Raw genomic sequence first — 72089 nt, 5'->3', positions numbered from 1 at the left:
AGTCAAAGGCTTGTATCATTCTAAAGCCAATTTTTTTCGTAAGCATCTCGTGAAGGTGGATGGGCTGTAGCTCAAATTAAATCAAACTTCTCTTTTAAATTTAAAATAAAATGATAATTAAAAATATTGAAGGTATTCTACTTTGTAGGCTCTTCTCCTAATAAAAATAAAAAATAAAAAATAAAAACAAAAAGTCAAAGCCTTGTATTATTCCAAAGCCAGATTTTTTCATAAGCATCTCACAAAGGTGGATGGGCAGTAGCTCGATTCAAACTTCTTTCTTACATTTAAAATAAAATGATAATTAAAAATATTGAAGGATACTCTACTTTGTAGGCTCTTCTCCTAATAAAATAAAAAGAGTCAAAGCCTTGTATTATTATAAAGCTAGTTTTTTTTGTAAGCATATCATGAAGGTAGATGGGCGGCAGCTCAAATTAAATCAAACTTCTTTTTTACATTTAAAATAAAATGATAATTAAAAATATTGAAAGGTATTTTACTTTGTAAGCTCTTCTCCTAATTATAAATAAATGAATAAAAAGTCAAAGATCCTTGTATTATGCTAAAGCCAATTTTTTCGTAGGCATCTCGTGAAGGTGTATGGGCGGTAGCTGGAATCAAACTTCTTTCTTACATTTAAAATAAGATAATAATTAAAAATATTGAAATCCATTTTTATATTTGATACATGATACATCCACCGGAGACCTTCACAAGAATTTTAGCACACAGCATCCCCACCTTCCAAGGCAGACTTCATCCCTGTCTTTTCTACCCACCAGCGTTTTCCTACAATTTCTTGCCGCTTTTATGAAGAAATTGCCTGCAATTTAAGCTAAGTTGAGTGACGTCTCATAGTAAAGAGTGGATGGCTTTTGCAAACCCTCAAAGTCAAAGAGCGTCTTTTTCTTCTATTTCTACTCCTGATTGGAATTACGATGTTTTCTTGAGCTTTATGGGTGAAGATGATTGCCCTTCCTGTGCGGGATGGAGGTCAGAAAAGATGAATAAGAGGACGGTTTCCATAGAAGACCTCTTTATTTATGGTATTCTAATGGAGCTTGAACAAATGACAAAGGATTGCCCAAGTATAATATCCCTTGTTGTTTGAAAAACATGTAGCTCATGCCAGCTAAAAAGATTACATGTTTTCATACTATTGATCCTCTATGAAAACACCTGAATATGTGATCCAAGTATTCCAACCTTATTCCTTCACTGCATTCTATTTCCCAATAATTCTGGTTTTCTAAATAAAGCTGAAAGCATATATAATCCAGTGTACTTCATGTTTGCTGGTGTTTGTAACTGTTGACTCACCACTTGTGTCATGCTTTACCACTTACAGGCCTGAGGCTCATGTTATTGAGGAGATTACTTCCACTGTTTGGAAGAGTTTAAATCGGGATTCTTACATGTTGAGAAGAACCTTGTTGGGATGGATCGACGAAGGGCATCATCTACTTGTACTTCTATTGGTTCATGGGATTATGAAGCTTTCTTGAGCTTTAAGGGTGAAGATACCAGATACAATTTCACAGATCATCTCTATGCAGCTTTGTATCAGAAAGGGATTTGTACCTTTAAAATGTATAATTTGCTAATTATATCAGAGATCATTAAAGGACTATATTTAGAAGCCCTTTTTCTATGATGCTCTAATGGGGTGCTTGAAAAAATGGTTAAAGATCATCTAAGAATAATATCTCTGATTGTCTAAGGATTGTCGATCATGTAGTTCATGCTAGCTAAATAGATTTCATGCTTTCAACTTATTGATCTTTGTTGTAATGTATACTCAACATAATGAAAACACTTAAGTATGCGATATAATGTATTCATTCTTTTACCCCTAATGCATTCTATTTTCCCATAAGTCGAGGTTTATAAATGAAACTAAGCATAATCAATTTTAGTTCATGTTTTCTAATATTTGTTACTCTGTTGGCTCATCCATGTATATGCCTTGCTGGTGGCAGGTCTGAAGTGGATTATATTAAGGATATTACTCATGTTATTTGGATGAGATTTAGTCATAAACTCTTACATGTTGACAAGAACCTCATTGGGATGGATTATCATTTGGAAGAAATGGAAGAAATTTTTCCACAGATGATGGACTCAATATCAAATGATGTTTGCATGGTTGGGATCTATGGACTTGGAGGAATTGGTAAGACAACCATTGCCAAAGTTTTATATAATCGAATTGCTGCTCAATTCATGATTACTACCTTTATTGCAAATGTTAGAGAGGATTCCAAAAGTCAAGGTCTACTTCATTTACAAAAGCAACTTCTTCATTATATCTTGCCAAGAGGGAAGAACTTTATAAGCACTGTTGATGAAAGGATCCATATGATAAAAGATAGGCTCTGCTTTAAAAAGGTTCTTCTTGTGCTTGATGATGTTGATGATTTGAACCAATTGGAAGCCTTAGCTGGTGATCATAATTGGTTTGGTTTAGGAAGTAGAATTATTGTAACAACTAGAGATAAGCATTTGTTGGAGGTGCATGAAGTGGATACATTATATGAGGCTAAGAAATTAGATCACAAGGAAGTTGTTGAACTCTTTTGTTGGAATGTGTTTAAATAGAACCACCCCAAGGAAGATTATGAAACACTTTCAAATTCTGTGGCACATTATGTTAATGCTTTGCCATTAGGTCTTAAAGTTTTGGGTTGTTTCCTATATGGCAAGACAGTACGTCAATCGGAAAGTGAATTGCATAAACTAGAATGGGAACCTAACCAAGAAATTCAATGCGTGCTTAAGAGAAGTTATGATGAATTAGATTGCACACAACAACAGATATTCCTAGATGTTGCTTGCTTCTTTAATGGAGAGGACAAAGATTCTGTTACTAGAATCCTAGAGGCTTGTGACTTCTATGCAGAGAGTGGAATACGAGTCCTTGGTGATAAGTGTCTCATAAGTATTGTAGACAACAAGATATGGATGCATGATTTGTTACAACAAATGGGGCAAGACATTGTTGGACAAGAATTTCCTAAAGAACCTGGAAAATGGAGCAGATTGTGCTATCCTGAGGTTGTAAGTCGTGTATTAACAAGAAAAATGGTAAGAGCAAACTGCAAATGATCCTACTTTTAAACTTGAATGATATTTAGAATATATAAGCTTCAATAATATCATTTTTGTTTAGGTTACAAATATTACTTGTATGTATTTTGCTCTTCACTTGTCCTCTACTCTTGTTTGTCAGGGAACAGAGGCAGTTAAAGGCATACTCTTGAACTTGTCTATACCAAAGCTGATACACATTACTACTGAATCCTTTGTAATGATGAAGAATCTTAGGTTGCTCAAAATCTATTCAGATCATGAATTTGCTTCGATGGGAGAGCACAGTAAAGTAAAGTTGTCTAAAGACTTTGAATTTCCTTCTTATGAGCTAAGATATCTCTGTTGGCAAGGATATCCTTTGGAATCTTTGCCATCAAGTTTTTATGCAGAGGACCTTGTAGAACTTGACATGTGTTATAGCAGCTTAAAACAACTTTGGGAAAGTGACATGGTATGATTATTGATTATTTATTCGTGTCTCTTCTTTAGTTAATCTCTAAAGTCCATGAAAGCTTATATATTGAAGCCATTATTATTATTTTCTGTTACAGCTTCTTGAAAAGTTAAATACCATCCGATTGAGTTGCTGTCAACGCCTCATTGAAATTCCAGACATCTCAGTGCACCCAATCTGGAGAAACTAACTCTTGATGGTTGTTAAAGTTTGGTTAAGGTTCACCCATCTATTGGAAAGCTGAGCAAGCTTATTTTGTTGAATTTGAAAAACTGCAAAAAGCTTAGCAGTTTTCCGAGCCATCGACATGGAAGCACTTGAAATTCTTAATTTGTCTGGCTGCTCAGAGCTCAAGAAGTTTCCAGATATTCAAGGTAACATGGAACATTTATTGGAGCTTTATTTGGCTTCAACAGCTATCGAGGAACTTCCCTCCTCAATTGAGCATCTCACTGGACTTGTTTTATTGGATCTGAAAAGGTGCAAAAATCTTAAGAGTCTTCCCACAAGTCTGTAAATTGGAATCCCTTGAATATCTCTTTCTCTCTGGTTGTTCAAAACTAGAGAATTTTCCAGAAATGATGGAGGAAATGGAAAATTTGAAAGAGCTTCTTTTAGATGGAACATCAATAGAAGGGCTACCCTCTTCTATTGACCGTCTAAAAGGCCTTGTTTTATTGAATCTGAGGAATTGCAAAAATCTTGTGAGTCTTCCAAAAGGCATGTGTACATTGACATCTCTTGAAACACTCATTGTCTCTGGTTGTTCACAATTAAACAATTTGCCAAAGAACCTTGGGAGCCTGCAACATCTAGCGCAGCCCCATGCAGATGGAACTGCTATAACACAACCACCTGATTCAATTGTTCTTTTGAGAAACCTCAAAGTATTAATCTATCCTGGATGTAAAAGATTAGCACCTACATCATTGGGTTCGCTCTTTTCATTATGGTTGTTACATAGAAACGGTTCAAATGGGATTGGTTTGCGTTTGCCTTCTGGCTTTTCTTGTTTTATGTCCTTCACAAATTTAGACCTAAGTGACTGCAAACTAATAGAAGGAGCAATCCTTCTATTAGTTTTGATTTCCATTGGAAAGGCAACCATGTTGGGTCAGAACACGTCTGGCTGGGTTATCAACCATGTTCCCAGTTGAGGTTATTTCAATTCAATTACCCCAATGACTGGAATCACATTGAGATTTCTTTTGAAGCAGCCCACAGATTCAACTCAAGTGCATCCAATGTGGTGAAAAAGTGTGGGGTATGTCTTATTTATACAGAAGTTCTTGAAGGAATCCATCCAGGAAATAGAAAACAACTTAAAAGTAGGGGTTGTAATGTAGTCGAGAGAAGCAGTGACAGAGCAGGATTCAATCGAAGTGGAATGGACTCTAGTTATAGTGGCAGCCATGACAGACCCACCAACCATCCCACGCTCAAGCTCAAGCGTCCTCAAGAATGACTACCATCGTCCATACTCTTTATTCCAATAAAATTCTCTTTTTTGTTGATTTGGTCATGCATGCTCAAAATTAGTGAGAGTATTTTTTGTCGATGATTCTTGGGAACTCCTCCAATTATGCCTGTATATTATATTTCTGTCGACTTTTAGGTGAGTCTTCATCTTTTCTCTTATTTAGTTATATTGATTAAAGCAACTGAACTTCTTTAGGAGTCATTCTTTCTTGTTTCTTCAATATTTTAGGTAGACATTTTTGTTTGAATATGACCTTTGATTTTGCTGAAATTTGTTACTAAGCCTTCCTGATTAGGTGTCTTTTTTAGCACTTGGTGGTGAATATAGGAAGTTTGATTATGAAAATCAAGCAAAGTTGGTGTTGGGTGATGAATGCAAGTTGCCTGATGAAACACCCAGTATACTTCTTTTCTGAGTATGAATGATTCTATGCATTATAACCTTCAAGTTTTATTAGTAATAGTTTTTATGTTGAATAGGAAAGAATAGCTTGAATTTCAAAGTTACTTGATAATTCCTTGATTACTGTTTTAGGTTTGCATGGATTTGATGTCAGGGAGAATTTTGCCTTTTGCTTTTGGTTTCAATGAATTTGACGGTGTTTTGGTTGTTATAAGCTTAATTTAGAAACTTACGATGTTTTGTACTAGGATAAAAACTGCATTTATGCTAACATTTTTGATGTTTTGAGTCATAAAATCTGGTTCTTCTATATTTTGTTTGACATGAGTTTGATAATCATTGCAAATTGTAACTTTCAAAACTTTCTTTGGGTGGAAATGATAAGAATCTTGAATTACACTATGTGACAAGCTGTTCTCTCCATTGCAGAGGCCAGAATCAGAATTCCCATGAAGGGATACAACCTTGCTTTCTGCAGAGCAAATCCTTTGAACTGAAACTTCTTACTTGGATGTTGCTGTCACATGTTAGGACCTCAAGACTGAAAATTAGGAGAAGAAAGACTTGATCACGTTGAAGGGAAAAAAATACCAATTCATATATATCAATGTTGCATTGATTTCCCTAGTTGAATTTCGCCTTCTAGAGAATTTCATAAGCAATCTACTTGCTGATGGTTTCCTTTAGTGAAAGCCAATGCTGCCAATTTCTAGCTAATCAAATCATATTTTCTCAAATATGTTCTAGCATTCCCACTTACTCAAGTTCAATCTTGTCTTGAAGGTTGAGTGTAAATGAATTCAGCATACTTTTCTTTCAAAGTTGATGAAGTTCCTAGCTTGACTTCCCACTATCAGCAATGTCAGGAAGATGGTTTTGAGGAATGGAATACTCACCAAGTTTCATTTTTATGAAAGAAACATGGAAGATCAAGTGTATTTAGGAGACATTTGAGAGGTTGAATTGATATATGTCATAGGACTAATGTGTTCAACAGCTTCTTAAGGGTCATAAAACCAAGGTGAGTTTTTTGAAAGGCACTCACTAATGGTCATGAACAAGGATTAAAATATTGAAAATTATAAAAATATCAGCAGTTGAATTTTATGAAATTTGAACAAAACCTATCAGTGGAATAAAATTTTTTTATCAAAACTTCTAGAAATATTGAGTATTTATCAAAACTTATAGAAATATTGAGAAACATTACAAGAAATGATAAAATAAGCAATTATGCACTTATTGAAGTTATTTGTTTGAAGGAAACAATTTATGTTTGATAACATTTGTGATATTTGATAATATTTACAAAACTTGAAAACATATTTATTATTAAAATGATAATTTATCTAGTTTGGATGTATTCACATATATAAAAACATTAATATATGGATAATTGTTTTGTATTTATAAATTTCTTTATATTTAAGTACTATACAATATATATATATATATATAAACTTATTAAAAAATTATCATGACTGTTTTATATTTTTGAGAATTAGTTAAATCAAATTTGAAATCAAAATTTAAAATCTTATACCATGAAATTACCAAGGAGATTGACTAGGTAATCCTTGGACATTAGCCTAAAAATTATAAATTTTTTGTTTTTTTTTTTATATGAATTTTTTAATTAGATTGATAATTATTAATTAACTTCAAGAATTCTAATCATGCATTGGAAACACAAGATATTCGTAAAAAAAACTACCCACAAGGTCTCTCAGAGACTTTTTCCAATGTCAAAAACCTCAAGTCTAGAGACTATAGAACTATAATCCACTTGATATTAAGAATTATATATACAGATTTATCTAATAGTGACTATGTTCTCCTTGAGATTTACACTATAGTACGCCTTAACTTCACATCCATGACAAAACTTTTGTGCTCCTTAATGGATTCCTCAATACTTTGACGGGATATGATAATCTACCACAAACCCATGAATAATGGTGTGTTAGTTATAATTTTTTTTAAAATACAATTTGCAAAATGATGAAAATAGGAATAAAACACAAGGTAATATAGATTGATTATCGAAACAATAAAACACAAGAAACAAAACAAAAACGAGTTGTTTTGTGTTTAAAGATTTTGATATTTTAACCATTTATTAAGGAATATTGAAGGCTATTGATAATAGCTACGGGCATAATATCAAAAGACAGAATAATCAAAGCATAATTAATTATTACTACCATAAGGGTATTCTTATAATTTAACTTAATAGTTATTTTAATAAGTATTTATATAATTTGTGGCAATCGAATTAAAAAGAAAAAAAAAAGCATTAGTTGTTAAATAAAAATGTTTGGTTTAATTGAAATGAAGTAATTAAAATGATTAAATTGCTAAATAATTAAAAAAAAAAACATTACTAAATAATTCTAATATACTAAATAAATAAGAGATATTGTAACTAAATAAATAGATATATAGTAACTAAATATATAATTTAAATATAGTAACCAAATATGTTAATAACTTCCAATGATACCGACCTATAGTCCAAATCCCAAAAGTGACATAACCTTCTAAGCATATGAATTTAGGTTGGCAATTTTATCATCAACCTAGAATATGATTGACATCAATTGAAACTCACTAGTTTCATCTCATTTTGGAATCCTATTTATTGGTTGATTTTATGAAGAATTACCATCCTTACATCATCTTTTACATGACAATAATACTTAGTGTGGAGCTTGGAAGCCCTCACTAAGATATTGCTTTATTTACATGGATACCTAAGTAAATAGTGATAATGTGCTTCGAGTATAAAATTTACTACCATTTTTGCCTACAAAAAGCATTATAAAACTTTCCTCATGCTGCTCTTGTCATTAATATGTAGCTCATTTGACTCACCCTATGTTTTATTATGATTTATAGTTGGCAGGAATGAGCCCAAATACATCAATGAAAATGTGGAAAACACTTTCAAGTCGTGGTGTCAAATGATATTGGAATGGTTAGAATCTATAAGAGAGAAAGTTACTAGCAGAAGAGCCTAATGAAATTAATGTTAGGGCTAATTATTCTGGCCCCAAATTTAAAATAAAATTCTAGTTTAATTTCAATTGTTTATTCTCAATTTCATTGCATTTTCTCATTCTCTGAACTAAATTTTATATTCCAAAAATAAGATTAAACTCTAAGTTATCCAAGAAAAATGAAAAAAAATAAAATAAAATTGCATCAACAAATAATATAATATAAAAAGCATAACCTTTATTACATGGAGAGGAATAACTAGGTCCCTCAATGGCATCGGTCCTTTCTTTCCTCCACAAAATTTAAAAATCATACTTGTTAGTATTATTAGCTCCACCATTTACTCTTGACGCCACCATTTGCTCCTTAATTGTATCCACCATTAGCTCCTTAATTGTAGACTAATTCCTTGATTTTCTTCCATTTGATGTGACCTTCTTTCTTTAGTTCTACTATAAATAGCCTAAGATGTAAACTTGTTATATTATGAAATATAGAAAGATCATTCTTTCAAAGTTTTTTCTCAATATTTTTGTATCAATACTCATTGATAAATATTAATTCTTGATGGAAACATCTTGAAAATGCAATAAATTCATATAAAATCATCCATAATCTCAAATTAGTATAATTAACTCTAGTCAAAATATTTCTTCTTCTTTTTCTTTTTTTTTTTTTCTATGTTGGGATGAATTTAGAATTTTATTGGAATTGTTTCATAAACCAAAGCAATTTAATTGTAATTTAATAAACCAAAATAAAATATGAAAGTGTGAAGGGAAAAAAAAGTCAGTCCAATATTTCAAAATTTTGTGATTTTTAGGTTTTGAGGAAAAAAAATATGTTAGTAAAAATATTTCAACAATTTTGTTATTTATATGCTTTGGAAGTGAATTGAAAATTCTAAAGAATAAACTAAAAAACTGCCCTACTCATGAGAGCTTGTGATGTTAAATACTTATATTAGTTTTTCATGTGTAATTCACCAGATGAACAAAACAAAGGTACCTAATATGCATCCATAACAAATAGTTGCTACAACTAATAGATTATTCTAGAAGTTGAGTTGAGGTGGCAATCTACTATTTATCATCCCCTCGCAAGCTAATCAATTTGGGAACAACATAATGCTTACTACAAAAGGTCAACAACAATGTGCTTGGAAAATGCTTTGTAAGCACATCAGCAAGTTGATCAATAAAGGGCAATAACAAGATCATTATATAACATTTTGCCACAAATGAAATGGAGATTAAGTTCAATATGTTTAGAGCAAGCATGAGAGAAAGGATTTGTAGTAAGATGAGTAGTACTTTGATTATCACACCACAAAAATGGAGGGGTAACCTATGCTATAAATAATTCCTAAAGCATAGATTATATTCAAGTGAGCTCAGTAATTACAGTAACTATGCCACAATATTCTAATTTAGCACTACTCCTTGAAATAACCCATTACCTAGTAGAGAACTAAAAACCAAATTCGGCCTAAGGAAGACACAATATCCATAGGGGCTTTTCTTGTCATTTGGACAAGAGGCACTGCATCCGAATAAGCTTGAAGATGAAGAGAATCAACCATTTGTAAAAGCATACTGGTAAAAAAAAATCCTATTAAATAACACAAAATGTGTTTCACAACTAACCAAAGGGCAAAAGTAGGCTAAGACATGAACTGGCAAACTTATTAACAACAAAAGATAGGTTTGGTTGAGTAATGGTGACATATTGCAGAGCAACGACAATGTTGTGAATGGGCATTAGGAAATGGCTCTCCATTAAATTGAGGCAAGGTTGAACCAACATGAGTAGGAGTAGCAGCTAGTTTACAAGTAAGAATCTTTGTGCAAGTAAGAAAGTTCGTAATGTACTTGTGTTGACTAAGAAGAAGGGCTTCAAATGTATGAGTGACCTCAACACCAAAAAAATAATTTATAACACCAAGATCATATAGGAAATGAAGCATTAAGGAAAGCGATCAATTGAGAGACTTGAGTAGAGCTACTACCAACAACTAATACGTCGTTAACATAGACCAGGATAATGATAAGATAAGAGGTTAAATAATAAATAAACATTAAATTATCATCCCTTAAGCATCTAAAACCCCACTTGCCTAATGCCAATCTTAATTTAGAGAACCAGGCATGGGGAGCCTACGTGAGGTGGTCATAGAGACAATTAGAGTCTTGTTAAGCTTGCAAACAAAGTCAGAATATTAGGATGAAAAAATCCTTGTGGTTGGAATACAAATACTTGCTCATTCAAATCACCATTTTAAAAAGTATTATGCATATCCAACTAAGCAAACCATGCATCCAACCAAATGAGAGAGTAATCATGAGAACAATTTAAATAGTAGCCACTTTGACTACCATTAGACTAAAAGTAGTCAATGCCATGTGTTTGATGAAATCCCTTGGCAATCAAGCATGACTTAAAACATTCAACATTGCCATCAAGATTATACTTGAACTTATAAACCCATTTTCAACCAAGAATATTAGTTTTCAAAGGTAAAGGAACTAGTGTCTAGGCATCATTCTTCATCAAGCCATCATAATCAGTTTCCATAGCTTTTTGCAAATGAAGATCCTTGATAAATTGCTGAAAAGTAGACAACTCAATGGAAGCATTAGCTTGATAAGTCTTACGTTTAAAAACACTAGCTTTGGCACGAGTAAGCATAGGATGAGTATTAATAGTTGGAGCTAATAGATGCATCTTAGAGTCCAAAACCACAGGTTGAATGGGGGATGGGAATAGGGAAAGTGAAGAAGAATGATGAGTAAAATGTAAAGTATTAGAGGAAGAATGAGAAGGAGAAGAAAAGGGCATAGGAATAAAAGTAAGTGGAAAAGTAAGGGGAGAAGATGAGGCGAAACATTAGGGAGAGTGCCTACAACCATAGGAAAACAAGATTCATCAAAGACAACATGATAAGTTATGTAAACTCTATCAAAGGTCCAATCAAGACAAAGATACAATTTGTGACGAGTGTGATACAACAAAGAGACATTTAGTAAACTAATATTGTAGTTTCTATTTATTGAAAGGAGGAATAAAAGGATAACAAAGACACCCAAAGGATTTAAAGGAAGAGTCATCAAGAATTGACCTAAAAAGAACTTGATAAGGAAATTAAAAGTTTAACATATAAGAAGCCATTCTGCTTATAAGAAAAATAGCTGCACAAAATGCATACACCCAAAATTTGAAAGGCATAGATGCTTGAGTGAATAAGGATGACCTACAACATAATGATTTGCAGAGATGCTTGAGTGAACAAGGCTAACCTACAACATAATGATACTACCCGACCCTTCTATTGTGGAGTTTTAGGACAAGACAATCAATGTTTAATGCAATGATTAGCTAAGAATGAGAGAAGGCTTGAACTCACCCCTACCACCAAATGGATTGTGTTTTATCTTATTGTTAAATTGGTTTTCTACAAGAATTTTGAAGTGAACAAATGTAGACAAAGCTTAACCCTTTGTATGCAAAGGATACTACCAAGAAAACAGAGAGTGAGATTACCTTCTTTACAATCTCAACATAAAGCTGACCTAAACAAGGATATAAAATGTCAAAAGTCTTAGAGGTAGCATTATTAACTGCTATAGCAGGATGATTAAAAGGCTCATGAGAATGACAATCTGAATGAGAATTGGTTGATTCAAAGACTTGAAATTTGTACATGCCATTTTCAAGCTTGCCTTGAATAATTCCTTATTTGTATTAAAATAGTTTTTAAAAGATAAGATCAAATATGAGACTTTTTTTAAAAAAATTAATTAAATAAAAATATAACTCCATCATATTATTTAAGAAAAAACATAGATCTCTTTGCTTTTCCAAGATGCTAATAAATTAAGTTGGGAGGTGTAGGGCTCATGATTGTGAATTTGAACCAAAATTACATTTAAACGTCAAATGTTGATTTTAAAAATTATAATTAACCTTCAAATGTTGACTTTAACTTTTAAAAATGTCTTTCAAACAACATCTAAATCCTCAAAATCAATTTTATTAATAAGTCAGCTCACATGTATTGCTTCACATATTCAACCTTTATCAGGACAAGTACAAAGGTTAACTTACGTTCCAAGTGATTTCCTTCCAAGCTTAAGCTTATTTTCATTAATAAATTGGAATATATCCTATATGTTTGTTTTAAAGTGAAATTCATCCATAGAATTATTTTTTATCCTTATATTGTACAACTCTATTAAGAGTGCATTTGATAGTGATTTTAAAATTTCTACATTTTCTAACACTTAAAATTTTTATTAGAAAGGCAGAAAGACTAGAAATACTTGCTAAAATTACTAACAAATACACTCTGAGTCATCATATACCTACTACATTCTAGTACATGTGCCTAATAAAATAATTTTAGACCTAATAATTATTTAATTTATGTACATAGTAACACTTTAAGAGCTTATTTGAATGTGATTGATTCTACTAAGGATAAAAACGTTCATTAATGCTTGAAAATATTTTTAAAAAAATTACCTATTTAGAGTACTATGATTGGAAATGTTTTTATTCTAAGTGTTTTTAGTAGAAGTTTTTTTTTTTTTTCTAGAAGTATTTTTAGGCTGAAAAACACTACAAGTGATTTTTCTGACTTTTAAAAGTATTTCCTAAATTTTTCCAAATACCTAATTTACAAAAAAAAATTAAGCTAAAAGTATTTCCTAAAGTCATTACCAAATTGACTCTTAAAGTGCATTTGACAGTAATTCTAAGAAATATTCATAACATTTCTAATACTTGAAAAATAAAAATTTCAAGTATTAAAAAAAAGACTAAAAACACTTTTTAGAATCATTGTCAAATACACTCTTAGAGTCTGTTTGACAGTTATTTTAGAAAATGCTTTTAATTTTTCTAATACTTGAATTTTTTTATGATTTAAGTGTTAGAAATATTATAAATATTTTTTAAAACCATTTCCAAACGCACTCTTAATATACTTTAAAAAATCACTTTTAAATAATTAAATATTCATTTGAAACTATTCATGAACATAGAAGTTTTTTCAAAAATAATTTTTTTGTTATGCATTACTACTAAAATATCTTCATAAAAATAAATTATTATTAACAAAGCGGCTACGGATTAAAAAAGTTTTACTATCATCATTCCAAAAGGATTCTATAACATGCACCAATCAAATGTTGCATATGTTATCAAATAGCCAATGCAATCAGTTGATCTTGACACTCCACGTCGCATTTTTTTTAATATTATAAATATAATTACTTAAACCACAAATCAGAGATATTTGCTCTTACAAATCAGTAATGCTTATCATAACTTATCCGGTCACAATATTTTTTTCTTATTCCACATAACCATTTCTTTAATAACCCACAAGAAATTATGATTCACAATTATATATATAACATTTCATATGTTAACTCTTACTAAAATGTATTGCAAAAGTACTTGTGGAATTTAGCGTTATAATAAGATAAGTATATATTTTCCAAAAAGAAAATATTTCAAAAATTTATAACCCAAAAATCTATGCCCTATTCGGTTTTTTTTTAAATAGTTTTGAAAAATAATTTTTTAAAATTGTTTTTTAAAACTATTTTCTAATATTTGGTAGAATAAAAATTTATTTAAAAACCTAAAATATTTTTAATATATTTTTTGTTAGTCCAAGGGTTCTCCTAATCGGGTTTTGATGATAACAAATCATGGTTAAGTGACTAATTGAGTTGAATGGTAAAGAATCTCAGGTATAAATTCGGAAATTCATCAAAGGACCAAATGGATACAAGATCGAGACTTTTGAAAGACTTTTGATCATAGGAAACGAAGGTATGATGAATGCATGGGTGCACTTAGGATTTTCATACCGTTTCATAGATCTTAGAAAACTCGGTTTATCCTTTAAAACTTCGATTTCATTAAAACCCGAGTTGTATCAAATGTACCTTAGGCAAAATGTTTTAAAATTGGCATATTAATTCACTTAAAGACCTCGCCTAAGTGTTATAAAAGAAATGAATTGAAAAAGATAGGTTTTCATGGCCAAAAGGCTAAACCGATTGAGGCTTTGGCCAATCAGCTCAATTGGTTGGGAAACCAGTAGATCGGTTGGGAAACCAATAGACCGGTTGCCCTTATCCGGTCGAGGAGTGCCAAAAACACTCTCTCTCATCCATTAGCTTCCTCTTCCCGGTTGAGGTTCTCCTCTTCCTGGTCGAGGTTCACCTCTTCCTGGTCGAGGTCCAGTCGAGACAACGGGAACCTGCCAAAGCATTAAATGCCCCAACGACTAGTGAACTGGTCGAGGCTACCTTTTGTTATTTTTGGCTCCCGAGCTTAGAAACCTATAAATTGAGAGCTCCATTTCATTTATGAGATAGAGACCACTTGCAATCAATTTTCTACCTACCTGTTCTTGGCCTAAAAGCTCTCATTTCTTTCTTAGTGCATTAAATCTTTACTTGCATATCCTTTAGCGCACCCTTATGAGTCATCCTAGCTTTGTTTTGTATTTGAGCTATCTTTGAGCTAGGATGAGGATTCATTCTTGTAAAAACTAAGTGTTAAATCCTTTAAGAGGTTTGAATCTTGAAGAGATTGTGTAAGAGCCCATTGGAACCGGAATCCAAGTGTAAGAAGATTGGAAGCTTGGTTGAAGTTTCAAGTTAGTGGAACTCTCACTCGGTTAAGAGATTGGGAAGAGTGGACATAGGCAAGGAAGTGTCGAATCACTATAAAACTCGAGTTTGAATTCTCTAACTCTATCTCATTATTTTTGTTTATATTGTGTTTGAAATTGTTGTGTTGGAAAAGTTTTTTAAAAAACCCAATTCACCCCCCCCCCCCCCCCTTTGGGTGTTTTTCTTAATTAAGCATAGCCTTTATTTTCTCAATTGATATTAGAGCTAGACCTCTTACTTAAGACTTAATCGTCTAAGAGGAAATGGTTATTCCATCAAGCTCATCTCAAACTGAAAATTTTGCAAAACATAGAGCTCCATTTTTTTTTTTTACAAGAACCAACTATCCCTATTGGAAAACTAGAATGACTTGGTATTTACAATCAGCGATTTAGACGTATGGGACGTCATTGAAGATGGCCCAACTTTTCCTACTAAACTAGTTGATGGAGTCTTGGTTCCAAAACCCAAGCAAGAATGGAATGAGCTTGATAGAAGAAATTTTCAATTAAATGCTAAGGCTGTTTTTACTTTGCAATGTGCTATGGATAGAAATGAATATAATAGAATATGTTAATGCAAATCAGCTAAAGAAATTTGGAGATTACTTGAGATAACTCATGAAGGAACAAATCAAGTGAAAGAGTCAAAAATGAATTTACTTGTTCATAACTATGAATTATTTTCAATGAAATAAAATAAGACTATTGTTGAGATGATTACTAGGTTCACTGACATTGTCAATGGTCTTGAAGCTTTGGGAAAAACCTACAAGGAATCCGAGAATGTGATGAAGATATTGAGGTCACTCCCATCAAAGTGGCATATTTAGGTCACAGCAATTCAAGAAGCAAAAGACTTGACTAAGCTACCTATGGAAGAGCTCATAGGGTCATTGATGACATATGAGATTAACTTGGCAAAGAAGCTACAAGAGAGTGAAGACAAAAAGAAGAAGAACATAGCTCTCAAAGCTACAACCAAGGAAGAAGAAGATGTTGAAGAAGAAAAACCAAGTGAGGAAGATGATGATTTAGCCTTCATCACAAGAAAGCTTAACAAATACATGAGGAGTGAAAGGTTTAGAGTAAGAAAGTTCATCTCTAGAAGAGACCTTTCTAAAAAGGAATCCTCATCTCATGGTGACAAGGAGAAATGGGAATAGAAAAGATATTTGGTGTGTTTCAAATGCAAAAAACTAGGACACATCAAATATGATTGTCCTCTCTACAAAAGTGAAGCCAAGAGAAGACTGAAAAAGACAATGATGACCACTTGGAGTGAAAGTAAAGAATCCTCCAAAGAAGAAAATGAGAAAGAAGTGGCAAACATGTGCTTCATGGCAATAGATGATCTTGATGAGGTAAACTCTAACTTTAGTGATGAAGATATGCATGATGTTTTTGAAGAATTATATGAGGATTTTGAAAAACTTAGTTTGAAAAATAATTCTCTTAAAAATAAAATTCAAGAACTTGAAAAAGAGCTTGAAGAAGTGAAAGAAAAATTTTCAATTGTTGAAATATCTAAAACTCATCTTGAAAAAGAAAATAAGATTTTGAGAAGTGAAAATGAGATTTTAAAAAAGAAAAATGAATGGTTGACCTCCTCTCTTTCAATTTTTTCTTGTGGACAAAAATCTTTTGAAATGATCTTAGCTAGCCAAAAATGTGTTTTTGACAAACAATGGCTAGGATTCAAATCCTCAAAGAATCAAAAGTATTTTAAAAACTATTTTGTAAAAGAATCCTCAAGTGCAAGTCCTTCTACTACTTGCAACTTTTGTGGAAGAGGAGGGCACATTAGTAGCACATGTCCCTTAAGAAATGGATCTCAAAATAATTCAAATGCTAAGGTTAAAAAATTTTGGATTGAGAAATCCCAAGTCACTAACCCTCAAGGACCCAAAAAGATATGGGTACCTAAATCTACTTGAATTTTATTTTGTAGGGTTCAAAAAAGGATAAGTGGTTCTTTGATAGTGGATGCTCAAGACACATGATTGGGGATGAATCCAAGTTTGCTTTCCTTACAAAGAGAAAGGGAGGATACGTTACCTTTGAAGACAATGCAAAAGGAAGGATCATTGGTCAAGGCAACATTGGTAATGGCACATCATCTCTTATTGAAAGTGTTTTATTAGCGGATGGTTTAAAACATAATCTTTTAAGCATTAGTCAACTTTGTGAAAAAGGTTTTAAAGTAATTTTTGAAGTATCTCATTGCATCATCAAAGATATTCAAAATGATAAAACCATCTTCATGGGTCATAGATGTGATAATGTTTATGCTATAAATATTTCAAAATATGATGGCCATCATAGATGCTTTTCAAGCATGCATGATCAAAGTTGGTTGTGGCATAGGAGGTTGGGACATGCTAACATTGACCTCATTTCCCAACTCAGCAAATATGAACTTGTTAAAGGTCTTCCCAAAATAAATTTTCAAAAATACAAAGTTTGTGAAGCTTGTCAAATGGGAAAGCAAATCAAAAATTCTTTAAAAAAAAAAAAATCATTTCAACAACTAGGCCTCTTGAGTTGTTGCATATGGATTTATTTGGTCCCTCTAGGACACTAAGCCTTGGAGGAAAATCTTATGCATATGTTATTGTGGATGACTTCTCTAGATACACTTGGGTCTTGTTTTTAAGTCAAAAGAATGAAACCTTTTATGAGTTTTCAAAGTTTTGCAACAAGGTTCAAAATGAAAAAGGTTTTACAATTACTTGTATAAAAAGTGGTCATGGGAGAAAATTTGAAAATATTGATTTTGAAAATTTTTGCAATGAGCATGGTATTAACCACAATTTTTCGGCTCCTAGAACTCCTAACAAAATGGGGTAGTTGAAAAGAAAATTAGAACTTTTCAAGAAATGGCTAGAACCATGCTAAATGAAAACAATTTACCAAAATATTTTTGGGCTGAAATGGTTAACACTTCTTGTTATGTTTTAAATAGAATATTATTGAGGTCCATTCTTAAGAAAACTCCCTATGAGCTTTGGAAAAACAAGAAACCCAATATTAGCTATTTCAAAGTCTTCGGGTGCAAATGCTTTATATTAAACACCAAAGACAATCTTGGAAATTTTGATGCAAAATTGGATGTTGGAATTTTTCTTGGTTACCAACTTCAAGTAAAGCCTTTAGAGTTTTTAACAAAAGAACCATGGTTGTAGAGGAGTCCATCCATGTTATTTTTTATGAATCTAACAATTTTCTCCAAGAAAGAGAGAGTTTTGATGATGATTTAGGCTTGGAAACCTCCATGGGAAAATTACAAATTGTATATAGAAGGCAACAAGAAGAAATTGGAGAGGATCCCAAGAAAGAAGAATCACCATTGGCACTACCCCCTCCTCAACAAGTGCAAGGTGAATCAAGTCAAGACCTTCTTAAAGATTGGAAGTTTGTCATCAACCACCCACAAGATCAAATTATAGGTAATCCATCTAGTGGGGTAAGAACTAGATCATCTCTTAGAAATATTTGCAATAATCTTGCTTTTATCTCTCAAATTGAACTTAAAAATATAAATGATGTTCTAGTTAATGAAAATTGGATGATTGCTATGCAAGAAGAGTTAAATTAATTTGAAAGAAGTGAAGTATGGGAATTAGTGCCAAGACCTTCAAATCAAAGTGCTATTGGGACTAGATGGGTCTTTAGAAATAAAATGGATGAAAATGGCATAATTGTTAGAAATAAAGCAAGATTGGTAGCCCAAGGTTTTAATCAAGAAGAAGGGATAGATTATGAAGAAACCTTTGCTCCCGTAGCTATATTGGAAGCCATTAGGATGCCACTTGCCTTTGCATGTTTTAAAGACTTGTGGACCCCGCATTTTGGCTCATGCATTTCCCACTCGATGGTGAGCTCGATTTTTATTTTGAAAAATGATTTTAATTATTTGGTTGAAAAAAAATTGACTTGGAGTCGCCACCTATTTTTGTTTTATTTTTAAAGGGTAAACAAAATAAGAAAGAAAACCCTAAGTGTGACTCCTTATTTTGGAAAAGGTGGTCTGCGAAAAACCGGATCGGGTTCGGGGGTCAGGTTACTTATCAGGAAGGTACGGTAAAGACCGTAGCACCCCTCTAAGTCCCTAAAGTCGGGTCTCTACTAATAAAATGAAGCAATCATGGCAATGGACGAGTAAAACAATGAGTACCCAGAACTATCATGCACATATGAGAATCAAAACATGCATATAGAAATACCAGAATGGGAATGGATACGTACCTGGGTGACGAGCCACAATGTGCTATCAAGAAGTGAGGTTAGTGCACAATTAAAGAATAATTTCGAGCATGTCATAGGGCAGAATAGAAACAATCATGCATGGCAACTAAATCAATCAATCAATCAATCAATTATAAAATCACGCGTGTGGGGCCCCCACCAAAGCCCAATCTATCTTGCATTAAAGATGAGTGATAGTTCAGGAGACTTGGTCGTCAGTATTATCGGAGTTTGCTTTTTTATTGCTGGCGGAAATGGATCAGGCGAATCGCGAGTGTCTGACGAGCCAAGCTGTCCGGGGAATCTGAATTGTGGGCTACGGATGCTCTTCGGGTAAGCGCTATCAGAGGATCCGGACATGTCTGACCGGGGAAGTTGAATCGCCCTCCTCTCCCATCCGGCGTCAGGCGCCGGATGTGAAATATCCGGAGAAGGTGGAACGTCGGCCGGACAGAATTCCGGATGTGAGATATCCGGAGAAGGTTGAACGTCGTTCGGACAGAATTCCGAATGTGAAATATCCGAAGAAGGTTGAACGTCGGCCAGACAGAATTCCAGATGTGAGATATCTGGAGAAGGTTGAACGTCGGCCGGACAGAATTCCGGATGTAAGAAATCCGAAGAAGGTGGAACGTCGGCCGGACAGAATTCTTCCTCGGGTGGAATGAGCTATGTCGTGCGTCGCAAGGGGGACCGTCTGCGTGTGCAAGGGAGAGAGAGCCACGTGGCATTTTTTAGGGAGGATCTCACAGGTAGGTGAAGGTTTAGAGAGAGAAACGGGTTTGGTGGTATGGTTAAATGGGTGTACACATGGGTATGGTATAACATGGTTATGAGTAGCATGAAGGATGGGTATGGGTTGTATGGATATGGAGGCTTGGGTGAGTGGTTTTAATGGGTATGTGAAGGAGTGAAAAATAGCATGCACCCGTGGGACTCCATGTAAGTGAGGGGGTGGGATGGAGCATGAATGAGAGGAAAATGGGTGTGGTGGAGGATGCTTGATTCCTACAAGCTTGAGTGAGGAAATGGGTATGGCTGACGCGAACAGTGAAGAAGGCGTAGGCATGTGATAACCGTGTTATTCATCATGAGAACATGAAGTCTTTGCTTGGACAAGTTAAACTTTTCTCCATGCACATGGGCCATTTACAAGAGAAGAGAAAAAAAAAACGAAAGCCTCAAAGAGAACCAGAACAGAGCATATATGAGCAGATAATCACATTTAACCAAAACCATCTTGTGGCTCTTGATGTCCACAGCAAACCAACAAATAAAACCCAAAAACTATCAAGAAACAGGATAGATCTCTTGAGAATGTGCAAAATAGTGCGGAAATCATACCTGGATCGAACTAACAAGCTCTTTTCCTACTCTCCACGACTCCGCCTAGGCCTCCCCTCTACCATCCAGCTTCCCCCCCCCCCCCCCCCTTCCCTTTTTCTTCTCTTTTCTTTTTCATTCCCAATTGCTCTCCTATTCCAGCCATCAGCCCCGTCTCCATTCTCAACCACCACCATGGCGAGGTGGTGGTGTCTTTCACCACGCGTCCCATGCATGTGCCGTTGGTAGCCGTCCCTCACCCCTCACCTGTAGCTGGCCTGCTACAGGTAACAAAATACGCTTCTCTCTTATTCTCTTTGACAGGTGTCCAACTCCCATTCGTTCTTCAATTCCACTACTCTAATTCCCAGTAGCCATCCATGAGTCGACAAGTGGCTCATTGCGAGGCCTCCATATGGTAAGAATGAGTTGTTGGAATATGACAAAAATCGAGCCCCATATGGGGGTCTACACTTTGTTTTATATCAAATGGATGTGAAAAGTGCTTTCTTATATGGCTTTATAAATGAAGAAGTATATGTTGAACAACCACCCGGTTTTCAAAGTTTTAACTTTCCTAATCATGTTTTTAAACTTAAAAAGGCACTTTATGGTTTGAAACAAGCACCTAGAGCATGGTATGAAAGATTGCGTAAATTTCTTTTGAAAAGGGGTTTTAAAATGGGAAAAATTGATACAACTCTTTTCATAAAGACCAAAGAAAATGACATGCTCTTAATGCAAATATATGTTGATGATATCATTTTTGGAGCTACTAATGTCTCTCTTTGTGAAGAATTTTCTAAATGCATGCATAGTGAGTTCGAAATGAGCATGATGGGAGAAATCAACTTCTTCCTTGGACTTCAAATCAAGCAACTAAAGGAAGGAACCTTCATCAATCAAGCAAAGTATATAAGAGATCTTCTCAAAAGATTCAACATGGAAGAAGCCAAAACAATGAAGACTCCAATGAGCTCATCCATCAAGCTTAATAAGGATGAGAAAGGTAAATCCATTGACTCAACTATGTATAAAGGCATGATAGGTTCTTTGCTATATTTGACCGCTAGTAGACCCGACATCATGTATAGTGTATGTTTATGTCCTATATTTCAATCTTGTCCTAAAGAATCTCACTTAAGTGTCGTAAAACGAATTCTTAAATATTTGAAAGGGACAATGGACATATGCCTATGGTATCCTAAGGGTGATAACTTTGAATTAATTGGATTCTTGGATGCCGACTTTGCCGATTGTAAAGTTGAAAGGAAAAACACTAATGGCACTTGTCATTTCCTGGGATACTCACTTGTTCATGGCAAAGTAAGAAGCAAAATTTGGTAGCTTTGTCAACGGCGGAAGCCGAATACATAGCAGTCGGTTTGTGTTGTGCACAAATTCTTTGGATGAAACAAACACTTAGGTGGTGTTTGTTTTTTGGCTGAATAGAAAAGGCTAAAATATTTGACTTTTTCTATTCAGCTAAAAGTAACCTGTTGACATCATCTAACATAACTAAAGTGAATTTATCATCAATAGATTCAGTTTAGTTATGTTGAATGATGTTAACAAATTACTTTTAGTTGAATAGAAAAAACTAAATATTTTGGCGTTTTCTATTCAGCCAAAAAACAAACACCACCTTAGTGATTTTAATTTGTCTTTTGATCATGTTCCTATTAAATGTGATAACACTAGTGCCATAAACATTTCAAAAAATCCCATGCAATACTCTAGGACTAAGCATATAGAGATTAGACACCATTTTCTTAGAAACCATGCACAAAAGAGTGATATTACACTTGAATTTGTAAGCACAAAATACCAACTTGCCGATATATTTACAAAACCTCTAAGTGAAGAACAATTTGTTGATATTCAAAGACAACTAGGGGTGATTTCCTTATGATCTAATGTTTGCTAAATGAATTCTTGATGAATTTACCTTATAATTGCATGATTTTCATGTCATATGCATCATATAGACATATATTTAGGGAAATGGTCAATTTTTGACCAAAAATCAAAATTCCCTTAGCATTGGACATCAAAAATTGGCTATTTCAACTAAAAATGGAAAGGGGGGGATCACAAGACAAGAAAAAGCACAAAAAAATTGGAACGTTGACCGTTGACCAAGCGGTCGACCGAATCATGGACCGGTCGATCGGTTCGTCAGGACTGGGAATTTAAAGAGCCTCCTGTGCTTCATTTTCTCCACTATTCTCCTCCATTTATTCAAGGTTTTTCACATTTCCACTTCCAATGACCAGTTTGGGCAAGATCTTGGACCGATTGCAGGCCTTAGAGTGGATTTTGGGACGATCAGAGGCTAGGGCTTCGAATTTGGGACCTAAGGCTTTCGATTTAGGATGGTTTCTCCTCAGTCCGCACGTCACTGTTAGCTTCAGGACATTCCCGTGCACCTGGGGCTTTCAGGTGTGTGATTCTCTCTCTACCAGCTTCGCCTCCCTCATTTCTACCTTTCTGATGGCCCTTAGGAGAGAGACGGCAGCCTCTAGGGCTCAAGGCGCCCTGCTGAGCCATCTCAGCCTAATCAGATGGAGGCTCGCCGAAATGCGAGATATGACACAACCCTCTTCAATTCCGTCGAAGAGTATCAGAGATACAAGCAAAAATTTGCTCAGAGGAAAGTCGTTCCAGGGAGAAGTATTAATTTCTCCCAACTTCAGTATTTCGGGTTTGAGAGACTTTTCGGACGGATGGGATGGCTTCTAGTAGTGATGATTTTCGAGCCGATCTTCCCGACTCTGGTACATGCATTCTATTCACGAGTGACCTATGGACTTGGTGGACCAATCACTTCCACCGTTAGAGGTGTTGAGATCAAACTGAGCCCGAAAAGCATTTTCCCCATTTTCGACATCTCTTCAATTGGACTCCGGGTGTATGAGTCCAAGGTGTGGCCTACTGTGCCGGGATTCGAGCCTAGAAAGGTTATTCAAAGGATGTGCGGCCTTGTAGATACCTAAGGGATGGGCAAACCATCGACACATAGTCTGACCGTGAGCAGCCGAGTCCTTCATCACATGATCTGCTCCATCATATTGCCACAAGGAGGACACCAAGATGAGGTCTCATATCTTAAGGCATTTCTCATAGACTCAATTCTGACGGGGAGACGGATTCACGTGGGGTATCTGATGATGATGCACGTGATATCATGCTGTGAGAGCACGACCCGAGTACTCCCCTACGGCTGCTTCCTTACTAGAGTATTTAAGGATGTCGGGGTTGATTTGAGTAGAGAGACAGACTTCGAGGCCCCTACCATTTATGACACTTATGATGAGCAGTCCTTAGGGCGGATGAAGTTTGAGAAGGCCCCCGATGGCTCTTGGATTAGGAGAGCTGAGCAACCACCAGCACAGGCCCGGGGACAGGGATAGATGCATCCCGGAGTAGAGGAGGGGGCCGAGATCTGAGAGATGAATGGTGGGTTAGACCCTCAGAGAGACTCTGAGCAGAGAGGGCCCGAGCTTGATATTCCTCCTCCACCCCAATCAAAGGGTATTCAGTTTGAGGCCACATTCTCTGAGCCTATGATGTCTGAGCCGACTTACACAGTAGGATCATCCTCTCAGCCATCATTCACCGAGCTTCCTCACACAGAGATACCATCTCAAGCACCTCACACTCCTGATAATGCTCCTTGGATGGATTTATCTGCTCAGATTTGTTCACTTGGCACTCATATGGAGGAGCTTCCAGTAGTCAGTGATACTCGATTCTACTCTATGAAGGATTGCATAGATCAATATCAGACTAGCTTCACTTCTCAGTTTGAGCATTTCCAACAGAGATTTGAGCGTATAGAGGAGTGTATGGATCAACAGCAGACTACATTTGAGCATCTCCAGCAGAGTATTGAGAGCATTGAGAGTCGTTAGGAGAGTTAGCATAAGGAGATGATGGCTTACCTCCGCTCCGTGTTTCCACTTCCTCGGCCTCGATTTCATCGAGACCCCCCTTCGTTTCTTTTTTATGTTGCCAAAGGGGAGAGATATTTAGGACCTAGGAGACCTATACATGCATGTCATTATCATATCATCTGTTTGGATTAGCTTTGTTTCGTGTACATTTGACTTTACTATATATAATATACTATTTTCATGATTTACTTTTGTTTCCTATTGAAAATTCACATGTCCTCATTATCTCGGTTTTAAATTCATAAATTTCGGATTGATTGATCCATGATTGGTTTGAAGGGGAGATTTCTTTTTCTCCTAGATAATCGAGGTTTGTCATCATAAAAAAAAAGGGAGATTGTTAGCCCAAGGGTTCTCCTAATCGGGTTTTGATGATAACAAACCATGGTTAAGTGACTAATTGAGTTGAATGGTAAAGAATCTCAGGTATAAATTCGAAAATTCATCAAAGGACCAAATGGATACAAGATCAAGACTTTTGGAAGACTTTTGATCATAGGAAACAAATGTATGATGAATGCATGGGTGCACTTAGGATTGTCATATCGTTTCATGCATCTTAGAAAACTCGGTTTATCCTTTAAAACTTCGATTTCATTAAAACCCGAGTTTTATCAAATGTACTTTAGGCAAAACATTTTAAAATTGAGATATTAATTCACCTAAAGACCTTGCCTAAGTGTTAGAAAAGAAATAAATTGAAAAAGATAGGTTTTCGGGGCTAAAAGGTTGAACCAGTCGAGGCTTTAGCCAACAGGCTCAACCGGTTGGGGAACTAGTCAACCGGTTGCCCTTGTCCGGTCGAGGAGTGTCAAAAACACTCTCTCTCATCCAATAGCTTCCTCTTCCCGGTTGAGGTTCACCCCTTCCCGGTTGAGGCCCGGTCGAGGCAACGGTAACCTACCAAAGCATTAAATGCTCCAATGGCTAGTGAACCGGTCGAGGCTACTTTTTGCTATTTTTGGCTCCCGAGCTTAGAAACCTATAAATTGAGAGTTCCACTTCATTTATGAGATAGAGACCACTTGCAATCAATTTTCTACCTACCTGTTCTTGGCCTAAAAGCTCTCATTTCTTTCTTAGTGCATTAAATCATCACTTGCATATCCTTTAGTGCACCCTAGTGAGTAGCTTTGTTTTGTATTTGAGTTATCTTTGAGCTAGGTTGAGGGATTCATTCTTGTAAAAACTGAGTGTTAAAGCCTTCAAGAGGTTTGAATCTTGAAGAGATTGTGTAAGAGCCCATTGGAGCTGGAATCCAAGTGTAAGAAGATTGGAAGTTTGGTTGAAGTTTCAAGTTAGTGGAACCCTCACTCGATTAGGAGATTGAGGAGAGTAGACGTAGGCAAGGAAGTGTCGAACCACTATAAAACCCGAGTTTGAATTCTCTAACTCTATCTCTTTATTTTTTTTGTTTATATTGTGCTTGAAATTGTTGTGTTGGAAAAGTTTTTAAAAAAACTCAATTAACCCCCCCTTTTGGGTGTTTTTCTTAATTAAGCATATCATTTATTTTCTCATTTTTAATATTTGATTTTTATGTATAGTATTTTATTTTTAATCAATCTACATGTTTGTATAATTATTTTTTAAAACAATCATAAGAAACAATAATAATTGTGGCTCTATTTAGTAATTATTTTATGAGAATAGTTTTTAAAAATTGTTTTATAATATTTTGTGGAACAAAAATCTTATTAGGAACTTAAAATGTTTTTAATCTAGTTTTAAATATATTTTAAAAATAATTTTTATATGTCATACTTCATTTTTAATCATTCGACATGCTTATATAATTATTTTCTAAAACAACCATAAAATAAATAAATAAAATGAAAACAATATAAATCAACTAAAAGATGTTCTCTAAAAACACAAAAAATAAAAATAAAAACAATTTATAATTACCAAACATATTTTTTTTTATTTTTTTTCTAAAAAATAAAAGATTATTCTAAAGAAAAATTACCAAATATAGCCTAAAAGATATTTTTTTAAAACATCTTAATTTTTGTTCTAACAGTTTTTTATCATCAAACATTAAAAATAAAAAAAATAAAATAAATAAAAATAAAAACAGTTATCCAATAGGGCTTAAATTAATCTCATAGATAGATATATTTTTACTCAAAAGATAAAAAATAAATATTTTCAACAAATTTTGTTTAAATTAAATATAAGACTTTTCTTTTTGCCTTTTAGGAAATGAAAAGGTGTGGAAATAGGCGGCTCTTAGAACAAGTAAAACAATTAAGCCATCTCTACCAGGGAGTGTCAACTACAATTAATCTCCTCAAGGAGCTTTCATTTAATATATATACTTGGAATTCCAAATTACACAATAAATAAATTGTTACTACAAAGTTGATTATGATTAAGAAATGACACACTAACAAAATGGCTAATGAAATGACGACTAAGTTATAATGCTGCAAAAATGTGAATATGTACAATCCACTTTGGCAGGGATGCCATGCTGCTGGGGTTTCAATTCGTAGCCCAGCTTCAAGACCCTCCAAGAAAAGGTAGAGACTTCAGAAACAGTCCTTTGCCTCATATGAGATTAGGGTTCCACAAAAAGGTGAAAGCAGTTGACAAGTTACTCGCGCTTTGGCCGCTTTTGCCTCATCCAATCAAGGCATTCCTCAGCAGTCCCCGAGGGATGTGCAAGCTGCCACTGAATCAGTTTTTGTTGCTGTTGAGAGAAACATATGTTAGTGGTTTTAGTTATGAATCGTTTCTGTAGGGTACAGAAGAAGAGTTCCTTACCCAATCCCTCACGAGCGGCCCTCCAGATTTAAGCTGCAAAACATTCATGATATCCTTCCCGTTAACCAAGGGTTTCAGTTCCCAAACTTCCTCTAGACCTGCAAGTCAAAAAACAGAACTTATTATCCTCTTATCTAAGTCGCTTTTCTGGGGATCATACAAGCATTATCATAAAAATAGTTATCATTCTTCACAGAGAGTTTGAGATTTTTCAATATCGTTGGTTCTATCCAAAACCACTATATGACAAATTGTCACGAGATAAAACCCGCATGAACTTCGGTCTAGGTCATCTTATTGCATGCTACCAAACACCACTTTAAAACTTTCAGAGTGACTCACCAAACTTTTTTCTCTCACATTTCATGTATATTGAGCCAAGGAAGTTTTAAAAACACATCTTTAAGTTCAAAAGTGGCTTCATTAAAGTGGTTAGAAATGAGTGGGAAATGGTTGGGTTAAAAAGCATGAGAAATAAACAATTAACCACTTTTCCACTTTAAGAATATCAAAGATAGAAAGAGGAGATCTGGAGTCTAAAATCACAAGAAGGCATTGCTATGTTTGTCAGGCCACAGGACTTCATCAAGCAAGCAAGCCACAGAAATAGCATGTTACCCAGACAGGATTCAACTTGTGAGTCATCATGATGCAATCAAAAGGTACAATAATAAAATTCTTGGTCATCAGAGAACTTGAAAATAGAAAAGAAGGGTAACCACTCATACCTAGTCCGACAATGGCATTCTCAACCATTTCAAAAACCTTTCTTCTCTTATCCAACTGAAAGTTATTCTTCGAAATATCCTGAGTATGATTAATATCATTTGGGTATAATAATGTGGACACCATCAAGGCAACTCGCCAAAAACCTTTGATTTCCCGCAGAAGCAACCCTGGATAGATAAGAATTAATAGTTAGCAATAGGATAACCACACAAGTTAAATCTTCATCAAATTATTCAACAATGTGAATGTAGTAGTAGAATAAGGTACCTACAAAAGTCCAATGGTGGAATACTATGTAAAACGCTATAGAAAAGAAAGATTCATTTTCCAATTTGGTTCACCAAGGACCACATAAACACTTCCATTTTCACAAGATTGCTTTGTCACTAATGGTTACTAAGACGACATTAAGGCTTAATAAAAAAACTTGAAACAAAAAAAATTGCTAGTAAGCATCTTCTTGAAAAGCTATCTTACATGCTAGATAATAACAATATTAACATCTCGTACAAATTACACTGGAGCATAAATAAAAGTTTCAAACTTCCCATTCTAAAGTCTGCTATGTTCAAAGAAGTACCAGCCAAGTCCATGTTCAATATTTTAGGAAATAAAAATATTGAAGCCATCTCAAGTGCAGACATCTTGGCATTATGAGTTTCAACTGTAACTATCAAAGTCATGTCTGAATCGCACTTCTCTTGCTATTCCATGGTATATTAACTTCATAAACTTATGTTGCCTAACAAATATCATCACAAAATTCTTAATAATTGAAATCTAAATGTGAGAACATTATTATTGATGCTATTCCAGAGACAGACAGCTCCAATACTTGTTGAACACCAACTTGAGTTCCAAATCATATTGTGATCCCTTTTTATGCCATGTAAGAGACTTCTAAGTTAGAATTGTAACAAGCAAGTCAGATGCAACAAGCAAGGTTTATTCATTAGTCATTATATTTAGGTGCTGTTTGGAATGGCTTCTTGGAAGCCAAAACCTTTTTTTAAGTACAATAAAAGTTTCTAGATGTATTTGGATAATTGCAGTAAAAGAGCCTTTGGTTAAAAAGGAAAAAGAAAAAGAGAAAAGAAACCTTAAGAAGAAGTAAGAACAACATTGCTTCTCTAGTAGAAGCCCTTTTTTTTATCTAGAAACTGTTTCATATTTAATGCAATTTTTATAACACCAAGCTTAGCCCTTTAAGTTCATGATTGTACCTGTCAATATTCGCAATTTTGAAGTAACAGGAAGATCAAGAATTTCAATTCCCCATTCAGCTTCAGAAATTTGAATGCTTTCAGTGGATTCAATGAAGGGAATCAAGGAAATGAATTTCTCCACTGCACAGTGTATGCTTACAACCTACAATGCAGCAGATATTTTAACCAATAATTCGATAACATACAGCAGTTTCAAGATATACTTAGCATTTAACTTCAAAATCTAGAATATTTACAAACATATAAAAATTAGGAATTTGAAAAAGATTAATAGATCAAAACTAACCGTGTCAGCATCACTAGCTCTTAGCTTAAGAGAGTTCCGAATGATGTGGTTGACAACGGGAATCTGTTACAACACATGTAGCTCAAGTTTATTTTTAAACGGGATGATTCAAGTAATTTAGGACATCAGCATTAGGACAAAACATAGAAATCCAGGACAACAATAAATGTCCACAAATTACCAAAAAATAATAATAATTGAGAAAAAAACCATCAACCAAAGCCAGGGAAAAAAATATTGAGGTCCACAGCCCAATACCAAATGTCTGAAACAATTTCACTCTCGGTGAAGAATAATAATATTTGTTCGAAGACACACCTTGGTAAAAATATCAGCAATCCAAGAGTGCCATAAATTTGGAAGACACCAAGATCACAAGCTAAGCAAATGCTAGATGTTTCTTATTGCCACTGGATAGGGCATCTTGTTAGGTTGACTCAGGAAAGTAAAAGGAGGAAAAAAATTTCATTGCAACCAATTTAATAATAGCGAAATTGGGCACTTCTATGAGTTTTGGCTGGAAGCTTCCCTTTCATGTCAGCTATCCTTCAGGGTCCTCAAGGCCTCTCCAATTAGAGGAAACATGGCTGAGTCTTGCCTCCTTGCCAAACACATGAAAATGATTGGAGTGCCTTGGCCAGCTGCTCCTCAGTGCATGGTACAACCAACGTAACCAAATTTAGTTTCACTTAGGAAAATTCTCAAATTTTCATAAATCTTTTTGTTTGGGGAGATTCCATACTACCCCAAAAGTTCTGATTCCATCTGATGCCTTGTTCAGTGATAACATCAATTACCCAACACATTGTTCCAGTGTTGCTAATTGTTGATAATATGTCCAGTAGATTCCACTGTGGCAACTTGTCTTTGGCAGATGATAGTGGGAAAAAGGCAGCCTGCTATGATGCTTTTTCAGTACATTGAAATGAGACCAAGTGCACTTTGTGGCCCAAATTGGACTCTTCCTCTAAGTAAAACACCTAGTGCTACTGCTCTGAAAGCACTAATGTCCTGGCTTTTGCTCCAAATAGGGGCTTTTGAAGAAACACACATGATTGTCACCTTTTGTGTCTCCAATCTTCCAGCAATCATTAAGTTAAAGCCCATTCTTCTATAAGTCCCTAAATTCAAGACCATCATCAAGGGAATTTACCCCATCAAGTAGTCAAGCAATATGCCTAACAGCACCTTTGGTGCATAATTGTGTGAGACTACAGACAATTATTCCCTCTTTCTGAACTTCCCACAACATTTCCTAGAGCTTTAATGTATAAAGCAAAGGAGCTTTGACTTAGGTAGTGTTTTTTTTTTTTTTTTTTTTTTAACTTAATTCTAACTAGAACTTAAACTAAATAGTATTTAGTAGAGTTAAGCATTAAGTTTTTGTTTTTTTTTAAATATTTCATTTCTATTAAGTATTAAAAAGTAAAGAAAAAACAAGTACTTAAAAGTAAAAATTAGCAAAAAGAAAAAATTTAAGAAATAAGTAATAAGTTTTTTTAAAAAAAGAAAAAGTAAAAAAATAAACCATCTGAAATTTAAAAGTAAATTGCTTTCAACAAAAAGTATAAAAAATAAATAAAAAAACACCACCAATACCTTAGAGCACCAAAGGCGCTTTGATGTATTAAGCAAAGGTCCTACTAGTAGTAGATCCTTGTCAAAACATTCCCCCTCCCCCTCTAGTTTGTCATCACCTAGCATACAGGACAAGGTCATCCTGCTTTAAGCCCTTAATGCAACAAATAAGAATCCATAGTGATGCTACAGTAATCTTGACGAATGTCGCTCTACCATCAAACTTTTTAAGGTTGCCAGCCAAAGAATTTTTTTTTTTTTTTTTTTTGATAAGTAAGCACAGAATATATTGATAAGAGGCCAAAAAGCCACACGTATACAGGGGGCATACAAATTAGCTAAGCCTCACCACCAAAAAGACAACAAAAAACCCACCAGCCCTTAAGTGGAGGCTATCCACTCCAACAAGCCTATAAGAGACAGCGACCTCTCTCCACTATACATTCTCGCCCAACACCATAAATTACAGACAAAAGAATTTTTAAGTTTCTGAATATCTATCATCCCTCCCCTAAAAGCAAGCCTATTCTTTCCTTCCAAAGGGTCCAAAAAATGTACAACGGTATAGACTTCCATATCTTTTTCCTTTTATTCCCTACAAAAGGGCCCCTCCAGCTTAATAAGACCTCCTTTACAGTTTCTGGAAAGACCCACTGAATACCAACCAAAGCACATATCATATCCCATAGGACTTTTGCCACTATACAATGTATGAGGATGTGATTTACAGTTTCCTCTTCGCAGCCACACAAGAAGCACCGATTAGGGAGGTGCCACCCTCTTTTCTGAAGCCTATCAAGCGTAAGCACCTTGCCCCAAGTAGCTTCCCAAGCAAAAAACAGAATTTTTGTTGGGACTTTATCCACCCAAATATTGTTCTTCGGAAAATTATTAGCCACGGTATTTACCACCAAGTTGTAGGCTTCTTTTACTTTAAACTGTCCGTTTCTCCCCCCTTTCCAAAAAACAGCATCCTCTTCTAAAGTAGGATTGTACCCCCTCAAGGTATGAAGCATATTACCTACCATCTCCAGCTCCCAATCATTAAAACCCCTCACAAATCTTAAATCCCAATCTCCTTGGCCCACATTCTGATCCCACATTTCTTCTACTGTGCCATTCCTATTTGCAGCCATCCCAAAAAGGTGAGGAAACCTTTGGGACAGCACTGTACAACCGCACCAAAGATCATTCCAAAAACTGATTTTGGAACCATTCCCCATATTAAACGCCATATTTTCCCAACACCAATCTTTTTCCTTCATAATTTCCTTCCAAACCCCTACTCCAAACGTCCCATTAGCCTTTTTGGTCATCCAACCAAGTCCCTCTTGCCCGTATTTCGCCAAAAGCACTTGTTTCCACAGATTTTCCTTTTCACAAGCGAACCTCCAAATCCATTTTCCCAACAAAGCTTTATTTAGCGGGATTAGCTTCCTTAGGCCAAGCCCCCCCTTTTCCTTCTCCGTACACACAACCTCCCAATTAACAAGGTGCACTTTCCTTTCCAAGTTTCCTCCTCCCCAAAGAAAATCCCTTTGCACTTTTTCTAGCCTTCTCGCAACCGACTTGGGCATACGGAAGAGAGACATTTGATACAATGGTATACTAGCCATTGTGCTCTTAATAAGAATAAGTCTCCCACCTTTGGAAATATATTGACGCTTCCAATGCGCAAGTCTTCTTCTCATCTTCTCTTCCACCCCATCCCACACGGCAGCACTCTTGTTAGGAGCCCCCAATGGCAGCCCCAGATACACAGAAGGCAAAGAGCCCACCTTGCAGCCCAATTCCGCTGCCATCTCCTCCACCTCTTCCACCTCTCCAACTGGGATTATTTCACTTTTATCCAGATTTATCCTTAACCCTGAGGCGGCTTCAAACCAAAAGAGAATCCAACTCAAATAAGTTAGAAACTCCTTCCTGGTTTCACAAAAAACTATAGTATCATCCGCAAAAAGCAGATGGGAAACATGCACAGGCTGCCTTCCTCCTCCTCGGATCCTGCATCCCGACAAAAACCCCCCTTCAACAGCCCTCCTAATAAGATTGCTCAACACCTCCATTCCCATCACAAAAAGGTAAGGGGAGAGGGGGTCTCCTTGCCTCAACCCCTTAGAACTTGGAAAGAACCCAACCGACACTCCATTCACCAACACCGAACACTTGGCTGTGGAGATGCAACTCCACATCCAACCCATCCACTTTGGACCGAACCCCATCTTTCTCATGACTTTCATCAAAAATTGCCAATTTAAACTGTCGTAGACTTTCTCTATGTCCAGCTTACAGATGAGACCTCTCTCTCCCCTTTTTTGCCATGCATCAATTACTTCATTTGCAATTAAGGAGGCATCAAGGATCTGCCTCCCCATTACAAAAGCATTCTGATCAGTTGATACCACTCTCCCTATCACTTTTTTGAGTCTATTGGCTAATACCTTGGCCAAGAGTTTGTACAGCCCCCCCAAGAGACTGATTGGCCTGAAATCCACAAGATCCTCTGCGCCCCCCCCCCCCCCCCCCCCCCCCCCTTCTTGGGAATCAAAACCAGAAACGTATTGTTAATGCTCTTGATGAAGGCCCCTTGCTCATAGAACTCTTTGAATAACTCCAACACCTCCTCTTTAACCAGGCCCCAGCATCTTTGCCAAAAAGCCATAGTACTCTCACTCCTACCCATCTTGGTTCAATTTTCACCCATGCATCGGGATCAATGCGCAAGTGTCCATTAGCCTTAGAGGTCTCAACAACCAGTGCTCTAAACAGTATGAAGTTAAGGTAACAGGTCAGCTTCCAACTAACACCCCCAAGCGGAGAAATCTTCGTAAATTAGGGACAAGTCACCACTAAATGTCCCTTTACGATGCCTAAGCTCTGAAGCCATCCAGAAAGTAATTACTGAAATATTTTACCATGGTTAGGGTCCTTATTGATCCACTTCTATTCATCATGTTCAACTGGCCATTCTTGGTCTTCCTTCAAGAGAGTTCACATTGATCAATAACACTTGGTTGGATGTTTGACCATCTGATGGAAGCAATAGTACTTGTGTGCATCTTTTCTTCTGTGATTGACCCTAGGGGTACAGCTGGCAATATCATGCTCACAACCAGGTCCCTCTGATCTAGTATATTAGCCATTTCATAGTTCATCCAATTCACTAGGGGAAGGGACAATAACTTATACTCCCTAGTCTCTTGAAGCATGTTTATACTTCACATGATTTCCAAGGTCCCTCCGTGACAGCTACTAGAACGGACCTATGCCCCTGCAGGCTTAATGTAGCAAGGGTCATCAACAATAGCCTCATAAAATCAAACAAAGCTATAGGGAAATTTTCGAGGTGTAACTTTGCTAAGATAGCCTCTCAGTTACACAGAGGCCTAGTACAATATCCTTGGGAATTCAGTTGCAACATGCAGTCAACCATCCACACAAGTGGTAGATATGCGTAACCATGTTTTCAACATTGACTCCAGCTTCCTTAACTTTGAGTAATATAAGTCGACAAGCACATAATATTGAACTTTTTTTTTATGGAAGAGTGTAAGCATGCTATGACCCAATCAACCCTAGGATTAGGGTCAAGAGTCAAGTACCACACATACACACACACATATATATATGCACAGTCTGCAAGAAACTCAGAGAAACTCCTGTAGGAAGTTGGTACCTTATGAAATATATCCTGTGTGCTAAAAAAGATAAATATGTGCTCGGTGCAATCTTAATTACTTCTTGAAGAAAACAAAAGCGGTTATATACAAGGCCAAGCTCCAGGGGAAATGGTCGTGTGGATCTGTCTAGCTCTTCTTAAATTGGACTCTTACCTTGGAATGGCAAGATAGCCTTTGAGTGGTGCAGGCGCCAGAAGGGAGCCTGAATGGGTTAGACCTGCCTACTTCACAGTAGGACTAGGACCATGGAAGGTGTGGGAGTACTTGTCAAACAACCCTATTAAAATTGTTGTAAGCTTAGGAAAGTATCCCAGATTTGGCCCTAGGTTTGCAAAAAGACACTAGAGCAAACAAAATTGCAAGACATTGAACATCATTCTGTTTCATTGTTTATGTGACATTTCCAACTAGGACACATGATTCGATCACAGTAGAGTCACCAAAACATGCATGGTGGTTCTTAGGCAGATGAGGTTAACCAAGTTGATGGCGAGTTCTCTCAACTTGAGAGGGGAAAGGATAAAATTGGAGGCGGGAAATCAGTAGCAGACCCCACAGGTTAGAATCTCATAAGAGTGCTAAGAGAATCAGTGTGATTCCTATTGTGCCTTCAAACTCCTTTTTTTCTGTTATATGTAGGTGCCCTTGTATTCTCATTGGGCTAGAGCATGCTCAACACATGCTACAAATGGCAATTATGCCCACATCAAGAAGCTTTTGGTCCCATGCCAGGACCCTTGAATCATCCCAACTTGATGCCTAAGAATATAGCCAAGGTGCGTCTAGTTCATACAAATCTGTCAAACCCTGGTACAAGTTTAGGCAGCACCAAAGTAGCATATGTTGATCACGCATGAGGGGAGTCCCTTAAGTGAAACTTCCCTCACCCACAGCTAACATGTGGGCTTCTGTAGCCACACACATCAGCTAGATGTGGCCATTTCGTGTTCAGGTGAGAATATCCTTTCCAGGGGTCTTTCATGCAAGTAACTGCAGGGAGTGAGGGGCAACCCTTGAGGCCTAACTAAAGTGGCAATGGGTTTTGTTGAAATTTGGCATTCAAAGTTAGGGTTTTTAATTTAGGAAAGTATTTTAGGAATAAAAAAGGAGAGATCATTTAGGATGATTCAGTTTCCTAATTTTAGGAGAGAATCAAGCTAGATTGATATTTTCTTATTCAGTCATTTGTGTATATATATGTGTATGGTGTGTACCTAAAAATATCAATAAAGGAATTCAGAAATTCTTCATGATATCAGAGCCAGTTTTCTGAAACCCTAATCCCTTCTGGCCACCTCTTATTCAGGCCATCATTCATTCCGGTCAAATCCCTCTGGTCATCTCTCAATCTGACCATCTCTCATTCTGGTCATCAGTCTCTGTTCTCAGAGCCAAGGGAGAAAACGCTTTCCGGTCGGTCGAATCGTCGTCAGAAAACATTCACCGCCGGAGAACTTTCCGGCGAACTTTCCGGCGACGGTTTTTTTCCACACTGCAAGGAGCGTCTGGAGGAGATCTACAACTTTTCCCAAAACACCGGAGCCAGAAAACCATCCACGCGCCGCCCACGCGCGTTTTTCCGGCCGGCGACTGCATCTCACACGCCGGCGCGTGAGGGCGCGTGAGCCACTTTCTGGCGACGCGCTTCCTACTCCAAGCTCGCCTAACGCCGACCAGCCACCCTACGTACCTGTTTCTGCCATCCAAGCCCTGCACGTGCCTCTTTTGGGGTCCTTTTGCCTCCGCGAGCCCTCCGATCAGTTTTTCCGACGTCCTCCGGCTATTTTTCCTCAACTCCAATCCCTGCACGTGCCTTGGGAAGTGTTCTTCTACCTTTCCAGTCCATGACAAAATACGGAATGGCATCATCACAAGTATCCAGCGTCACGTCACCAGAATTAGGAGGCAGATCTGAAGTTCCAAACCTTGGTGGCAGTGATTCCTCTCCTATTCTCATCACAGGACACAAATTAAATGATCATAACTATTTACAGTGGTCACAATCTGTGTTGCTGTTCATTTGCGGTAAAGGAAAGGATGAGTACCTCACTGGAGAAGCAGCCATGCCAGAAACTACAGAACCGGGTTTCAGGAAGTGGAAGATTGAAAACAGCATGATCATGTCATGACTTATCAATTCCATGAACAATGACATAGGTGAAAATTTCTTGTTGTTTAGGACTGCAAAGGACATATGGGATGTAGCCAAAGAAACTTACTCAAGTTCTGAAAATATTTCAGAACTTTTTCAGGTTGAATCAGCCCTACATGACTTCCACCAAGGAGAGCAGACAGTTACTCAGTATTACAACACACTCACAAGGTACTGGCAGCACCTTGACTCATTCGAGACTCACTCATGGAAATGTCCTGATGATGCAGCAACATACAGGAAAATTGTGGAACAAAAGAGACTGTTCAAGTTTTTCCTAGGACTAAACAGGGAATTGGATGATGTTGAAGGCCGAATCATGGACATTAAACCCCTGCCAAGTCTCAGGGAGGCTTTTTCAGAGGTTAGGCGTGAAGAAAGTAGAAAGAAAGTGATGATGGGATCCAAAGAGCAACCTGCCCCAACATTGGATGCCTCTGCCCTTGCTACTCGGTCATTTAATAGTAGTGGTGGAGATCGTCAGAAACGGGATAGGCCTTGGTGTGATTATTGTAAGAAACCAGGCCATTATAAGGAGACTTGCTGGAAGCTTCATGGCAAACCGGCTGATTGGAAACCAAAGCCACGGTCTGACAGAGATGGTAGAGCACACGTGGCTGCCAACTCTGAGAGCACATCTGTTCCCGAGCCGAGTCCATTCAACAAAGAGCAGATGGAGATGCTACAGAAACTATTAAGCCAAGTTGGCAGTGACAGTACTACCGGTGTAGCCTTCACTGCTAATCGAGGAGGAATGAAGTCGTGGATAGTGGACACAGGTGCTTCTGATCACATGACAGGAGATGCTGCCATTCTTCAAAATTACAAGCCAAGTAATGGTCATTCATCCGTCCATATTGCTGATGGTTCAAAGTCAAAAATTGCCGGGACAGGTTCTATAAAACTTACTAAAGACTTATATCTTGACTCTGTCCTCCATGTTCCAAACTTGGATTGTAATCTTTTGTCCATTAGCAAATTGGCCCGTGATCTCCAATGTGTTACTAAATTTTATCCAAACTTGTGTGTTTTTCAGGACTTGAAATCGGGGAAGATGATTGGCAGTGCTGAACTGTGTTCCGGGCTCTACCTCCTCTCATGTGGCCAATTCTCAAACCAAGTCTCTCAAGCAAGTTGCGTACAGTCTCAGAGTATGTTAGAGTCTTTCAATTCTGTGTCAAATTCTAAGGTCAATAAAGATAGTGAGATTATAATGTTAGACTATCGCCTTGGTCATCCTAGCTTTGTTTACCTTGCAAAATTGTTTCCCAAATTATTTATCAATAAAAATCCAGCATCTTATCACTGTGAAATTTGTCAGTTTGCAAAGCATACTCGAACAGTCTATCCTCAAATCCCATACAAACCTTCGACTGTTTTCTCTCTAGTACATAGTGATGTGTGGGGTCCCTCCCGGATAAAAAATATTTCTGGCACTCGATGGTTTGTGACATTCGTTGATGATCATACACGGGTAACATGGGTTTTCCTTATGAAAGAAAAGTCAGAGGTCGGGCACATTTTTAAAACCTTTCATCTTATGGTTCAAAATCAATTCAATTCCAAAATTCAAGTCCTCAAGTCAGATAATGCAAAGGAATACTTTACTAGTAGTCTCAGTACTTATCTTCAAAATCACGGCATTATCCACATAAGTTCTTGCGTTGACACCCCACAACAAAATGGGGTGGCTGAACGCAAGAATAGACATCTCTTGGAGGTTGCCCGGTGCCTTATTTTTTCCTCTAATGTTCCAAACTATTTCTGGGGGGAAGCTATTCTCACAGCTACTTATTTGATTAACCGTATGCCATCCAGAGTGCTTACCTTTCAATCCCCACGTCAACTTTTCTTAAAACAATTTCCTCACACCCGTGCAGCCTCTTCTGATTTGCCACTCAAAGTATTTGGTTGCATGGCATTCGTTCATGTGTATCCTCAAAATCGTAGCAAATTTGCTCCTCGAGCCAATAAGTGCATTTTCCTAGGGTATTCTCCAACCCAAAAAGGGTACAAATGCTATTCTCCAACCAACAAAAGATTTTACACCACCATGGACGTCTCTTTCTTTGAACATGTCTTCTTCTATCCCAAATCTCATGTTCAGGGGGAGAGCATGAATGAACATCAAGTTTGGGAGTCTCTTCTTGAGGGTGTACCTTCTTTTCACTCAGAGTCACCAAATCCTTTCCAATTCGCGCCCACTGAGTTGTCCACACCCATATCGTCATCAGTCCAACCAGCCCAGCACACAAATGTTCCTTCTCCTGTGACCATCCAGTCTCCCATGCCTATTCAACCTATAGCCCCACAACTTGCTAATGAGAACTTACAAGTTTACATCAGGAGGAGGAAAAGACAGGAATTAGAGCACGGATCACAGTCAACATGTGGCCAATATATTGACTCCAATTCAAGTCTTCCTGAAGAGAACATAGGTGAGGATAGGGCTGGAGAGGTGTTAATTTCCAGCATTGATGATTCTACTCTGCCGATTGCATTGAGGAAGGGTGTTAAGAGATGTACAGATCATCCAATTGGGAATTATGTTACATATGAAGGGCTATCACCATCTTACAGAGCATTTGCTACTTTTCTTGATGATACTCAGGTTCCCAACACAATACAAGAGGCATTAAAAATTTCAGAATGGAAGAAGGCAGTACAAGATGAGATTGATGCACTTGAGAAGAATGGGACGTGGACTATCACAGATTTGCCGATTGGGAAGAGGCCCGTGGGGTGCAAGTGGATTTTCACCATAAAATACAAAGCAGATGGATCAGTCGAGAGATTCAAGGCTCGTTTGGTAGCCAGAGGGTTTACACAATCCTATGGGATAGACTATCAGGAGACTTTTGCTCCTGTTGCAAAACTGAACACTATCAGGATTCTTCTCTCATTGGCTGTCAATCAAGATTGGTGCTTGCAACAACTGGACATAAAAAATGCGTTTCTAAATGGTGACCTAGAAGAGGAAGTCTACATGGAAATACCACCTGGTTTTGAAGGAAGTATGGCAAAGAATCAGGTTTGCAAACTCCAAAAATCCTTGTACGGCCTTAAACAATCTCCCCGAGCCTGGTTTGATAGATTCACAAAAGCAGTCCTGAAGCTGGGCTACAAACAAGGTCAGGCTGATCATACTCTATTTGTCAAGAAGTCTCATGCCGGGAAAATGGCCATATTGATAGTCTATGTTGATGATATTATTCTATCTGGGAATGATATGGAGGAATTATAGAATTTGAAGAAGTATTTGTCAGAGGAGTTTGAAGTTAAAGACCTTGGAAATGTGAAATATTTCCTTGGTATGGAAGTGGCTAGATCAAGGAAGGGAATTGTAGTCTCTCAAAGAAAATACATACTCGATCTTCTTAAGGAGACCGGTATGCTTGGATGCAAACCAATTGATACTCCTATGGATAGTCAGAAGAAACTTGGTATCGAGAAAGAAAGTACACCGGTAGACAGGGGGAGATATCAGCGGCTCGTCGGGCGCTTGATTTATCTCTCACACACTCGGCCAAATATTGGCTTTGCAGTGAGTGCTATAAGTCAATTCATGCACAGCCCCACTGAGGAACACATGGAAGCAGTCTACAGGATTCTTAGATATTTAAAAATGACACCAGGGAAAGGTCTATTCTTCAGAAAGACAAAGAACCGTGACACTGAAGTATACTCAGATGCGGATTGGGCAGGAAACATCATTGACAGGCGGTCCACTTCTGGATATTGTTCTTTTGTCTGGGGAAATTTTGTTACCTGGAGGAGTAAGAAGCAATCAGTTGTAGCCAGAAGTAGTGCAGAAGCTGAGTACAGAGCTCTTGCACAGGGAATCTGTGAAGGGATTTGGATAAAAAGGGTTCTTAGTGAACTGGGGCAAACGAGTTCATCTCCAATTCTGATGATGTGTGATAATCAGGCAGCTATAAGCATAGCAAAGAACCCCGTGCATCATGACAGGACCAAGCACGTTGAGATTGACAGACACTTCATCACAGAGAAGGTGACTAGTGAGACGGTTAGATTGAACTATGTTCCTACCAAGCACCAAACCGCAGACATCCTCACCAAAGCTTTACCTAGGCCTAACTTTGAAGACTTAACTTGCAAGCTGGGATTATATGATATATATTCTCTAGCTTGAGGGGGAGTGTTGAAATTTGGCATTCAAAGTTAGGGTTTTTAATTTAGGAAAGTATTTTAGGAATAAAAAAGGAGAGATCATTTAGGATGATTCAGTTTCCTAATTTTAGGAGAGAATCAAGCTAGATTGATATTTTCTTATTCGGTCATTTGTGTATATATATGTGTATGGTGTGTACCTAAAAATATCAATAAAGGAATTCAGAAATTCTTCAGGTTTTTCTTTCCTTTTTTTTTTTTTAAGGTGGGGGGATGCAGGAGTTTCCAGGTTCAAATCGCAGTAGGGATAAAAATAAAAAAATTACCTACTAAAAAAAAGACACATGCAATTAGGTCAAATGTTACTTAGCATGTTACATATGATTGGTAATGCTCTCTCTCAACCTAATTTCCACACTCTTTCTCAACCTAATGTCATAATAATCCATTAAATGAGAACATCTACTAACTGATCCCTAGTCTAAGCAAAATTTGTTAAGAACTGAATCAAGTCTGAACTTCCAAAAATTATATCGTATCACAACAGATTATGAGAAACTTGTAAAAATAGAAACTTTGGGTCCCCTATACCGACCTAGACTTAAATCTCAGAAAAATTAGGAAAGACTATAATCTAGCCCATACTTCTCTTAGTAAGCACTCTCATCCACCTCTCTCAGCCTTCTCTTCCTTTATTCCTCCCTAAACCCCCATACATCCATGAAATTGTGGGTGGAGTCTTTCTTTCTCCCCATCTCTTTGAAAAGGTAATGAATCTTTCTCCTCCCCCCTCCCCACTCCTACTCAAACCTTGCCCACTTTGAAACTAAACCAAAACACATGTATAATCCCAACCCACACCCTATCCCATCCAGGAAATTAGGAATAGTCTCCCTTTCTCTTTCAATGCAAGGCAAGAGAGACAAGACATTTAACGTAACAATAACATGGGGAAGGGACTCATGAAACATCAAAAATCAGTAAGCAGGAGATCAAGAAATATAAAATTGGCCGCTAAAGATACCACTATAATGTTTCCTCTTGGCTAACATCAAGAAACAGTATTTCCAGTTTTCTAAACTACCAAACCTGGCCAAGGTAATGAATCTAGAACAGACACCCCCTACCAAGGGGCACTATAATGTTGGTCATCTGCCCAACATATAGAAGACATTAGCTTCTGATTCCTGCAAGTTCTTCAAATTACATTAATCCTAAGATCCCATCAAGGACTCGTACTGAAGTGGAATTATTGGTTCCCCTAGGGATTGGAAATCAACAACCATGGTGTTTGCAAAGAAGTCAAAAGGCATCAAACAAAAGTCAAATCCTAATTACAAGAGATTATAAAACCCAGTAGCATAAGCCACAAAGACAATGTGACTTTTTGGCATTCTAATATAACAGTCAATCAATAAGGTAGCACAGCTCCAAGCTTTCTCCTCTCTTTCACCCAGAAACCCAAAAAATGAAGTCCCAACAAGGAATAAATTCGTAACTCGACATTCCAAAAATGTTAAACAACTTATTTCAGAATGTATGATTAATTAAGCATGAAAAACAAGTGACTAAAGAGATTTATTGTCTCTATACTAGTTTGCAGCCGACATAATAGTCTTCAACAAGTTGAAGACATACTTTATCTCCCTTCACTCCAGCAACTGCAGTTGCAAGAAAGTAATTCAACATGACAAGGTTGGAACAGTACCTTAGTTTTCTTATCTCTCATACTTTTCTCAGATATTGCTTAACTTTTTATACTTTTCAAAGGCATCCAGAGCATCATGCCTAACAATGATAATTGAACTTATAGTTCTAAATTTTTACAATCCCTTTTGATGATGGGGTTTGTACTGGTTCACTTACCATAGGTGCAGTAAAGCATAAGCCCAAAACAGAAGCCTGTGATTCAAGTATACAGTTAAAAGGCGTGCGCACAACAATAGCAATGGTATAGATGTTACCTTTCTAGCTTTGCCACCCTCGTACAGTGTCTTTCTGAATGGAAGAAACAAAGCCGCATACAAATAGAGCCTTCTTTGTTCATCCTAAAATTCACATGGAATGAACATACATAAGAAGAACTGGGTAAAAATTAGGGAAACAGTATCTCTCCATAATGGACCAAAAGTGTCTCAAGGTGCAAAGAAGACTGGGCCTGGGACAACTAAGGAAGATTTGTCAGATTGGATTTGCAGCGCTTGATCCTGGGTTACTAATGTGAATAGACTGGGCAAGGTCAATGAAATTGATTATTCCATATTAAAAGAAAACATTCCTGTCAACTCTATAATTTGAGCACAGAAAGCTCAGAAGAGATTTAGAGGCTATTGGGGCTCTGCCCTATCAAGACAAAACTGTATGTTCTCAATTACAAATTAAAATAACAATAAGCTACCTCTGCCCATCACAGGACCTTTTGGGGGACCTCAAATTATCAGTGTCAAAGTTGAGGAAGAGGGAAATTCATGTAGTGGAGATACTAGAATAGATGCTCTAATATATGATGTGTGAGGACAGATAACACTATAAAATTTATTTAAACTTAAATAGTGTAAAAATGAAGAAAAAAAAAAGGAAAATTCAGATTATATTGGAAATTATGACAAGTTCCATAAGCATGTTCAAGTTCATCGATCAAGGTAGGGGTTTTACTAGCTATCCTCAAGAGACCCATAAAGAATGGGGAAGACAGAATCCTGACATTCACTTTCCATAAAGAATAGATTGGGTGGCACAAAAAGTAAAATAACTTGTGAGATTGTGAGTGTTGAATTATATAATAACTAGATGGGTCTTTCATGTTTTTTCTCTGGAATGGCCTGCTTTATCATGAGTGCATAGAAATATGGAGAATTCAAGGAAAGGTTAATGAAGGTGAGTTGCCCTCATTAAATTGCAAGGCTTGTGAAAAGAGTCAATTAAATGACACAATAGTCTTTCCTTTTCTTTGCTCAAAAGCTTAATCAAGGACAGGAGTAAGATGAAAAAGTTGGAACCATAAAAAAATTATGGAATAGAAGGTCATGCTTAAATGAAGCGTACAGAAAATGTAGAAATATCATACAAGTCATGTCTGTTTATGGAGGTAGAAGTGAAGTTGAAGCCACAATTGACTCCTTAAAAAGTAGGCCTGGCCCATATTTGTAATTTTTTATTCATTTGGGAAAGAGCCAGATGTAATGCTCTTTTAGACTCTTAAGCTCTTTCTATTTCCTTTGATGAATGGTTGTAAAGCTTTTATCCTCTTAATTCCACCCTGTTATGATTTTTCTAGATTCTATTTGTTGCGGTTCCCTTGTGGTAGATAAGTCTTTTTATTTGAAGTCTTTTGTATATTCCTGGTATACATAGGGTTAACCACCTGTTTTTCTTCAATTAAAATTTATCTTAAGGAAAAGAAAATTGAGTCCAGCAAGAACATCAAGAATTAGATGAAAACCCACTGTAGGAAGATGGAAATAAGCACTGTTTTAAAAACCGGATCAAACTGGCCGGTCGAACCGTTGACCAGTGAACTTTTCGGTTCGTTCCATCTAAATAAACCATTTTGTGGTCAAACCGACAGTTGAACCACCGAACCGGACAAACCGTCCAGTTTTTTAGAAACCGATCAGACCATAATTGTTACAAAAATTTGTTAACTAATAAGAGGCCCATTATCCATCAGGCCCATTTCCAAGCCCAAAACTTTCAAAACTGAAACTAATTAAATTTGGTCCAAGCCACTAGGCCCAATCCAATGACAAGCTTATAAAACTTAACTTTGGGCCATGTTTTTAGGCCCAATTTGTTGGCATGTTTGGCTTGGATGTTGAAGGTATTTATAGGGCACTTAGAGCACATAGAAGTCATGTGCTTCCGATGTGGGACTGGGACTAGGACTAAATAGAGGCAAAACATTACTTCTTTGAGGGCTGGACGGATCTCAAAGTTTGAAGCCTTTGAACCATTGAGCATTGCACCATATTTATTAAATGATGTTAAAAATATATATATAATAAGAATCTAAGATTAATGTTTTTATTTCAAATTTTTATCATATAAAATCTTTAAAGAAATGTAAATATTTAAATTCCTGTTTATTATTATAATAATAATTATAAAAAATAATATAAATTAATTAATAGAATAATTTTAAAACAATAAAATACAAAGACAAAAAAATAAAATTAAATATTATAAATTTTTTCATCTTAAATATATCTTCATTCTTAAATATTACATATTTCTATTTAATAAAATTTAAAATATTAAACTTTATCATTTAATTTAATATATCAAATATAAAAATCAAACATTATTAAAATTTGTAATTTTTTATATTTTTAACTTTTTATATTATTTTTAATTTTATATAATATATAAATCATATATTTATTACATCACCGGTTCAACCGTCGGTCCGACCAGTAAACCATGAACCTATAATTTTTCCGATTCGATAACCGGTCTGGTTCTGAAAATATTGGAAATAAGAATCGCAGTTAAAGATTCTTATAATCATTTTAAGGAATTTACGAGGACTAGACTCTTTTTTATTTTTGTTTTTTTCAGGAGATGCTCTATTCTTGATAGCTTGTAGTTAGTCCTACAGTTGGGTAGCTCAAGTTCACATATGATGATAACATGAAAATTTAGCACAGAAAAAATAAGGACCACCTCATCTATCTCCTTTCCTTTTTTTTTTTTTTTTTTTTTTGATAAATAAAAACCAAATTCATTAAAAAATAAGACGCCACAAAGTACACAGGAAGTATACAATTTGATTAGCACCTTATCCAATATCAAGAAGTTCAACACGATATTTATATATACTAACGAATCAACAAGAAAATAACAATGACCAAAACATAAAATGATGCATATATATATATATATATATCACTCACATTGAAAGTAGAGGATCCAATTAATTGTATTAGGTTCCATCCAGCATCGATGTAACCAATGCAGAGCCTAATAGAGAAGTTAAAGAAATCAATACATTTCTTACAAAAATCAATAATTATTGTCAGTTTGCATCAATCTTATGAAATAGGTATATATGTGTGTGTGTGTGTGTGTGTGTGTATAACACGGGATACAATATGAAATTGCATGATACAACAATACATACACCATTGAACATTTTTCATAGTATCTAAGAAAAATCAAATTCTAAAAATTTTGTCTTAAAAGAATTATTATATCAATTCTTTCAAGTGTATTTTAAGGTTAGAAATTGATTATAAAAGGGAGATAGGGGTAAAATAATCCTACATGAAAAGCTACACACTTGTTGTCAAAAGCATACATGAAATGTTGAAAGTTAAATACATCTATTGTTGCAATGAATATTGAGGAATTACCATTTGAATGTTTAAATGTTAACATTACAAATGACTATGTAGAACTTTTTACTAAATATATTAGTTTTTTATTTTTATTTTTTTAAGATTTTTTTGGTGAGGAAGGAATAATGACAAACATGGAAAGCTGGAATTTGGAAATGACACATAATGACAATATAAAATGGGTTTGAGTCAATTGATATCCATGACAAATAAATTAAACCTAAAAATCACAAACCTATCACATTCTTCAGATATGGCAGGCTGAAAAATAGGAGGAAGACTGAAGACAACCAAAAATAATAGCAAATCACAGATGTATGTCATTGCTTTAACCGGCTCATTGCCAGAGATCATAAGATCAATCTGCATTAAATAAATATAAAAAAAAAGGACAGAAAATAATCAATTTAAGGTTCTTGTCACTTACTTTATGTTTACAAAATCATAACATTATAAAAAGCAACCACTCATATCAATGGCATGCAAGAGAATGAACATACTTCATGACCAATACGTTCTCTGCTAATTTTATCCGCAATGGCAGCTCTCACATCATCACAACCAGCAGCCAACTTTAACTCTTCATCTAGTATGAACCCAAACCTGGCACCTACAAAAACCAAGAGCAGCCACATATGATCTCAAAAGCAATACATTAAAGACGTTATGGAACAATATGGAAGTGAATAACTGAAGGAAAATTCAAATCTAGGTGCAGCAAACAAGTAGCTCTCCCCTCCAGGATCATACTGGATTAAGCAATCGATTTCATGGTCATATTGTCCTGGGATTCATTAATGTCTTTTTTTCCCTTTTTTTGGTTGGAATGAGAAACTTCCTCAATGTTCCCAGCACATTTTTGAGCTCAATATATACCTAGTAGATGTCTAGAGACGTTCGGAGATTATGGCAATAGCCTAACACATAGATTACACTGTTTAAAGCTTTGTGAGAAAGTCATTTATATGCATCTATTGTGCATTGGTTTGGTTACAGGTGCACAGTCTAGGAACGTGTCTAGATGTCTAATACTTCAATTTTCCAAATTTTAAGATACAGGGAGTCACATGAATGGATACCAGGATAGTTATTATGACCAAGCAGAAGAACTGAATATATATGTATTTTGGTAAAAGAAAACATATGTTTATGGATAAAGTGATGGACATCAAGACCACTAATGCGTAGACATAGCCATGCAGGGGATAAGAGGCATTCCTATTCACATCAAATGGAATTCCTTAATACCTTCTCCTAAAGAGAATCATAAATACCTTTTCCTAATATTTAATTCTCTTTATTTTAGAAAGAGAAACATCAACTTTATCTTATGACTAGAGCAAGCAAATAAATTAACAGAGCATCAAAAGTACCAAAACGGATAGCCCGAAGAACTCGTAGGGGATCATCTAAAAATGTATCCTTTGGAGGTAATGGTGTAACTATTTTTCCAGACTTCAGATCCTCAATGCCTGAATTAGAGAAAATTCAAAATAAAAAAAAAGAGGGTAAAAAGAAAGAACGAAAAGAGAGAGAAACATGTTAACCAATATCTAGTTAGCAATTCTTGAAAACCAAACATGCTAAAGCAAATGGAAACCTATACTAACCTCTCCCAGTAAAATCTTCAACAGAACTGGTGTTGATGTTGTAGAACAAGCTGTCAAATAAAAAATAATAATAATAATAACTCCTTTAGCAAGATGCATTCCAACCAATAATTTAAATATAAACAACCAACAAAATATGGATAGAGTCTAAGAGCATCAGGTAACACAAATTTTTATATAATGAATATTGCCAAGCCCAAAACAGAAGTAGATAGAAAAAGGGTTTGTTGTAGAATAACAAAACCAACATATCAATGACTTCATATCAATTTGTCCCTTTCAAAACAATTTTATTTGCATAAAATGGAAAAGGAAAAGGGGAAGAAAAATACCTATTAATGGTTAAATCCCTTCGGTATGCATCCTCTTCGGCAGTGCCAAATCTCTACAAGATATGAGTAAATTCATATATTAATATATCCAGCATATTAGATAAAATTGATGTTAAATGAGTAAGCATGAAAATAGCTTGCAAGTTAAACAAAAGCTAATCAGTAATTTGAAATGGTTACAAGGATCTTTAAACATAAGTAGCCTGGTTCGCGTGTCCTAATATATGCACTAATGCATATAACAAACATAACTACCAACTAAACAGATGAGAAAGGAAGAATCCTACCCCTGAACACCATTACCAACAAAACAGATAAGAAAGAAAGAATCCCACTCCATCACTCCAACTTAGGTCAGTGCATAATCACCTCTGCATTGGCAAGCCTTTTTCAGATATTTAAAAAGATAAGAAAAAAAAAAAAAGGATTAAGTACATGGCTGTCCATTTACCTATTATGCCAATGCCCTCCAAACATCAATTTGCAGATTCCCTAATGCTCTGTTTGGATCTTGAAAAATAGTAAGGAAAGGGAACACTTTTTCAAACCATGCCCCCCTAAGGCCAAGCCCTACACCCTCCATAAAGAAATACCTATAAATTTTCTTCAGGCTTGCAAATATTCTACAGTACACTAAAAACACAACTACCTTCCCAACCTTCTCCTCCAAAATTATCTCCTTACTCATATTTAATAACTATAACAAAACACAATTAATTGTTCTCCTTCTTAACAAATAACCATTTTCCCAACAAACTGATGTTTCAAATGCTCAGGAGGCAAAATATAGTCATCCCTAATCACTATCTTAACAAAGCACAACAGCCAATTGCTATCCAAAACATGACATGGAAACCCTGAGTATAGCACTACCCAACTGTGACCTCCTTTACTTCCATTTATAACAGTTAAGCAAGTTCAAATTTACAAAAGAGATCAACTTTCGGTAGGTAGGTTAGATAGAGGGCACTTTTTAACAAATGTTAGCCTATATGTCCTCACAAAAATGAATTTTCTTGTGACCTGACATCCACTATCAGAGATCTCAATCATTAGATCCCAAATAAGTTGAACTTAGAAGCATATTCCAAAAGAAGATCTCCACCCCACAACCCAAACTTGCCTCAAGCTTCCAAATATTTTGCCACAGCTTTTTGTCAACACAAGAAATGAAAACAAAGAAGGTTTAAGTCAACATTCAATGCAGAAAACATTGATAACTCTCGGCTGATTAGAACCTCAAGATCTCCACCTCCATCTAACTTAAGTAGGGCGAGAGACAAAATATATAGATGAGGGTATTGTTCAACATGCAATTGGACCTTGTTCCACTAGTCTATTGCCCAACTGAACATTCCTGATGAACTTTGTATTTTCTATACCACATGCCCTACCAAGAAAGTAGAGGAAAATTTTCAGTAGTCCATGTAACAAGAGTTAATCATCCCTACCATCATCCATCCAACTTCTTTTCTTTAAATGTTTTTAATAAAACTGTCCCAATACCTACCATCAGCCACTAGGGTAGGCCAAGACAGATAGTTGGCAAAAAATCAGTACCATATTACCTCCAGAAAAATCTTAAGCAAAGTCCATAAATTTCACAGAATCCTCCACTCCTATCAACATAACTCACCGCCTCTAGATGCCCAAATAAAGGTAACTACATAATGCTTTCATAGCAAAACAAAGAAGAGGAAAAAGAAGCCTCACTTGTCTCAAACTCCTCAAGGCCACCCATGAATTAGTTACTAGAACAACTGCATCAGGGTGAGTTTCTATCCAATTTCTTCTCATCAGAACAAACTAGCCCACTTGGACAACAATGGTACATAAACCACAAATAAAGCTTTTTCTGACTTTTAAATGAATAACTTGTTTACATATTGGCATCTTTTCCATTATCTGCCTACCACCTAAAACGGAATTGAAGCAAGAAAAGACTGTTCAGGACTGTCCTTACCTGGAAGAAAACACCTCAGAATTTTCCACAAACAATAATAATTTCACCAAGTCATAAAATCCACAAGCCAAATGAAACCAGGACATATTTTCATATTTACGTCATCATAAAGCTTGAAAAATATTCCTTCTAAAAAACAAAAGCTTTAAACTGAAGAAAACATGCTTAATAAGTAATTAATTCTTATAAACACCCTCATAAAAGCAGCCATGATAGCAAAAAGAAAAAACATATAAGCATCATCAAAATAACACACAACCTCCTCTAGAAACAAATTAAGGTACATGACACTACCAAAAGATTATTAACTGCTGAGAAAACTGCATACCATTGTAGGGATCCGGCTATTTTCGCTATAATCTTCAGACCTTAAGTTTACAAAATCAATCCATTCATCAAAAAGGCGCATCCTCGCTGTTTCCAAGTGTTTGGACTGGTCAGGGTTACTGAAAATTTGAGAATCAATGGCATAGTCAGCGAGAATAATCTCAAAGCACACACCACAGAATAATAGTTCTTAGTTGTTGGAATAAAATAAAACTGGAGGTGGAAATGGTCAAAAGACTTAACAGGTAAAAAAAGGCAACAAAATGAAATGAAATAAATAAAATAAAAAACAACAACAAAAAGCCAACAAAATAAAACAAAAAAATAAAATACACATTTATTCTAGAAGCAAACTGAAACCAACCAAAGAGCACAACTTACTGATAATTATTTTAAGAATGAAAAATTTTCTGTGGAGGATATAACACATGATGAAAGTAAAATCCAAAAAAAAAAAAGGCAGAGTATTTTTCACTTTAAAGGAAATTATATAAGCCTAAGTACTATATTATACCAAATTCCAAAAAAAAAGAAAAAAAAAGATAACACAATTATTTTTTCTTGAAGATAAATCTATGTATTCCGTATGAAGAATGAGAAACAAATTAATTGATTCCAGAGGATTAACAAATATTTCAAGCCCAGGTCCACTATTAAATTCATCATCTTCATACAGTGAGGATAAGCTTTCCCTGAGGACCTGGGCTCAACTTCAGGCATCAACAGTAAATCCTTTAGTTTATCCTGCAAGCTAACGTGGATCTCACTCTTGTAGGCAAAGCCTTTAGTTTATCTTTCGAGTAATGGTGGATCTCGCTCTTTTAGAGTAAGCTATGTCATGCAATTTTAACAATTTTTCTTTCCTAAGACCGAAACTTATATTGTATTAGATAAAAGTAACATTTACATGAGAAGGAATGATGAGAAGTCCTTCAAAAAGGAAAATGCACATTAATATAAAAACAAGAAGAATACAAAAAGAGAGTGAAGGGGAATATTGTTGGAAGCATTTAAAGAGTTTTTTATATGGGAAAAGTAGACAGATATTAAAAATAGTGTCCATCAGAAGGGGAACAAACCATTTACAAAAGGAGTATACCAGGCACACCTGGGGCAAAGTAACAAAAAGGAGGAAAAGAAGAAAAAAAACAAGTGGCACAGGCAACCTTACTCTTTCTCAGCTATCAATGAAATCTAAATAGGAAAAACCTCCATCTCCCACAAGGCCGGTAGACCACATGAATTCCAGATGCACTTAAACAGATATAGAGGGAACACCAAATCCACTCCATCAAGCTGCATTTCTTTTCTTTTCTTTTCTTTCTTTATTTATTTTTCATTTTTTATTTTTTTATTTTATTTGGTGAGAAAAAATGTATAGAAAAGCACTAAAAGGGGATGAACTTAGCACAATGGCACATAGGAGGAACACCCAAAAACAAAGAGGCTATGAAGAAGACCAAGGCCGATAAAGAGCCCCTAACACAAGAAGAGAACAAGTTGAAAGCCCACGAAGGATATTGAAGGTAATTCAAATGATACAACTACAAGGATAACTCATGAAAGACCAACCATAATGAGAAACTAAAGAGACTAAACTCATATCCAGGGTTATTCAAATAATTGATTTCCCATAACAATGTCAAAATAAAAGTTCTCATTATAATATTTAAGAGCATGTAAATTCATAATACTTGGCTATCTGAGTCAATTGATTTTCTGTAATAAATCTTAAAAGAGAATTTTTTTTTTTTTTTTTTTTTGATAGTCAGCATTTTTGTCTTTGCTCTTTTTCCTTTTTTGGAATTGAACCTAGAGCTCCCCACATTCCCAACCCAACCACTTGCCACTTGAGCTAAGCCTGAAGAGTAAAATGTGATCATGATATAAATTTCAAAACAGAAGTTCTCACAGCGTAAGTGCCAAACACAATTGTAGGATCACATACCATTGAATAACACCTATTCCTTGCTTTTCCTCCCCAGTACATGACAAGTAATCATTGACCTTCTCACAAAACTCTCTGCCTAGCATGTCATCCAGAGCAATATCGATATCATAACATTCCTTCCCTAGAAGCTGCAATAAGAAAATATCGATGTAAGGGACATACAAATAATATAAACATAAAATCACTTGTCTAATGCATTTCAACACTCCTAAAACTGTATAAAAAAGGAACCAAACATAAGAATAAAAAAATATAAAATCGAGTTTAGATAAAACTGACACGAAAATTTTGGATATCTCATTTGTTTTGGCTTCCTAAAGAAGGGAAGAACTCATTTCAGTTAGCCAAATAGTGGAATCAGGCAGAGGTGGGACAAGTTTTAAGTTTCCTCATGAAACAAATAATGGAAAGTCAAAGATTTCTGAAATCAGCATTCACAACCCTCTGTCACATCTCTAAATACCAGAATTCCCATTTCCCAACATCCTTGCAGTTTCAAGACCCCATTCCCATCAGTTATGCCACGCATATCCACTCACCCCTGAATTGGTCCAACCTTTTCAACAATGTACCTTCATCCTTTACACTAATCTTATAGAAGAAAGAACTCTACACCATTCTTTTCTTTCTTTTCTGGTAAGACTTCAATCAGACAGGTGATACACATTCTCAGGCAACAACCATGGCAACCATATACTTTGCTCTGACAACTGCAGAGTGGACCAGAGTTCAACATAAGTAGGCTTGAAAAATGAGACCAAAAAAATGTCAAATTTGTAACTTCGAAACAAAGACAATGACTATTTCAAAAATAACCTAAGGGAGTGTTTGGTTTCACATAATTGGATTGGATTCCGAATTTTAATTCTACAGAATCCATGAGTCTCACTTTCAGCAAACCGTTAAACTTTAATTTTATGAAAGGGAACCAACTGTAAATTTCACAACTGGACCGCAAATTGCAATACGAAGCTCCAATTTCATGCAGCCTAACACAACCTCATTCTTCTGGTACTACTCAAAAGTCAAAACCCGAAACAAATTCAAATGTTCAGCAGACTTTTCTTTTGCTTTAGCATGTGCAACAAAGTAAAATAACTTGAGCCTAAAATCTCTTTGCCTCTTTATCTCTTAACATTCAACTTCTCAATCTTCAAATTCAAATTCCTATAGAAAAAAGACACCCAGTAGCATGTGCACTCACAATATAATCGCAAACAAGTGTAAGACTAATAAAATTGTCAAACATAAACAAATAAAACAAGTTTTGAAACATGAATTCCTAGAAACTTCTGCTTTGCCAGAAAATTTCATGAGGTACTAATTTCTTTCAAAACAAAGAAAAGAACAGAACCAATTCAGAAACGGTATGCTGGTTAGTGAATAATTCACCTAGTCATAAACAGACCGAAAGTTGAAATTTTTGGAACTTAGATTTTCCCGGAAAATTTGCCTATTTACTATTTTCTTTTAAAACAAAGAAACCCAAGTAGAATCAAGTTACAACAGTGCCAATTGAAGTGGAACAGTATACTCGTTAGTGAATAATTCACCAGGTCACAAACACAATAAAAGTTGAAATCTTGGGAAACTTCTATTTTCCCAGGAAAATCCCTATTTAAAGAGGAAAAGTTCGAAGTGAGGCAAAAAGGAATACTTGGTAAATAATTCACCAGATTTTCGAGAATTACTATTTTCTTTCAAAACACAAAGAAACGAATAGAAGCAAGTCACTAACAGAACCAAGCGAAGACTGCAACCGACTCCAAACTAATAAAAGTTGAAAATTTCCGAAAACTTTCGTTAACTTCGAAACAACAAAGCCATATAGAATACCAGTTCATGAATAATTTACATTGCCCCAAACCCAGCAAAAGTTGAGACTTTATTAATTTTTTTACTTTCCAAGAAACTTTCCTTCTTATTTTCTTTCAAAACAAACAGAACCAAATAGATTATAGTAACTAACATAGGCAAGAAAACAGTACAATCGCCGGTAAAAATTCCGGAGAAACTTCTATTTTTCCGAAAAATCTGCGCACTATTTTCTCTAGAAACAGACGGAGGCAAATAGAAGCGAGTTACAGACCTTGTCGCGGACCCAGCCGCCGGCGACGCGGAGCTGAGTTCGGAGAGAAAAGTGGCGAACAACTTGGAGAAGTTTCTGGAAAATCTGGGTCTCCTTGGGCGTCAGATCAATGCTGTCCCTTACTTGGACGGAAGGTGGAGATGAAGCCATTGCTCTGCAATGAAGGGGGCTTAGGGTTGGGAATCTGAAGGCTGTGGAACAAGGAAGCAGAAAGGGCTGAAGTTGAGGAAGCCGATGGGTTTGGCATCTATAAAGGCAGTAGTTTGAGTTCAAAGCAATTTGCATATTCCCAATTGCAATAGACTTGTGCCATCGTATTTAGAAAGGGAATAGGAGGTTTATCAGAGACCCAAAAAAAAGAGAGAAATAAAAAAAAATAAATAAATAAATAAATAAAATAAAAGGAATAAATTTAGGGGAAAAATTTTGGAAGGGAAATTAGAAATTCCACACTTGAAAATGTGTATAATCCTATTTGATATTTTGGAAAATGGGAAGTTTCTATTTATGATTTATGCTAGTGTAATCTATATTTCTTGAATTTAATTTTAAATTTTATTTTTTATTTTTTATTTAAAAATTTTCAAACATTTTATTTACGAAAGAGTTTTTCTAATCAAGCTCCCGATGTTATTCAACAAAATTTTATTAAAAAATTAATTTGGCTTAACTTATTATTCTTATTTTTTATATTGTTGTCTTGGTTGTGTGGTCAAATTTATTTTAAATTTAATAATAAAAAATAAATAATAATTAAAAAAAAAAAAAAAACCTGCCACCTGAAATTGTTGTACCATAGGAATCATGTAATCATGCCACATCTTAATTAGAACTTTAACTTTTGTCTTTCGAAGATATGTATTTTGAAAAAAATAACCCTCAAATCAGGTACTCAAATAGCAAAAGTAATCAATATTCCAAACATGCCCTTAATCGCTTCTCTTACCAACCTGTCCCAACTACCACAAATGAGTTCATCATCACTATTGTTTTTAAAAAAATAAATAAAAAGCTATGACAAGTGGCAATCATCATACCATATGATTTTTCTTTTTTCTTTTTCCCCTTCTTTGTGATATCTCTATCTTTCTTTTGTTTTTTTCTTTTAAAATATATATTAGTTTGATAAAATATTTTTAATTTCAATTTTTTTTATATTTATTAATTTAATTATTTGTGGATATTTTAAATATAAAATAATAATATATAATAAATGATTAATGAGAATAAATTTAATATAAAAATAAATACATTATTAACAAATTTAGAGATCTTTGACATAAAAATTTCTATATTTATGCTAAATAAAATTTCTAAATAAATTTAGAGATTTATTTATTTTATAAATCTTATTATATTGTCATATTATTTTATTTTTATATGTTTTTAAAATTTTAAATTTTCCTGCGAAAATCATAATTTATGATTATAGTTTTAACTTTTTGCTTATAAAGTTAACATGATAGCGGCTTTAATTTTTTTTTTTTTATTAGCTAAAATATTTAGTATTTTTAATTAAGGAAGACAAAAACTTGGTTGTGGCTATAATATTTTGTTTTATTAAAATTTAAAATTTTTATTTATATATATATATATTTCATTAAAAAATATATATTTAATCATTTATATTAAATTTTATTAATTTTATTAAAAATTAAAATTCCGCATTAATATAACTTTTGAAAAAAGGTACCACTTTTTTATGAAAAAAAATAACACTAAAGTGTGCTAAAAGTACCACAAAAATGTGTTACTTTTAACACACTTTAGTGTTACTTTTTTCATTAAAAAAAAAAAAAAAAGTGGTACCGATGGTTGTGTTGACTGATGCACAATTTCAATATACAAAAGTTTTAATTTTTAATAAAATTAAGAGAAAATTAGCATAAATAATTAAATACAATTTTTATGAAGAATATATTTTATTTTTATTTTATATAAATAAAAAAATTTAGAATTAAACAAAGCAAAATTTTACAACCACAATCAAGTTTTTATTTTTATTTTTTAATTAAGAATACTAAACGTTTTAACTAAGAAAAAAGTTAAAACCACGATCAAGTTAACTACTCATAAGTAAAAAGTTAAATTCGTTCATTATGTATTTATTTTTATGTTAATTTTTTCTCATTAATTATTCATTATATTATGTTTAAAATGTTCATAAATAATTAAAATCAAAAGATGAAAGGGTGAAATAAAATGAAATTAAAAATCAAAAGCTAAAATGAAAAAAATATTGTGGCATATTGGTTTGCCACATGTCAAGCTTAAAAACATTGATAAATATGAGTAAAAGAAAAAATCCTTATGCTCTTTTTGACTTATCTTGTCAATTTTTTTTCTTAAAACAAAATGAGAATAGTATGGTAGTTGATAGCCGGATATGAAGAGAATAAAAGTTGAAGGGTAATCTTGAAATTTTATTCATGTTACTATTGAAGAGCATACTTATTCAATTACTTTTTAAAAGTTCAGTAAGTGATTTAAGGTTGCAATACTTGTTTCAGACATGGAAGGCAAGATTCAAGTACATAATCTCAATGGATTCAGATATGTATTCCAATATTATTATCTTATAGATTTAGCATGAGATTCTAGCGTATTTATTATCTAGATGATTAGTTTTTATAATCATTATGTATGATTTGTGATTCTCTAACAAGTGGTATCAAAGTCACTCTTGTTAAATCTATTAGGTTTTAATTAAATATGTTTCATGGTGGATGAAGTTTTTTGAATATGATTTTCATTCATTCGTCCACTATTTTTATTTTTTTGTGTGTTTGGTTGTAAGGAAAATTTTCTCTAACTTAGATTTCCTAGATTTTTTGTTATAAATAATTTTTTATAAATAATTTTTCCAATAAATATCAATATTTTTATCAAAAGATATTTTCTCTTGGATTGTTTGCATAATTTTTGAGATAAAATGTAAGTGTTTTAAGAATTATGGGGATACAGATGAAGTGATTGGGTGATAATAACTTAATATATATATTTTTTCGTCATTATCTTGTTACGTTTTGATAAGTCTTTTAATCTATAAGGTCATTTGAACATTGAGCTTAAGACTTAATTTATAAGGTCATTTGGACATTGGACCTAAGTCTTTTAATAAGGTCATTTAGACATTGGGTCTAAGTTTTTTAATAGGGTCATTTAGACATTAGGCCTAAGTCATTATATTGGGTCGTTTGGCTTGTTGGACCCAAGTCCATTTAAGTTGGGTTAAGTGATGGGTAGGGTCAGACCTTTAACTGACTCATTTGACCAACCCAGTTGGACCTTTGACTCACCCATTTGACCGATCCAATTGGACCTTTGACCGACTTAGTTGAACCTTTGACTAACCCGTTTGAAAGTCCGATCCAATGAAGCTTTCACTGACCCAATTTTGACCATTGACTATGACTATTGACCAAAACAAATGCATATTTAAAATAAAATATTTCAAGATAAATTAAATTGAAATTATATGTCACTAAAGTGACCTCTATTATGTAAATTTACTTATCTTGAAGTATGTGGATTTTATTAAGAAATTCAATTAATAGTATCTAAATCTATACATACAATAATTGGCCCAAGGGAAGGTTATTTTTTTTACCAAATTTTAGACAATTGTGGTAATAAATATGTGATATTTTGGTGATGTGCATGCATGCAATAAGTCGATCCAAAGATAGACATATTGTTGGTAGGATTTGTTATCAGCATTTATCGTGGTTTTGAAAATCAAACCGGACCGACCGATCCAACCATCAACCGATAAGCTTTCTGGTCCATTTCTCTCATTAGGACCGTTTGGCCTTTCAACCTGTCCCCCCAAAGATAGGTTCTCTTTTTGACTTATCTTATCAATTTATTTTCTAAAAAAAAAAAAAGTATAGTAGTTGATAGTTGGATATGGAGAGAAGAAAAATTGAAGGGTAATCTTAGAATTTTATTCATGTTACTATTGAAGTGCATACTTATTGAATTACTTTTGAAAAGTTCTAAAGGTTCACACTCGTTTCAATGCGATACAAAGACAAAAGGAACATAAGGGAGTACATTATGGAAATGTCTAATCTTATTACTCAACTGAGGGCATTAAAGTTGGAGTTGTCTGATGATATCCTTGTGCACTTGGTCTTGATCTCTCTCCTTGCACAATTTTGTCCTTTGAAGATAAGTTATAACACTCAAAAGGAAAAATAAACTCTTAATAAGCTCATTGCTCAATGTGTGTAAGAGGAAGATAGATTGAAACAAGAAAAAATAGAAAGTGTTCACTTAGCTACTACCTCTCATGACAATGCTACCAACAGGAAAAAAAAAATGGAGCAATAATAATGAAGGAAAATGAGCTGCAGACAGTGGAACCTCATAGCTTAAGGTGCAACAGAAACAAGATAAGGTCATCACTTGTTTTTTTTTGCAAGAAATGTGAACATGTGAAGAAGAATTGTCCTAAGTATGCAAAATGGCTCATAAAAAATGGTAAACTTCTCAACTCCGTTTGTTCTAAAGTTAACTTAGCTTTAATACTAAATCACACTTGGTGGATAGATACAGGTGCAACTACTCACATAAGTGTGACAATGCAGGGTTTTCTAAGGAGTCGAGTGCCAATTGATGTTAAAATATTTATCTATATCGGAAATGGCAACAAAGCTCCTGTTGAGGCGATTGGTTTATTTAGATTGCAATTTGAATTTGGTTGTTATTTGAATTTGGATGATACTTTTTATGTGTCGTCATTTAGACGGAATTTGGTATATGTTTCTCGTTTGGACAAATTTGCCTACTCTTGTTCATTTGGAAATGGAAAAATTAGTATTTTTCAATATTCAAATATGATTGGTATAGGTTCTTTGGTTGATAATCTATATAAATTGGATATTAGTGTCTCACATATTTATGAATCCTTGCATGCAAGTAATTGTAGTACAAAGTTTAAGTTAATTGATGAGAATTCTTACTTGTTTTGGGACAAGAGTTTAGGACATATTTCTAAACAAAGGATTCAAAGACTTGTGTCAAAAGGAATTCTTGATTCCCTTAACTTTTCAGATTTAAAAATATGTATTGAATGCATTAAGGGAAAGCAAACAAACGTCAGAAAAATTGGTGCCAACAAGAGTTTAGGTGTCTTAGAATTAATTCATACTGATATTTGTGGTCTATTCTTTACGACTTCTTGGAATGGTTAATTTATTACTTTCATAGACGATTATTCTCGTTATGGGTACCTATACTTGATTCATGAGAAGTCTTAATCACTAGATGTTTTCAAATCCTATAAAGCTATAATTGAAAATCAACTTGGAAAGAAAATTAAAGTCATTAAATCTTATCGTGGTGGTGAGTACTATGGTAGATATGATGGATCAAATGAATAATGTCCAAGACCTTTCGCGAGATACTTATAAGAATGTGGCATTGTTCCTTAGTACACCATGCTAGGGACTCCAAGTCAAAATGGTATAGTTGAGAGACAAAACCGAACCTTGAAGGATATGCTAAGAAGTATAATAAATCATTCTTCTTTGCCCGAATCACTTTGAGGAGAAGCCATAAAAACTATAGTTTATATCCTTAATCGAGTTCCAAGCAAAGCGATAGCCAAAACCCCATATGAGCTATAGACTAGAAAGAGGCCTAGTATTAGGCATCTTCATGTTTGGGGTTGTCCAACTGAGGCAAGACCATATAGGCCTAATGAAAGAAAACTGGACTCAAGAACAGTAAGTTGCTACTTTGTTGGGTATTAAAAAAGGATAAGGGTTTTTAAGTTTTATGATCCCTTGAGCAAATCCATTTTTAAGTCGAGCAATGCTAAATTCATTAAGGATATTGAATATGGTGGGAGTACTGGACTCATGAGCTTTGTCTTTGAAGAGGAATATGTTTTTATTCCTACAATTGAAATTGAAAATGATCAGGTAACAATGCATAGCATTATTTAAGATGCAAATCCAAAAAATCTAGACACTTCTTAGTTACCTCCTACTCATAATGAAGAATTCACTCCTATTCATGAAGAGAAATAACAATAACCTCAATTGGAAGTGCCATTAAGGAGATCCATTAGGGAGAGGAGAACAACGATTCCAGATGATTATATTGCGTATCTCCAAAAACATGAGTTTGATATGGGACTAGAAAATGATTCAATATCTTTCAGTCAAGCCAAAAAAAAGTGTGAACTCTTAGAAATGGATAGAAGCCATGAAAGATGAGATGAAATCAATGAAAGACAATGATGTTTGGGATCTTGTCGAATTGCCTGAAGGAGCAAAACCAATTGGTTGTAATTGAATTTATAAAACAAAGTAGGATTCAAAAGGCAATGTCGAAAGATATAAGGCATGTCTAGTCACCAAATATTTCACTCAAAAGGAAGGCATTGATTATAAAGAGACTTTCTCTTTAGTTTCAACGAAGACTCTTTTAGAATTATTATGACACTTGTCACTCATTATGATTTGGAGTTACATCAAATGGATGTGAAGACTACGTTTCTCAATGGTGACATTGAAGAAACCATATACATGGTGCAACTAGAGAATTTTGAATCCAAAGAGTCAACATCTGGTATACAAATTAAAAAAATTCATATATAGTTTAAAGAAAGCATCTCGTCAATGATATCAAAAGTTTGATTAAGTGATTACCTCTTTTGGTTTTAAGAAAAAACTATTGATCAATGTATTTATCACAAGATCAATGGGAGTAAATTTATTCTTCTGGTGTTGTATGTCGACAATACTCTGCTAGCAAGCAGCGATATAGGCCTGTTGCATGAAACTAAGAGATTTTTTTCAAATAATTTTGAAGTGAAAGATCTTGGTAATGCATCATTTGTGTTGGGCATACAGATTTATCGAGATCGTTCTCATGGTATTTTTGGCTTATCACAAAAGACATATATTGATAAAGTTCTTAGTAGATTTGGCATGAAATATTGTGCACTAGGAGATACCCTCATTACTAAGGGTGATAAATTTAGTTTGCTTCAATGCCTAAAGAATGAAATTGAGAATAAAGAGATGAAAAACATCCTTTATGCATCAATAGTAGGGAGTCTCATGTTTGCTCAAGTTTGTACGTATTTGAATATTGCATACGTAGTTGGTATGCTTGGTAGATATTTAAGTAACCCAGGAATGATCCATTAGAAGGTAGCAAAACGGGTCATGCGGTATTTGTAGAGAACAAAAGATTTCATGCTCACATATTGGAGATCTGACCATTTAGAGATCATAAGGTATTCCGACTCTGACTTTGTTGGCTACATTGATAGCAGAAAATCTACTTCTGGCTAGGTTTTTATATTGGCTGAAGGAGCTGTCTCATGGAAGAGTGTTAAGCAATCAGTCATAGCTACTTCCACCATGGAAGTCGAATTTATAGTTTTTTTGAGGCATTGAACCAAGCAATATGGCTGCAGAATTTTATCATTGGATTGTGTATTGTTGATGGCATTGAGAGACCATTAAGGATAAACTATGATAACAAAGTTGCATAATTATATTCTAAGAACAACAAAAGCTTGTCAAAATCAAAGCACATTGGCTTGAAGTTTCTGGTTGTTAAGGAGAAAGTTTAGAGTTTTCAAGTGTCTATTGAACATACTAGTACAAACTTCATGATTGCGGATTAGCTTACCAAAGTTGTACCACCTAAAGTGTTTCATGAGCATGTGGCTCATATGGGTGTGGTTCATCTTAGTGATATGCTTGTGTAGTGGGAGTTTGTTAATTGATGTTCATTAGTTAATGACATGTTTTTATGATCAAACTTAAGTATTATTCTTGTTTTGCTTATTGAAAACTCTTAAATAAAGTTATATTCTTTCAATTGCAATTTTTCATAAAGTTTGAAAGTGTGTTGAACTCTTTTGAGTTATAAAGTTGGACCAGTTGGAAATAGGCATGATTTGGGATCATATTACATGAAATTTCCATGCTACACATCCATACTTGATCTATGTTGTTGATTGTATTAATATGGTGATCATTGATGGGTATAGTTGCGAAATATGTAATGAAGATCACTTTGATTCTATATTGGTATAATTAATGGACCAGTTTGTTTTGAGATGCTTACAATTAAGATAGCAAATATTGAGCTCATTTTTGTAATGTTCAATTGTTTAATGACATATGTGGCCTAAGTAGGAGATTGTTGGATATTTTGGTAATTATGGTCCTGCATATTAACATATTGTACATGAAGCTATCTTGTTTTTTAGCCTAATTAAATGTGATCAATTAAGTTAATGATGAGTCTTTTAAGCATCTCCATATATATAGATTGAATGGGCTTTGTAATGTGTATAGATAAATTTTATTTTATTTATTAATGATGAGCCAATAAATAAAATAAAATAATAAGGGGTATAAACAGGGTTATAGTCCCTAGTCTAAACGAGGAGATAGAAAAATTGTTTATTATTCACATCCCATCAATGAGTGATTTAAAACTACAATACTCATTTTAGACATGGAAGACAAGACTCAAGTACATAATTTCAATGGATTCAGGTATGTATTATGATATTATTATCCTATAGATTTAGTATGAGATTTTGGCATATTTATTGTCTAGATGATTAGTTTTTATAATCATTTTGTATGATTTGTGATTCTCCAACATGAAAATCTAAAATGTTTTAACATATTTTTAATACTTTTAAAATAATTTTTATGTCAATTATTTAATTTTTAATCATTCCACATGTTTGTATAATTATTTTTTCAAACAACCCTTAGAAAACAAGTGAAAACAATAAAAAACAACTAAAAGATTTTCTTTAAAAACACTATGTTTTCTATTATCAAGAGAAAGGTTTTTAGTTATTAAATATGTTTTCTTGGTTTTTTGTTAAAGGTTTTTAGTTATTAAATATGTTTTCTTGGCTTTTTGTTTTGGAAAACAGAAATTCGTTCTTGAAAACAATTGTCAAACATGTTCTAATATTCTTTAAGAGCATGTCTTGTATATGAGAATGAGGAGTGAGAATAGTCATTTCATTTCATTTCTCCATTATTCTTATATTTGGATAACTTAAATGATGATAGAAATAGAATCAAAAGTGATTTCAATGGAATTCAAATCCTTTAATTCATCCCAAAAAAAAGGTATTTTGATTCCCTAATTAGGGATGGCAATGGGGCGGGTTTTTTCGGGTACCCGCCCCGCCCCGCCCCACCCCTAATGGGACAGGGATCAATTTTAATAAACGGATTTGGAACGGGTTTGGGATTTTTTTTTAAAACCTGAGACGGGTTCGGGGTGGGTTCGGGTATTGCCTCGCCCCACCCCGCCCCGCCCCGCCCTACCCCGTTTATAATATATGAATATATAACATATAATATATATTCCACACATCCCCCATCTCCCATATCCATTCATACCCTCATAATCGGGTTCGGGGCGGTCCTCAATTGCTTCAGCAGAGCAGATTTTAAATCGGCAGAGGAGAGAAGATCCTATCGTGTAGAGAAATCAAGAGTGGAATTGGAAGAATTAGAAGGAATAGGCGCAGAATCAACAAATGCAGTATGGTTCCAAAGAGAGAAGAGACTCAACTGTTGCTGCCTCAACAAATACAAAGCTCGCAATTCGGATTCCCTCATACGATCAGTGGGAAAATCGGCTTTAACGATGGAAATACTGGTGGTAAATAAGTTTCGAACATCTGTGGTGAAATAAATGAGGACGATGAAGAGAGGGGGGAAGATGGCGAAGAGGTACCTCTTATTGAAGGAGAAATGATGAGCATAAAGTCCAGACTTGAAATCCTCAATCTGGAAGCCGGATCGATGAGGGAGCTTCCGCTCATGTTTGTTGATTAGGTTTTGTCGATCCTCCTCATCGTCGGAAGATTCTCTCTCCATTTCGAAACGCAATGCCGAAATGCCCAAAGGCCCGATTCAATTTCAAAGAATGGAGAGTGAGTTTATGTATGTATTTAGAAAATCAAAGAGGAAAGTTAAACGGGGCGGGTATGGGAATTTATCATACCCGCACGCCCCACCCCGCCCCGTTTAAATTTTTAAATGGGACAGGGATGGGAATTATTTTAAATAAACGGGGCAGGGTTGGGATGGGGGCAACCCGTCCCGAACCCGCCCCGTTGCCATCCCTATCCCTAATGCAAGTTGTTTTTAAAAATACTTTTTAGAGGTTAAAAATTTAAAGACTTTTTTAGATAAGTTGTTTTGAAAAATTAATTTTTTATTTTGATTTTATAAGAAGCACAAATTGTAAATTCAATTTATATAATGTAAACAAACTTTAATTCATGTCTTATTAAAAATAAAAATAATTTGTTAATTACAAACAAATTAAAAATAAATATTTTTTTAATAAAATATAAATATTAATAATACAATAAAATCATATGATTTTATAAATATTATAAAAATATGGATATTAACATCTTATAAAAGCATAATTAATTAATTTTATTAAAAATAAAGAATAATTATTTAAAATTAATAATCCCACTATTCTAATTTAAATGAATATAAAAACAAATGAAATTTAAAATTTTAAGGTATAAATAAACCAAAAATTTCATTATATGCATACATTTATTTCTCAATTACGAATATGGCATTCTGAATTATTTTATTTAATTTATAATTAATTAATTAGTTTTTAAAATTTTAAATTATTCTTAAAAATTACAAGATTTATTAAAGAATTTAGAGTATTAATTATGTCTATTATATTTTTTTTAGTTGTTACATATAGTTTTTGAGTTTTAAATTATTTTTTAAAATTATTAAACTTCTTAATAAATTCAATACAAAGTCTCACTTGATTTGAAATTTATTTTCTCCAATGAGAAAAAAAAAATCGAACTAATAATTTTCTATTTTACTTTATTTTTAAAAATTGTTTCTAAAGAACAATAACCAGGTATAAATTTTTAAAAACAAATTTGTTTTCAAATCATACACTGAAATAGATTGTTATTATTAAGCAAAAAAAGAACTCTCAAAGATTTAAAAAAAATTATTTTAAACCCTATGCACAAATATTATTGATAATTTTTTTTTTTTCCATTTTCATTCCAATTTGTACTTAACATTGAGATGGAAACAAATTGTTATTCTAACTTTCCATTCCTACATGCATACAAATACAAGAATTAGAATCACCAAATTCATTCATATTCAAGAGGAAATAAGAATGGAAACAAAATATTTATTTTCATTCCCCGTTCTCATGTACCAAACACATCATAAGATGAATATGACACCCATTTTTATATATATATATATATTTATCAAACTATACAATTTATTGTAGTTGGAACTAAAATTCATTTTTGTCATTCTGAGAAATTGGAGATGGTAATATTAGTTTTTTATATTTAAGATTCCTCTATAGCTTTACCATTATATAATATGCAATTTAACTATTAGAAAATAATAATAATATATTTTCCTTCTTCTTTTCAAAAGTTGAAAAACATATTATTATTATTATTATTATTATTATTATTATTATTATTATTATCATCATTAGTTTTTACATTTGAGGTTTCTTAAAAGTTTGGATATATTAAAAAATCTAACTAGGACCGAGTCGGACCATTGATCGGAGCTTGCTATAGTTTGGCATTTGGGCGGAGTGCACAATGAACCAACCTTGAATCAGATAGACTAATGGTTGGATTGTTGAGTCGATGAACCGGTCTATCGCATAGTTCAAAGTATCGGTCGAGTCCGGTATGACTTGGCCGAGTCGTATCCGCCTCGACCCCTTTTGCGCCAAGTTTGATACCCGATGCCATCTTAGGCAAAGACTTCGCCAGGAATCAATTAAACTCAATTGATTCGATCGAGATATCAAGTTGACTCGAGCGAATCATCCAAGTTACCAAAAAAATTTTGAGTTAGCATTCTTCATACCCTCTTTCACATTCTTCATACATTTTCTCACATTGTTTGTACCCTTTCTCATATTGTTCATACCCTCCATTACATTGTTTGTAACCTATTTTATATTGTTTGTACCCTGTTTCATATTGTTTGAGTTAGGATAAAGTCCTTAAAAGCATGACATGATGTAATAAAATTTTGAGTTTTATTATTTATTAATAAATTTCCAATTCACTTTCATCCATCCTCATTCCGTGCACTATACCTTGTAAACATTTAGGCTTGTATCTTTTGCATTAAACGTGACTTGACTTGGGTGCATTAGAAGTTGCATAGAAGATCCAAGTCATAGGTCCTTACAAGTAGATGACTTGTTCATAGCTGGTTCATAGGCCTAGGTAATCTATTAGAAGTTGTAGTGTACTCCTTCTAATTGGAGGGATAACTGGTCTTGACCATTGGGATGAGGTTCCCATGGTGAGTGCATTAGTGTGTACGTTTACACATTGAATATGACCTATGGTGAGCCATGACATAAGATTATCAGGTGGTCATGACTTCACTAAGTTGTTATACTATATTGTCTTTCAACCTTAAGAGAATACTGATCTTGTGTTAAAGTTAGTAGAGACTTTGAACTTAGAGTGAGATCGTAAGTTAATCATTTATTTCCTATGGATTGAGTCACTATTGATGGAAATTGATAACAATTGGTATTCTCATTAAAGGCACCATGATATCTCATGGACTTTAAGAGAGTGTGTCCCCTTGGGTGATCCTAAGAATGTGTGATCGTGAAATCTATGGGCTTGTAGTAATTCCTTTAGTGGAATTTGACATATGCTTTTAGTGAGGTACAATATGTCATTTGATCATATGTAACTCAAGGATTACAAAGGTATTCTTGGAAGACTGATAGCTTTTACCTTGTTAGACTACGGGTGACTAGTTTATGGGGAGACTATATACAGTGGATAATAGGTCACGGACCAGAGCACTTATTGTCTCATTATACTATATATAGGATATTAGAGTGCAGTTAATTCTCTGTAAGAGAATATTAAGTTAACTTCAAAACTAGATTACAAAGGAGTCATTACTATCCTATGGGTCCTAGTGGTCCCCACTCGAGTTCATATACCTTGATGGCATGGTTCATAAGAGTTAGATTAGATCATAATTAACTTTTGTGCATAAGAGTATTTTGGTAATTTGTAAGGTTACACAGAGGTAAGTGAACAAAATCTCTGGATTAGGTTACTTGATTAATTACATGACCCTCTTAGGTTAATTAATCAATTGACCTAATAGGGTCATGTAATTAATCAATTCGAACCCATCTTGAGCTAAATTAAGTGACCTAAGATCATGGTAGGGTTAAGTCACTTAAGCTCAATTAGGGAACCTTATAAATACCTGATTAGGGGTTAGGGTTTTTAATATAGTTGTCTTCCATCATCTAGTTTGGAGATAACAATAGCCTTCTCCCTTCTAAAAACCCACCTTTAGGGTGCCAAGATTGAGTTTGAGTCATTGAGACCTCTAGATACTTCAAGCTTCAACTTCACCACATGGATTCGATTTGAGAATATCCAAATCAATGTAAAGTTTTTCTCTTTTGATTTTTAAATCTTGTTAAAGTTTTTAAATGTTTGTTTTCATTGTGCATAGGATTTAGAAAAAGCCTAGGAAAGTTTTTGCATGCACCTAACTTGATTATAGGATAGAGAATAAAGTGATTCGGGTTTCCTTACAATTTTTGCCCTGTCTCACATTCTTTTTACCCTCTCTCACATTGTTCATACAAGGTCTCACATTGTTCATACAAGGTTTCACATTCTTCATACTATGTCTCACATTGTTTGTATCATTCTTCATATTCTTCTTATATTTTTTTTTCATATTGTTTGTATCTGTAGACCCTCCATTTTGCCTTCCTAGCATATGTCCTATTAGGTTTTCATTCGGTTCTTTACAACAATTCCCTGATAGCCCATTACTACTTATGTAGCTTATCTTTTCTAAGCCACTTTGGAGACTTTGGTTGAGGGGTTTATCCGATTCCTCATTATGACCTTGGCCGCCTTTCAAGTTTAGATTAGGCTTTACTTAGGTGCACTTTAGGTTAGACTCAATTAGGCCACCAAGACTCATTCTAGGCCCATATAGGTATACCCGACCCATTAGGCACCATCTTGGACTATTAAGACTTATTAGGCCCACCTAGGTCACTTAGGCACACTTGATCCATTAGGCACCACCTTAGGCCTACTTAGGCACACTTGACCCATTAGACACCACCTTAGGTCCATCTAGGTTCACTTAGGCCCATTTAGGTACACTTAGCCCATCAGGCACCACCTTAGACCCATCTAGGTCACTTAAGCCCACTTAGGCACACTTGACCCATTAGACATTCTCAGCGTGATTTGTATGACTTGCATGGCTGCATGACTCATTTTTCTTATTTACTTATTTATTTATTTATTTATTTATTATTATTATTATTATTATTATTATTATTATTATTATTATTATTATTATCATTATTATCAATCACTTTTATTTGTTTAGTTATTTGTTACCTTTCTATTTATTCATTTATTGATTATTATTATTATTATTATTATTTTATCATTCTTTGAATTATTTATTTATTTATTTGATTTCTTTTTTTTTTTAAGGAAATCTACCAACGGATAAGAAGAGTTGATTCTTGTAAGACTTTGAGAAGAAAGAAAACTCTTTTGAGCATGATTGAAAATCACTAGAGAGTTAAATAGGAGTGAAAAAGTTTTCAAAAAAAGTAGGACTCCTTGGTAATATGCACATATTGTTTTTTTTTTAAAATTCAAAAAGGATTTTTTTTGGAGGAAACATAGAATTTGGAGAAATGAGGAGTCCTCCATGCATGGGACAACTGCCAAAGGCCAATGAAAATGGGGCTAGTATTTTTGGATAAGAGAAGGTTTTTTTTTCTTATTCTTTTTTTTTTAAAAAAAAGACAGAGAAAAAGAAGAAGAAAGAATTCACGTCTTTAAAGAGAAGGAAAAAGAAATATAGGAGTGAAGAAGAACTCCCAACCCACTTGGAGGGAATAGAACCACCATTAGAAAGTGGATCTACCACTTAAAAATCTATAGCATGCATTCACCATTGGAGGGGCCAGAGTCCATGCATTTTAAGAGCCTCTACCACACACCATTGGGGGATCTTTCCTCCTAAGCACAAGCAGCAGATTTTTAAGAGATCAAGTGCACCATTTAGCCATAAAGAATACCATCCAATTTTTTTATTTTTATTTTTAAAAAAAAGAGAGAAAAAATCGGCTAGTGGTTTTTTGGGAGAAGGGGGAACACTTTTCTTTAAGAGAGATAGACTGGTGATTCTGAAAGGGGGATATTGACTTTTCATGAAGAAAAAAAGAAAAAAAAAAAGAATATCCAACTTAGAGGAGGGGGAACAATTTTCTCATTTAGCATTCTTGAAGAAGAAGGTTTTCAACCTGTGAAAAGGAGATCTTGAAGCACATTTTCTGAAGAGTGGCTCAGTCCATGATAATGCGCATCTTGAAGCCATGATCTAAGAGAATTCTGGAGGTATTTGGGAGGTAAGATTTTTGAAATTTGTTTTTTTTTTTAATTTTTTTTATAGATTTTTATTTGTTAAGATTATTGGGTTTTTGGAATCAAAGCTAGAGATCATCATTGTTCATTTAAAACTTCATGTATTGATTGTTTGCCATGCATTTTAAAAGTCTCATTTTGAATAGTTTACAATTCTAAAATTTATTCTTGTATTTAGCCATGATATTTAAATCCTTATCTTATCCAGTTTGTTTTGTTTTCATATTATTTTATTTGCTTTTTTACTTATTCATTGTTCATAGCTTCTTGTGATTGGAATACACTGCATATTTTATAATTTTTCATCTTATAAAGTTTAGTAAATTTAGTATTTACTTGCTTTTGTCGTGCTAGGTCTCATGTTACTAGAATGTTCTCTATGAGGATTTTTTTTTCAAAAATAAAAAATAAAAATAAAAAATCTTATCTTGTAAAAGTTTGATAGTTTTAACATCTAACCTTTTATTTTTTTTTTCTTTTAGCCTATTTGCCTTAGGAGTTTTAGTTATTATCTTGAGATCACATGATATTTAATTTATGTTTGACAGTTCTAACATTTACTCCTTTTATTGATTTTAGCCTCATTCCTTTAGAAATTTCTAGTTATTATAAAATCCCATGTTTTACTTTTGATTGGTTTAGGTTATATGGTATTATTTAATTTATCATGTTTAGGTTGTTTTGATTGTGTTATTTTATGCACTCATAAATAATTGCTTTTGGTTTATAAGTTTCTTGAGCTACTTAGGTTAATCCAATTTAGTTTGTGCTATTAGTTTATGCTTTTGCAATCCCATGTTGTAATTTTATAACCCGAAATTTTTTGAAAAAGCCACCAAATTTTTTTTTTATAAAAAAATGAGAAAATGATTGTTGATTGAATATCTGACTGGACTTGTTCTATTAAATCCGAGGAATGAAAAAATTTACATGCAATATATTCAATCTAAGCATATCAAACTTCTACCATAAAAATCATTTCTGAAAAAAATTTAGGATCATCTACTTACGTCCAGCCATTGTTTCTGAATTGTAGTTGGTGGAGTCTCAGATTTCCAAGCTTTGATCTCTCTTATGAGATGGTGTATTACTGAAGGAAAAACAGCAGAGAGAGAGGAGTTCAGGACCAAGACTAATCTATATAACTGTGGCTTCCCATCAAACCACGTTGTTCCTGATTTTGCCACCACTATGAGCAGTTTGTGGAACATGCTCCTTAACCGCAGCGGACACGAGATCTGGTGGAGGACGTGGTTAGGTGTTGGACCACTTTAGAGTGGTGAACGTGTAGCTAACAACATTCTCCCACTTGGTCCACACCTTTAACCTAATGTCCTATCTTAGTCCATCAATTATCTGCATTAAGTAACAAATACATGAATCATGGCGATAAGTCCTCTATATAACGAGTGTTACCTTCCATGTATTACAGTGTATTCATTTCTTAACATTATTCTTTATGTGGAAATATTACTTAATGAATAAACCCTATGTTCATTTTTGGTCCAATGAAGTTGAATTTTCTCAAAATTAAATAAAGGTGCACATTAATATGAGAAAACATCATAATAAGAGTTTGTACAATAGAAACTATACAAGGGAACTAAGTCCCATGTTTACTACATGATCCTTGAATTTCAACAGTGGCATGCCCTTAGTCAAAGGATCAATGATCATCAATTTAGTGCTAATGTGCTCAATAACCACTTTCTTTTCTTTAACATGTTCTCTTATGGCTAGATACTTAATGTCGATGTGCTTGCTTCGAC

General features: G+C 34.6%; 1 protein-coding gene and 1 pseudogene across 2 annotated transcripts; one reads left to right on the top strand and one right to left on the bottom strand.

Annotated features, from left to right (window-relative positions):
* Positions 1-2094: 2094 nt before the first annotated feature.
* LOC117905604 lies at positions 2095-5442 on the top strand (annotated as a pseudogene).
* Positions 5443-26921: 21479 nt separating this feature from the next.
* LOC117907052 (tRNA nucleotidyltransferase cca2) lies at positions 26922-55125 on the bottom strand. Of its 2 annotated transcripts, XM_034820407.1 has the most exons (16): positions 54807-55113; positions 52715-52845; positions 50768-50885; positions 48477-48529; positions 48145-48194; positions 47908-48006; positions 47035-47144; positions 46770-46897; positions 46091-46157; positions 43163-43246; positions 43065-43100; positions 29658-29720; positions 29369-29513; positions 28145-28312; positions 27417-27514; positions 26922-27342 (listed from the first exon to the last, which is right to left on the bottom strand). In XM_034820407.1, the coding sequence occupies exons 1-16, from the start codon at positions 55089-55091 to the stop codon at positions 27247-27249; spliced, it is 1731 nt and encodes a 576-aa protein (XP_034676298.1). In that variant the 5' UTR covers positions 55092-55113; the 3' UTR covers positions 26922-27246. The 2 variants fall into 2 exon arrangements, with proteins under 2 accessions (XP_034676298.1, XP_034676300.1); XM_034820409.1 differs by lacking the exon at positions 43065-43100 and having other exon boundaries at positions 54807-55125.
* Between the last annotated feature and the right edge of the window lie 16964 nt (positions 55126-72089).

The sequence above is a fragment of the Vitis riparia genome, chromosome 18 (genome assembly GCF_004353265.1).
Source record: "Vitis riparia cultivar Riparia Gloire de Montpellier isolate 1030 chromosome 18, EGFV_Vit.rip_1.0, whole genome shotgun sequence".
Taxonomy (NCBI): Eukaryota; Viridiplantae; Streptophyta; class Magnoliopsida; order Vitales; family Vitaceae; genus Vitis; species Vitis riparia.
Note: the sequence above shows the minus strand (reverse complement) of the source record. Positions and strands in the feature narration are given on the sequence as shown.

What these genes read in the sequence shown, in the direction of transcription:
- LOC117907052 (XM_034820407.1), bottom strand. Translation starts at nt 55,091, where the DNA reads ATGCAAATTGCTTTGAACTCAAACTACTGCCTTTATAGATGCCAAACC. An exon ending in TTGGATCCTCTACTTTCAAT is followed by an intron (nt 43,247 to 46,090) that starts GTGAGTGATATA and finishes TGTGAATTTTAG; the next exon opens with GATGAACAAAGAAGGCTCTA. An exon ending in TATGCTTTACTGCACCTATG is followed by an intron (nt 29,721 to 43,064) that starts GTAAGTGAACCA and finishes GTGTTGTAACAG; the next exon opens with ATTCCCGTTGTCAACCACAT.